At 33.2% G+C, this 72,089-nt stretch overlaps 2 protein-coding genes across 3 annotated transcripts; one reads left to right on the top strand and one right to left on the bottom strand.

Moving 5' to 3' along the window:
• Positions 1-25,730: 25,730 nt before the first annotated feature.
• Positions 25,731-38,958, bottom strand: LOC114325445 (ataxin-10). 2 transcript variants are annotated; one of them, XM_028273518.2, is made up of 4 exons: positions 38,620-38,958; positions 32,025-32,976; positions 30,844-30,907; positions 25,731-26,044 (listed from the first exon to the last, which is right to left on the bottom strand). In XM_028273518.2, the coding sequence occupies exons 1-4, from the start codon at positions 38,760-38,762 to the stop codon at positions 25,845-25,847; spliced, it is 1,359 nt and encodes a 452-aa protein (XP_028129319.1). In that variant the 5' UTR covers positions 38,763-38,958; the 3' UTR covers positions 25,731-25,844. The 2 variants fall into 2 exon arrangements, with proteins under 2 accessions (XP_028129319.1, XP_028129320.1); XM_028273519.2 differs by lacking the exon at positions 38,620-38,958 and adding an exon at positions 37,392-37,547.
• A 222-nt stretch (positions 38,959-39,180) lies between these two features.
• LOC114325446 (proteasome subunit alpha type-5) lies at positions 39,181-60,136 on the top strand. Its single transcript, XM_028273520.1, has 4 exons — positions 39,181-39,337; positions 39,444-39,715; positions 44,605-44,810; positions 59,803-60,136. Exons 2-4 carry the CDS (start codon positions 39,444-39,446, stop codon positions 60,051-60,053), a joined length of 729 nt encoding a protein of 242 aa, XP_028129321.1. The 5' UTR covers positions 39,181-39,337; the 3' UTR covers positions 60,054-60,136.
• Positions 60,137-72,089: the final 11,953 nt, after the last annotated feature.

Here is a 72,089-nt window from a genome sequence, read left to right on the forward strand (position 1 = left end):
ATTAAAATTTTCCAAGCTGCGCCACTGTAGTTTTCTGCTTAGGGACGCCACCAAATGTTATCTTGCTTTATCTTATTAATCTCGCATTAAATAAAGTAATTACATTTTAATATCGGAGAAGTTAAGAAACTTAATACTCGTTAGGTAGTTCCTGATTTTTTCTATCTAATTGCAATTCGATATCTAGAGTTAGGGTTTCAAGCTCGCATTTCATTTCACGAATTAGATTGATGTAATTATGTTTCATATCTGCAGTTTTTTTAGATCTTTAGGGAATTTTACGAGAATATTATGATTTATTTTAGACTAATAATACACGAGATTTACATCGAAATATCAAAAATTTAATAAAGCTGCTGGAAAAATATGCTATAAGATACAGTCGGAAAAATGAAAGAATACCCATGAACGAACATATAAAACACGCTGTATTTTCTTGTCACCGTGTCACAAAGAAAATTGCCTAGCGCAAGTACATGTAATAATAATTATTACATGTACTTGCGCTGGCCAATTTTTTGTGTGACACGGTGACAGGAAAATAATACCAATCTAAAAGTTGCCAATATAGGCAAGGCTAAAACGGCAGGTACATTGGAAAAAATATTCCCATGACATTTTTTTGCATAATCACATTCGTGAGACATTCCAGAATAAGGTTCTAGAAGTCGCCCACGCGAAAAGTGGTCCAAATTTTAAACAGTTTTTTTTTAAACAAATTGCAAAAATCCATAATTTTGGTCCGGATAAATTTTTTTAGGTTTTTTGGACTATTATGAACAAATTTTTTTTCTCTAAAGTTGATCGTTTTCGAGTTACGAGCAACTTAAATTTTTTTTTTATTTAGCTAATGCCTCGACAACTAATGGCCATTGGCATGGTAGGTACGGTAAATTTTTGCAGTTAGGTACCTAGTGTCATGTGTAGAGTATGTGTTGAGTAAGTGTCTTGTTACTTTGCAAAGTCGACGTCATTGTTTTTGCAAAAAGACCCTAATTGTACCCGAACGTCTGCGGTCCTTCTGGTGAAATAGAAAATTTGAAAAACGCGAAAATGGCAATTTTTAAGACTTAATAACTCGGTTAAAAATTATTATAATGAAAGTCAGAAAGTGACTAAATGAAAGTCCCCCCTACATGATCCCGAAGAAATTTGTGTCATTAATTTATTACTAAGCTGTTATTTTTAATTATTAACAATGAGCTGTAAGATCGTATTGGCGCGGCTGTAAATGTGAGTGCGAGTAAGATGCACGATTGGACTGCCGGAATGGCATCTCTTTCGCACTCACCATTGACGGCCGCCTAATAGGTGCACGGCGCTCATTATTATTACTTAAAAATAACAGCTTAGTAATAAAATAATGACCAAAATTTTTTCAGGGGGGCTTTAAAGTCTAATTTAGTCACTTTCTAATTTTATAATAACTTTTAACCAAATTATTAAGCCTTGAAAATCGCCATTTTTCGTTTTTTTTTTCAATTTTAAATTGCTTATAACTCGAAAACGATCAACTTATCAACTTAGAGAAAAATTATAAGAGGCCTTTTTGTCCAGAACGGTCTGAAAAATATTGTATGAAAAGTTGAGACAACCAGTACATATGATGCACAAAAAATTTCAAGACGATTCGTCAATTAGTTTAAATTTTATTCAATTTGTTTATGCAAAAGAGCTTTTTTTGCAATGTTATTGTTCACGAAATAATAATGATACAGCAATTCTGTGAAAAGTACATGAAAGAAGAACACTTATATTTTCCAAACATTTAAAAAATCTATAAAAAGTCATTTTTATCATTCCGAAAACATTTTACTAAAGTAGTCATTTTTGGCTTAAAAACAATTTAAAAAGCTTTCTTAATATTGACTGTAGAGTAAATCTAATTTGGGATTTCAAAAGCTGGTATTTTGCCTAGGTTATTTGCGGTCAAAGTTAGCCACTTTTATTATTTAATTCACAGTTACTTCTATATACATAAAATTCTCCTGTAACAGTGTTAGTTATCATACTCCTCCGAAACGGCTTGACCGATATTTATAAAATTTTACACTTATATCCTGTAGGACTTAGAATAGGTTCTAATCTATTTTTCATGCGCATAAATTTTAAGGGGAGTTGCCCCCTTAACATTTTTTATTATTTTTTTGGACAAAATTGTCTACCTTAATTTTTTATGGTGTAGAATTAAAAAATACATACAACACTTAATTTTCACTCTTCTGTCACCAACCCCTATTTTTTAATAGCCATCTATGTATATATTTGCATCTATAAAATTCTTATGTCAAACTGTTAGTTGCCATACTTCTCCGAGACCGCTTGACCGATTGTTATGAAATTATATATGTATATTCGGTAGGTCTTAGAATCGGTCGTAATCTATTTTTCATATCCATGAGTGAGAAGGGGGGTTCCCCCTAACATTTTGTAATGTTAGGTGGGGATATGTGTACATAACGTACTCTACAAGACTACGAGTACATACAAATTTAAAACATTATGATCAAAATCCATCAACAAGCTCCGGAGATATTATTTGCAGCATATTTTTGAAGAATCAGTTTCATTTTTTGAGTGCACGGATTTTAATAATTATTCCCCTCCACCGACCAAGAATCGATTTCGTTAGGACGTAATTTTTAAAGCTTTATTAACCACTTTATTGAAGTTCAAAGTTTATTCAAACTTTACACATAAACTATATGCCTTGAACTTCAAAATGGCGCTAGTTAGGTTGCTTAATTGTTATAAGCAAAGTAGCTGTGAATTAAATAAAAAAAAGTGGCTAACTTTGACCCTGATTAACCTAGGCGAAAAGGTTTTTTTTTTGAAAATTCGTGTAAAAATACCAGCTTTTCAATCCCAAAGTAGTTTTAGTCTGGACTCAATATTAACAAAGTTATACAAATTGTTTATAAGCCAAAAATGACCCTACTTTAAAAAAATGTTTTCGGAATGATAAAAATGACTTTGTAATGATTTTTTTAAATGCGTTGAAAATATATCTATTCTTCTTTCACGCGGTTTTCACAGAATTGCTATATCATTAATATTTTCTGAACAATAATATTGCAAAAAAAAGCTCTTTGGGATAAACAAATTGAATAAAAATTAAACTAATTGACGAATCGTCTTAAAAATTGTTATGCATTATATGGACTGTTTGACTCAACTTTTCATGCAATATGAAAGTTTTAAGGTCATTTTCGCAAAAGTTATAGCAATTTTTTTATTTTTGAAATTTTAATTTTATTTTGAAATTTCCGAAGCAACAAAGAATCGGACTAAAATTCAAAAACTGCCATTTTAAACCTTTGCTCATCTACTAAAAGAAGGACACTATAAATAACATATTTAATTACCCTATTTTTACCTGCAGCGATTTAAACGAAAAAACTGACATTTTTGACGCTTATTTGTTAATAAGTAACTAAAATTCTCGTCCGAACTGTGACAAGCATTTTTGTATTTATAATGTATTAGGTATATAGTACCCAAAAAAACCCATTTGCAACCTGGCTGCTCAAGTTAGTCCTGTCGCCAGGGGGGGTACAACGGCCTTCTTAATTCAGATGGACTTACCCAAGTTTTTTTATGTATTTTGGCCCGTAAAACACGAATTTTTTGGGTAACAGTTGATCCGGATGTCGATAAGATTGTTATAAACCAAGAAGTTAAGGAATTACATAACAGCGATTTCTCGCAAAACAAAACATTTTTTTGTATTTTCTGGGTCATTTTAACCAAAAAATGTTCCTACAAGTTTTTTCGTAGGATGCATAGTTTTCGAGATAAACGCGGTTGAACTTTCAAAAAATCGAAAAATTGCAATTTTTGAACCCGAATAACCTTTGAATAAAAAATAAAATACCAATTCTGCTTACCGCCTTTAAAAGTTTGAGTCAAATATATCTGTTTTGAATATTTGCATTGCTAAAAATTTATTTTTTGATTGTCAAAAAAAGCTATAAACACATAGTGTTTCCCGTGCCTAATACATGCGTTTTAATGCATGCTACGTAGAAATAGTCCCGCTTGCACTTTTACCTCTTCTACCTACTCGTTCGATTTTAAATGAGAAATCATTGAAAACATCACTCAAGCACTATAGGTGTTTATAGCTTTTTTTAACAATAAAATAATAAATTTTTAGCAATACAAATAATTAAAACCGATATAATTTGACTTGAACTTTCAAATGCGGTAAGCAGAATTGCTATTTTATTTTTTAATCAAAAGTTATTCGGGTTCAAAAATTGCAATTTTTCGATTTTTTGAAAGTTCAACCGCGTTTATCTCGAAAACTATGCATCCTACGAAAAAATTTGTAGGAACATTTTTTGGTTAGAATGGCCCAAAACATACAAAAGAATGTTTTGTTTTGCGAGAAATCGCTGTTATGTGATTCCTCAACTTCTTGGTTTATAACAATCTTATCGACATCCGGATCAACTGTTACCCAAAAAATTCGTGTTCTACAGGTCAAAATACATAAAAAAAACTTGGGTAAGTCCATCTGAATACAGGAGGCCGTTGTACCCCCCCTGGCGACAGGACTAAGTGCCCCGAACATGATATATTTTTGTCTTATTTCCCTGGTGTAATTGCCAGGCAACAAGTTTTCGAATTTTCGCATTATGTATTGTCAATTTATTCTTACTCTCTTGTGATATTAATGTTGGCAATTTGACTGATAAAAATTGACAGTTGATATCCAAGTATAAAATTTGTCTCATGATAGAAATCTGATGAATTTTCGATTTACAATCTAGAGAACTAAGAACTACCTAAACAGAAATTGTAAACCAAAAGGCTTGTTAGTTTAATTTGCTTCAGCATAATAATTGATTTAAGCGATTTACTTTGTTTAAGATGCACCCACAGAGAAATATTTATATTGATTCTTATCTAAATATTCATGCTTTTTAAGCTAAAGTTAACAGAAAAGGCAAAATCAATGAGATCTCTTGAAATAATCGGTGTGGGATGGAACAAATCGATGCAACAGACATCTGCTCTGTATTAAATTTCATTCAATCCAAAAAGAAGAATAAACGTACGGATTTGTAACAAATTAGCGACATCACAATCATCCGATGACCACATATCTTTTCATAGATGCCTTTTTGTTACTTGAGATGATACACCGGTAGCTTTCCTGAATACAGAACCGGCTTAAACCGGGGTAAAATATATATGAATGGAGTATTCCACGAATATACGACTGTTTTGGATTATCGCGACAACGAATATTTTAGTGTGCAACATAAGAAGTACGAAAGTATTTTGCTCTAATAATTACTCCAATAAACAACAATATAATTTGCAATTTACTTTCGTTCTTCATATTTTGCACAGTAAAATATTCGTTGTCGCGATAATTCAAGAGGGTCGTATATTCGTGGAATGGGGTATAGGTATTTATTAGTAGGTAACCGAGAGATGATGAAATAGTAGGAATTAGAAATATAAAGTGTAAAAAATCAAGACAGGTTTATTTATCGCCCATATTGGGAGCGATAATGGTTTGCTGCGAAATTGCGCATTGTTTTGATATCGAAAAAAACAGGGGCTATCATGAAGACATGAATTCCACACGCTTCTAGATTTGGTTCTAGAACATTCTCCAGGGTCTTGAGAGTAACTCTGTCATAGTCTTGAAAAATGCGTCTTAACAAAGCTACCCTGTTAAACGCATTCCAACGATGACAGGTCGAAAATGGACCGGATCTAATTTAGAGAAAAATGTTGGTTTTTACATCGCCTCCCCCCAGGTCTTCTTTGGTCTTCCTCTCCTACTCCTTCCAGGAATCTGCACTTCAGCTATTCTTCGTATTGGGTGATTAACGTCTCGACGTTGAACATGACCAAACCATCTTAACCTATGCTCTCTCATTTTGGCATCAATTGGTGCCACACCTAGACTTCCCCTAATATACTCATTTCTAATTTTATCCTTCTTTGTCACTCCACTCATCCATCTAAGCATTCTCATTTCAGTCACATGCATTCGTTGTTCCTCTTTCTTTTTCACTGCCCAACATTCAGTTCCGTACATCATAGCCGGTCTTATGGCTGTTTTATAGAATTTTTCCTTCAGCTTCATTGGAATTTTTCTGTCACACAACACACCACTCGCTTCTTTCCACTTCATCCATCCAGCCCTAATTCTACTGCATGCATCTCCATCTATTTCTCCATTACTCTGTAATACCGATCCTAGGTACTTAAAACTATTGCTTTTCACAATCATTTCACCATACAATGATACCATTTTATTTGTAGTAGCTCCATCTTTAAATGAACATTCCAAATACTCTGTTTTTGTCCTACTAAGTTTTAAACCATTTTCTTCCAGAGCTTGTCTCCACTGTTCCAGTTTTTGTTCTAAGTCTCTTTCACTATTTCCTACTAACACGACATCATCAGCATACATTAAGCACCATGGAATGTTACAAATCCGGACTAAGCACAGAGCCTTGGTGCAATCCTACTTTCACATGAAATTTATCAGTCTCTCCCACACCTGTCCTGACACTAGTCGTTACTCCCTCATACATATCCCTCACAATCTTTACATATTCACCAGGGACTCCTTTCTTATTGAGTGCCCACCACAGAATCTCTCGAGGAACTCTATCATATGCTTTCTCAAGATCAATGAATACCATATGAGCGTTTGTTTCTTTACTCCTGTATTTTTCCATCAACTGCCTTATAATGAAAATTGCATCTGTTGTTGATCTACCCTGCATAAAGCCAAATTGATTCTCGGATATTTCGGTCTCTTCACGTATCCGTCTATCAATTACTCTTTCCCATATTTTCATGGTGTGGCTAAGCAGTTTTATAGCCCTGTAGTTTGTACATTGTTGTATATCTCCCTTGTTTTTGTAAACAGGTACCAGTATACTGCTTCTCCATTCGTCTGGCATTTGTCCGACTTCCATAATTCTATTAAATAGACCTGCTAGCCACGTTGTTCCTGTCTCTCCCAAGGCTCTCCATACTTCCCCAGAAATATCATCTGGTCCTACCGCTTTTCCTTTCTTTATTTTTTGAAGCGCTTGAGCCACTTCCTCGTTGGTTATTTTGGTGACCATTGCTGCTACTGTTTCCGTTGACTCTACCGGCTGTCTGTCAAATTATTCATTTAATAAGCTGTCAAAGTACTTTCTCCATCTCTTTTTGACATCCCTTTCGTGAACTAGTATTTTATTATTTTCATCTCGGATACATCTAATCTGATTAAAATCTTTTGCTTTCTTTGCTCTCTGTTTGGCTATTTTATATATCTTCGTTTCGCCTTCCCTGGTATCAAGTTGATCGTATAGGTTTGAATAGGCTTCTGCTTTGGCTTTTGCTACTGCTACCTTCGCTTCCTTTTTCGCCACCGTATAGTTTTGAAGATCTGTGTCGGATCTGGTTTCTTGCCACTTTTTATATAATTTTCTCTTCTCTTTTATTTTTCCTTGTACTTCGTTTGACCACCACCAAGTCTCTTTATCCTCAAACTTTTTTCCTGACGTTTTCCCAAGTATTTCAATAGCAGTCTCTCTAATACTACTGGCCATTTTTCTCCAAATTGTATTAGGACTTCCTTTCATGTTCTAACATATTTTCTCTACTATTCTTCTCCTGAATAGACCTTCTTTCTCATCTTTCAGCAGCCACCACTTGATTTTTTGTGGCCCTCTCCGATATTTTTGTTTAGTTTCGCTTTTTACTTCGATGTCCAGAACAAGCAGCTTATGTTGTTGGCTTACTGTCTCACTAACTATTACCTTGCAGTCCTTGCATTCACGTATGTCTTCTTTCCTTATCATGAAGTAGTCTATTTGGGATTGATGTTGTCCACTTTTGTAGGTAATAAGTTGAGTTTCTCTCTTTTTAAAGAATGTGTTAACAATCGCCATATCCAATGCTGTTGCTAATTCAAGCATATCATCTCCAGCTTCATTTCTAGTTCCAAAGCCTAATCCCCCATGTATTGTTTCATATCCTCTCTTGGTTTGGCCCACATGTGCATTGAAATCACCTCCTATTATAACTTTCTCCTCTGCTGAAATATCACTCAGTACGTCTCCTAATTGATCAAAGAAAGCTCTTCTTTCATTCTCACCCAGACCTGTTTGGGGAGCATACACACACAACATTCAATACCTGTTTATCAATTACAAATTTCACTGACATCATTCTATCACTCGTTCTTACAACTTCTACTACGTTATCTTTCATTTCACGATCAGCAGTTATACCAATATATTAGCCCAATTTACGTCAATAATTGAATTAAACATTGAATCAAAAGTAGGGGTAAAAACATGTTAGTTATGTTGGTAGACATGTTGGTAAAGGGGATTAACATTGATATGACCCAAGATAGAATTGTGTGGAGAAATTCAATTAGGGAAGCCGACCCCGCATAGGGATAAGGCAAAGAGAATGATGATGATTGACGTAAATTGGGCTCAAATGAATCGATATGTGGCCGAAAGAACTGGCAGAACTCTGGTTGCCTGTGCGTATTAAAAATAGAATTAATAATAGATCCTAATCATTTAACATTTTAATAAATAATTAGGTAGATAATAGTTAATAATTTAAGTCAAAATTTCATTTTTTGGATTACTTATTTTTTATGGAGGACTATAATTTATGAGTAGAATAAAGATCAATTTTACTAACAATCGGTGTACCTATTTGTTATTTGACAATTAATAATTGCCTAAAAAAATTATTTAAAATAACGATATTATCTGTTGACAGGTTGTTTGACTTGACTCTGATCTTGAAAGAACGATTGAGCATAGTGTTTCCAGATATATTGCGTAGATCTACTGGGCCCAACGCAAGAGTTGGAACAAAGACATGATACTTTCAACCTACATAAAAAAGTAAAACAACCCACTGGAATATAGAAACAAACACCTACGGCTTTCATCAAAGATAAGCATGCAAACCCGCTACTGAACATAGAAGATCAAATAGGTAGATGGAGAGAATACGTGGAAGAGATGTTTCAAGACCAAGAGAGGATGAACATTTATTGTATGCAGGAGGTGTCGACTGTCGATTGGACCTTATATCACTAAGGAAGAAATTATCAAAGCAGCATAGCAAATAAAGAACGTTAAAGCTGTTGGGGAAGATAATATCCCAATTTAAATAATAAAGATATGATTAGACGAACACATCGAAGTGATGGAAGATATATTTAACAAAATATACGAAACAGGCATAATAGCAAATGATTGGCTGACATCGGTGTTTATACCAATACCAAAGAAGAGAAACTCCAAGAAATGTGAAGACCATAAGATTATTAGCCTGATAAATCATATGCTGAAGCTTTTCCTACGAACCATACACAATAGAATATACAATAAACTAATCTACATTCACACTCAAGATGCAGTAGAAGTAAACAAACCGAGACACGTTAACTGTTACAAGGGGCACTCCTTAATCATGATTTAAAATGTATATACATACATTGTAAATCACATATGATGATTTACAAATTTTATACATTGTAAATCATGATTCAGAAGTGCTCTTTGTAGCAGTTAACGTGTCTCGGTTTGTTTACTTCTAATGCATCTTGATTGTGAATGTACATTAGACGAACTGACGAACACACTAGTCAAACTTATTTTGGTTTTAAGAATAGCTTTGGAACAAGAGAAGCACTTTTTTCAATACGTGTGATAGTTGAAAGATGTAGATATGTCGATTCTGATGTATACTTGTGTTTTATAGACTTTCAGAACTCAGAAGGCATTTGACCTGGTGAAACATGATAAACTAATAGATATTTTAAGGTCATGTAATATCGACGATAAATACTTAAGGATCATTTGAATCCTCTACCAAGAACAAAAGGCTAAAATAAGAATAAAAAGCGAAACATCTGAAAAAACAATATCGAGATAAGACAGGGATGTGTCCTGTCACCTTTGCTGTTCAACTTTTACTCTGAGAAGATATTTAATAAAGCTCTGGAGGGCACCTCGGATGGTATAATTATAAACGGGCAATGTATAAATAACCTGCGATACGCTGATGACACGGTGATTCTGGCAGATAATGCTGAAGCACTGCAACGCCTAATGGACCGAGTAACAACAGCCTGTAGACAATTTGGAATGAAATTGAATACAGAGCAGACAAAAACGATGGTCTTCAACAAGCACCAAAACAGAAGGGTGAAGGTCAATGTCGACGGAACAGATCTGGAAAGAGTAACAAGAATAACGTACCTTGGAGGTAATCTTGATGAAACTTGGGACCACTCACTAAAGATAAAAACACGACTGGAAAAGGCACGTACAGTGTTTTACAAAATGCAGAAAGTTCTATGCAACCGCCAGCTGGGTATCTCATTCAGAACTAGAATACTTAAGTACTATATTTTCTCCACCTTTTTCTACGGTGTTGAAGCCTGGACAATGACAGAAGACACTCAAAAAGAATCCAAGCATTCGAATTCTGGTGTTACCGTAAAATGCTCAGAAGATCCTACATGAACCATACGAGAAATAATGCGTAAGTCTTGCGGAGGATGAGCAAGGAAAGAGGGCTTAAGCTTATAATATAAGAACGGAAACATAATATTTTGGTAACGTCGTAAGAAATCAAAAGCATGAACTGCTCCAACTTATAATCGAAGTAAAAATCAGTAGCAAAAGGGGACCAGGAAGAAGACGCAACTCTTGGCTTAAAAACCAACGACAATGGACGAATATGACCTCCATAGAAATATTCAGGACGGCTGCAAATAAGATTAAATGGGCAAATGTAATGGCCAACGTCCTTAAAGATAAGGCAGCGTAAGAAGGAGACTGGGCCCAAGATCAAATTTTTATCAAATTTTAGATATATTATAAGTACTTAGGTGCTTTTTTCTAAGACCAGTAATTTTCTTAGTCTCAGATTATCATCAAATGTCATCGAAACATTGTTATGCAAAGCGTGGGGGCGGTCGGTTCAATATTAGATAATGATCCAATTCTATTTAGCTTGTCTACCAATAAGGTTGTTGCTGTTGGACTTTTGCAATATTTCTATTTAGTATAAATACATACTTATATGAATTGGTGATATATAAACCAACATTATAATATTTTTATGGTTATTAAATATAACAATGAATGTAACTTCTTGAAGGTCGGTCCTGATTTGATTTACCGCACTCTATAATGTCAGAATAATAAAGCATATCCCTTGTTCATGAAATCTGAAACCTTTGTATGGTAGAAACACCAGTCAACCAAACCGACCTTCATATTTCCGCCTATATTTTATTTTGAAAATAAAAACGTTACACGCATGTAAGTAGGTACCTATTATAAAGTTACTGCAGTCAATTGTAAAAAAAGGTATAAAAATAATTGGGTAGGTATTATTATTATACTTATATTATTACAATCAGACAATCTGACCAATTTTTTTACTAATACTTAAGCATTTTATCAAATTATTTGTACTAGAAAAACCAAATAAAAATCAAACAAAATCACATCTGCAAAATACTCTTTCTGAAGGAGACTTAAGTTTAAAAAGTCAAACAAGGAAAAGTATGCAGACATCAGACATGTTAGATTTTAAGCTGCTACGTCTTGAACCAAAAGCAGGAAACTTAAGAAAAGAAAACAGATAAATTTGTAAAATTAATAAAGACTGTGTAAAAAATTAGGAAAAATTATTCTTAGGGTATGTAGACAACAATATACAGGGTGTAACAAAAATACAGGTCATAAATTAAATCACATATTCTGGGACCAAAAATAGTTCGAATGAACCTAACATACCTTAGTACAAACATGCACACAAAAAAAGTTATAGCCCTTTGAAGTTACAAAATGAAAATCGATTTTTTCGAATATATCGAAAACTATTGGCGATTTTTTATTGAAAATGGAGAAGTGGCATTCTTATGGCAGGAACATCTTAAATAAAAAGAAAGTGAAATTTGTGCACCCCATAAAAATTTTATGGGGGTTTTGTTCCTTTAAACCCCCCCAAACTTTTCTGTACGTCTCAATTAAATTATTATTGTGGCACCATTAGTTAAACTCAATATTTTTAAAACTTTTTTGCCTCTTAGTATTTTTTGGATAAGGCAATTTTTATCGAGTTGAGGCTTATTTTTTAATATGTTTACATAAAAATTTTATGGGGGTTTTGTTCTTTTAAACCCGCCAAATGTTTGTGTACGTTCCAATTAAAATATTACTGCGGTACCATTGGTCAAACACAGTGTTTTTAAAACTTTTTTGCCTCTTTGTATTTTTTCGAGAAGGCACCTTTTATCGAGATGTGGCTTCTTTTTCAATATGGTTCAAAATATACCTAAAAATGTAAGTCATAAATAAATTTTCATATTACACTCTCCATAATCGTACTTAACCATATACATACAAATAATGTGGTGGATTTGAAAAATATTCAAAATATCCCGATAAAAACTGACTTTTCGAAAAAGTAATAAGAGACAAAAAAGTCTTAAAAACAGTGTGTTTACCTAATAGTATTACAAGAATAATTTAATTGGAACGTACACAAAAGTTTGGGGGGGTTTAAAGAACAAAACCCCCTTAAAATTTTAATGGGGTGTCCAAATTTCACTATAATTTTTTCTTAAGATTCCACTGCCATAAGAATGCCACATGTCCATTATAAATAAAAAATCTCTAATAGTTTTCGATATATTGGAAAAAATCGATTTTCATTTTGTAACTTTAAAGGGCTGTAACTTTTTTTATGTGCACATTTGTACTAAGGTAAGTTAGGTTCAATCGAAATATTTTTGGTCCCAGAATATGTGATTTAATTTATGACCTGTATTTTTGTTACACCCTGTATTCCTGGGATTTCCAGCGAGTCCAAAGAACTATCAGCTCTTTCAGCTCTATAACACGTTTTGTAAAGTTTCCAAAATTCCAAAATCATGGAAAGAATCTAAAATAATAGCTTTGTTGAAACCAGCGAGGGACCCAAAAAATTCGAAAATTCCAGTAGCTACAGACGTATTTCCCTGTTGTGTCAATTTTTCAAACTATACAAGAGACTCATCCTGACCAGAATAGAGAAAAATGTTGGCAAGCACCTTCTTCCATAACAAGAAAGATTCAGACTCGGCAAATCTTGCAGTGACCAAGTCCTCGCACTATCACAACAAATCGATGTCTTCGTAGATCCATGGAAACTAGGACAAATAATCCCCGGACAAATAATCCCGGACAAAAAATCCCCACAAATTATCCCTGGACAAAAATTCCCACAAAAAATCCCGGACAAATACTCCCCACAAATTTTTTTGGACAAAATATCCCCACAAAAAATCCCGGACAAAAAATCCCCAAGAAATATTTGCTGTCGAATAGTTCTCTAAAAGTTTCCCTGAAATTTTAACAAATTTCGAATTCCAATTCCATGCTGAAAACTTTAAATTATACATGACAAAAAAGTGTGAGTTTTTTCAAAAATATGGTGAATGAGCTAATGCCCCGTTTTCATGACAGGCGCTTAACGTGCGATTACAACTACATACATTTTACTTGAGACCGTTCACATGCCAACGCGCGTCTTAATGACCTAAAACGCGCGTTAGCATGTGAACGGTCTTCAGTAAAATGTATGTAGTTATAATCGAGCGTTATCAAAACGCGCGTTAAGCGCTTGTCATGAAAACAGGGCCTTAGCTCATTCCCCATATCTTCCACGATTTTTGAAAAAACTCACACTCTTTTGTCATGTAAAATTTTAAGTTTTCAGCATTGAATTGGAATTCGAAATTTGTTAAAATTTCGGGAAAACTTTTAGAGAACTATTCGGCAGCAAATATTTCGTAGGGATTTTTTGTCCGGGATTTTTTGTGGGGATATTTTGTCCAAAAAAATTTGTGGGCATTATTTGTCCGGGATTTTTTGTGGGGATTTTTGTCTGGGGATTATTTGTCCGGGGATTTTATGTCCAGGGATAATTTGTGGGGATTTTTTGTCCGGGATTATTTGTCCGGGGATTATTTGTCCGAACCCCGATCCATATCACTCCTCTTCTCTCTAATATCTTTCAGATCACTTCATCCCATCTCTGTCTTGGTCTTCCTCTTTTTTGGTTTTCAATATTTTTGTCTACCAATTCAGCTGTCTCTTTCTATAAACTCCAATGCCGCTTGTATTTTCAATTCTTCTTCTTCTTCTCGTAGCACTATAACCCGGGGTGGGTCTTGGCTTTTTTTATTATTTCGTCCATGATCAACCTGATCATGGACGAAATAATAAAAAAGTAAGAACAAAAAAAGGATACCTACCAAATGGAAGAAAAACAACTTAAAATAATCTGTTATGCTGACGACGCAATTCTAATCTCTCAAAGGGAAGATGATTTACAACGTATGCTGCACGAATTTAATATAACCGCTAGAAAATTGAACATGTTAATTTCCCCAAAAAAGACTAAAATGCGTGGTTATAACAGCAGATCTAATAAGGTGTAAATTAGAGCTGGAGGGTCAAATAATAGAACAAGTCATGGAGTTTAAATATCTAGGCATCACACTATCTAGCTACGGAATGCTCGAAACAGAAGTGGAAGATCAGGTGAATAAAGCAAACAGAGCAGCAGGTTGCCTGAATGAAACAATATGGAGAAATAAAAACATCGGAAAAGAAGTGAAAGGCAGAATTCACAAAACAGTCATCAGACCAATAATGACATACGCGGCAGAAACACGACCCGACACAGAGAGGACAAAAAGATTGCTCGAAACAGCCGAGATGAAAACCCTTCGAAAAATCGATGGTAAGACTCTGTGGGACAGAGGTAGAAGTACAGATATACGACGGAGATGCAAGGTGGATAACATTTATAACTGGGTTAGAAACAGAAGAGTAGAATGGAAGGGCCACATAAGCCGAATGACAACAAATAGAGTAGTAAGGACAGCGAGAGACGGTTCCCCAATAGGAAGACGATCAGTGGGAAGACCACGAAAAAGATGTAATGACAACTTACTGGAGGCACATTGAAAAACAGACAGAGTTATGTCTAAAAAAAAATAAAAAAAAGAAGAAGGGTCTTGGCTGACTGCACAACTCGCTTCTATCTCGAACAGTCGCCCATGACAATTAGGTCAGGTAGTTCCATTGTTTTTAATTCTGACCATATATTATCTCTCCATCGCATTCGTGGACGTCCTAAGGGTATTTTTCCTGTCGGGGCTTCCTCCCAGATTAACTTGGCAAGGCAGTTATAAGGGAGTCTATGGACATGGCCAGCCCATTTTAGACGTTGGATTTAATCTCGGACTACGTCGCTAGCACTATACATCTGTTTGACCTCGGTACTTGTCTCTTGTCTTATTCGGTATTTTTTTTTAATGTTTATTTTGCAATCTGTTACATCATATAATAACAATAAGCATACATGTTGATTGGTACAATGTCGTGTGAGAGAGAGAGAGAGTTTGTCCAATGATCCACTCTCTGTATGCACTTTTACGTTCTTACATTTATGTTAAAAAAAATAAAAATTTGTAACTTTACATTATTACATCGATATTAAAAAATAAAATAAAACTATCACAATTTAAAATTAATTTCATATGTACAATTATTGCTGTTAGAATTGTAGATCCAAGGGTGTTCTTATTTTCAGCCTTCGGGTTTCTTCACTGTTGTCAAGCAGATTAATTGCCAGTGTGTTTGGATGTTGCTCTAAGCGTCTTAGGTAGTTTGTGCTAAGCTGTTTAGTCACTGCAGTAACCGTTGGCATCTCTAGATCATTATAAATGTCTCGGTTTGTTACGAACCAAGGAGCATCTACTTATACTGCGCAGGGCTTTTGACTGGAATCTCTCGATGATAGCAATGTTCGATTTAGATGCTGTTCCCTATAACTGGATTCCATAGGTCCATACTGGTTTGAGAACGGTATTGTAAGCTAGTAATTTGTTCCGCAATGATAATTGTGATTTTCTGCCAAGGAGCCAGTACAGCTTTTTCCATTTAGTATCCAGCTGCTTTCTTTTTTCCATATGTGGGTACGCCAGGTTAGATGTTTGTCCTTATTCGGTATTGGTTAGTGTTCGGGTTATGTTTTATATATTCTTACTTACTTACTCGCTTACTCCGTGGCGTTACAACTCTTCGTGGGTTTTAGCCAACTCGACAACATGCCTCCACTCTTCTCTGTTTTGAGAAATCTCTATCTAATTTTTCACGCCCATAGCTTTCAGGTCTCCTGCTATATTATCTCACCACCGGAGTTTATTTCCCCTACCAGCATTACACTGTTCTTTGGCCAGAATATCTTCTGAGGTGTCCTGTCCATTGGAGTCATCTGGACGTTATTTCTTTTATGATGATGGCGTCTAGGTATAGTTCTTAGAGTTCTTTGCTAGTTATTATCCTATATTGTCCTGCTGCTTCATCAAGCACAGACCCATAGATCTTCCTTAGGATTTTTCTTTGCCAAACACGTAGTCTCTCTTTATTCGCCTTTGTTATCTTCCACGTTTCGCTTTCATACATCACCATGGGTCGTATGATCGTATTTTTTATTTGCTGATTTCTTCTCCTTCTTCTTTTTGTATAGACATGACTCTGTCTGTTTTTTCAATGTGCCTCTAGTAAGCTGTTAAATCGTTTTCGTGGTCTTCCCACTGATCGTCTTCCTATTGGGGAACCGTCTTTCGATGTCCTTACTACTCTATTTCTTGTCATTCGGCTTGGCTTATGTGGTCATTCTATTCGTCTGTTTCTTACCCAATTATTAATGTTGTCCACCTTGCATCTCCGTCGTATATCTGCACTTCTAGCTCTGTCCCATATTTATACCCGTATATGTCCCATATATAAATTTGTTATATAAAGTTATTAAAATAAATCAACACTTTTTGAGTTATTAAAGACCAAAGATTTAATTTTTTCGTAAAAAAATGCATGTTTTATTTACAAAAAAGTTATTATTACTGAAATTGAAGATAATAAAAAATTGAATACATTCCTCACATAAAGAACTAAACTAATGTTAGTTCAAAGTGAGTTATTGGCAATTGAATCTGTATTTTTTTCGACGAGTACTCAAATCTAAGTAGTCAAGCTTAAATAACGGGAAAACGATGCAATGTATAAAATATTCCTGCTAAACATTTGCCAAAGTACTTTAGAATACCTATCAAATGAGCTTCAGAACAAGGTAATAGCGTCAAAATTAAGCAAGTTATTTTATATATTATTTTATATATATTTTATATATATTTTATATAAGCAAGATTTTTTTAGGAAAAAGTGAAAACTAAAACATACGCCATTTCCCTAAAAATTAAAATTTATAGTATTCCTTACGAGAACTTCTTTATATTAACATAAGTAATGTTTTCGGTAATTTTGACCGGTTTAGAATGCATATTTTTGAAAAAAGATATAATTTAAAAAAATCATAATTTTTAAAATTATTGTAATTCTCATATTCTTTTGATAATAACTCCAAAAATACTCAATATACGTAAAACATTATATAAAACCAAATTTTAGTTTTTTTTGTGCCAAATATTTTACCTGTTTTACTATTTCTATAGGGTAAAAAATAACCGAGATAGAAACGTTTAAATCTTAAATTTTGCTGTGGGAACCATGCAACCGGGGTCATTTAACCTTTTATTTTTAAAAATTAAGGGGTTAAAATATTAGCTTCAACGTGCTTAAATAGAACTTGGAATTAACTTTCAAATAGTTTTTAGATGAACCTGATATCGTAAACATGACCGGAGTTATTAAAAAAAAAATAATAAGATTTTTTGGAAATATTTTTAAAAGATAAATTTTGAAAAAATTTTGGAGAGCATAAATTTTAACGCTACCAGCATGTTCGGGGCACTTCGGGGGCTCATTTAATAGATATTTTTAAGTACTTTGACAAATGTTTGATAAGTTTATGTTATAAAATGCATAAATTTCCCGTTATTTCAGCTTGAATACTTAAGAGTTTTTTACTCGCCGAAAAAAATATACATTCAATTACCTATAACTCACTTTTAGTTAACATTAAAAGGTTTTTGTATTAAGGGGTTTATTTCATTTTTTATTAACTTCAATTTTGATAATAATAAATTTTTTGTAAAAACTTACACTTTTGAGTTATTGATGAAAAATTGGTTAAAAGCATGCATTTTTCTCAAGAAAAATTAAAATCTTTGATCTTTAGTAACTCAAAAAGTTTTGATTTATAACAAATTTTGCTTGAAATTTGTCCCACTATCGAATTCTAGGGTTATTTTTAATAAAATAATTTTCACCCCCGAGAAGGGGTGGCATCCACCCCCAGGGTAAAAGCGCAAGTTGGCACCATGTCACCTTTGTTCCTTGAGATATCCTCTAACCGCTCACCAATTTTCATGCAAATCGATGGAGGTTCAACGAAATAGGAGGTAATAGCTCATATCCACCTTCAGTGACTCCACTATAACTGTTCTTATAAACTCCGTCTCTATATCCTGTAGCTTGGTATCTTTTGTCGTTCCATTAGTACTCACGATTCCTGCCAAAAGTTTTTGCTGGATCTGTTCAAATTGTTACTTTGATTGATAATGCAATGAGCCAAAGAGAAGTGGCCAGACAGCTTGTAGCCAATTGTTGTATGGTCCAAAAACATACCATAACGATTCGTAAAGACTGGATCTCTTTAAAGGTCTTTAAAGTGCTTTGAAAACTTTCATTTTTGTATTCCGTGATATTTCTTTCCTGCTTATAAATTTTTGTTGATTGTATAATACAGTTGTAGGTTGTAGCGTTTTCTATATTCTGCTATTGATTTCTGTTTCAAGAGATCCTGTTTCTTCTATTATTATTCCTACAAGTAGGCATGTATAAGTTGTATTTTGTGATATTTTTGTTCCTCCAATTTGTATATGTATTTAGGTCTTCTGCATAACTTTTGTTTTGTTAATATTTATTTCATTCCGTTTTCAGTTCCCAAGTACTTTGATTTCTAAATTATTCTAAAGATATTTTTTAGTTTTTGCAATTAACATCAAATCACCAGTAATTACTCTTTCGTAATTTCTAATCTGCAGATTTCCATAGTCTACACTCATCTTTTTATTCCTTATTACGAATTTCTTAATAATTTCGTCTATAAATATTATAAATGGTGTCGGGCTAAGTGCTCATCCCTGTCTTGAACCTTCATTTATTGTATACGTATCTGATGTTGAAGAATGTTCCCTTCTTCAACATCAAAGGCATTACCAATAAAGTATCTCTAATATATCGTAAATGACTTACGTCCTATAACATCTGAAATATCCAAATCGAGTCGTTAAAAGATGTATTTTAGTGCTTGGTTTCTTCGGTTGTATTTTTAATTTTTAACTTAACCTTTATTAGCATACATCTCATATTAATCATAGTGATAATTGTTGATAAATAGTATTTCGTGATAATATGATCCGGAGACTTCGTAATTCAATATAATTATGCAGTAATTTGTCAGAATGTGTGAGGTATACAATATTAATATTGAACAATTATATGTTTATATGGTTGTCCTTTCTAATGCAAATATGTTTTAATAACAACTCATTAATAACTCATTAATAACAAAAATTAAATAATATCTGGTAATAATTAACTGGCCATCTGGAATCGTATAGGAAGCGCAATTTTATTCTAAGAAATAATATTTTTGAAGTGAAAACTTCTTTAGGGACGTTGTGCGATTTTTGGATAGGAGAAAAAGCATTGAATTCGCGACCGTCATCGCGACCGTCATTGCGACCGTCATCGCTTGTGCTATATATTATTTGTATGTATTTATAAATTGTATCTTCTTCTTCATGTGCCATCTCCTCTAAGAAGGTTGGCAACCATCACGGCAATTCGCACTTTCGATACCGCTGCTCTAAAGAGATCAGCAGAAGTGCAACTAAACCAGGCTCTCAAATTGTTTAACCAGGAGATGCGTCTTCTTCCGCTACTCCTTCTACCCTGTATTCTTCCTTGTATTATTAATTGTAACAACTAACAATTGTTATAACGCTCGCCCCTCATAAATTGTATAGAAGTATTTAAATTTAAAATAAATGTAAAATATATTTTAGGATGGGGAAAAAATATTTATTTCGCGACCGTCATAGCGACAGTCATTTCTTCGACGAAATAAATTTTGTACGTATCTATATTATATGTATCTATACATAAATTGTATAGAAGTATTTAAATTTAAAATAAATGTAAAACCTATTTTTCGATAGGGAAAAAGGATTTATTTAGCGACCGTCATCGCGACCGTCATCTCTTCGGCGAAATAAATTTTGTACGTATATGTATTGAAGTGAAAACTTCTTTAGGGACGTTGTGCACTTTTTGGATGGGAAACAGTATTAAATTGGCGACCGTCATCGCTTCGAAGAAATAAATTTTTGAAGTGGAAACTTCTGAGGGTCGTTGTGCACTTTTTGGATGGGGAAAAATTATTAAATTAGCGACCGTCATCGCTTCGGCAAAATAAATTTTTAAAGTGAAAACTTCTTTTGGGGACGTTGTGCACTTTTTAGATGAGGAAGGAGTATTGAATTAGCGACCGTCATCGCTTTGGCGAAATAAATTTTTAAAGTAAAATTTTCTTTAGGGACGTTGTGCACTTTTTGGATGGGGAAAAATTATTAAATTTAGATGGGGAGAAAGTAATAAATAAGCGACCGTCATCGCTTCTACGAAATAAACATTTGAAGTAAAAACTTCTTTGGGGACGTTGTGCTATTTTTGGATGGAAAAAAGTATTAAATTATCGACCGTCATCCCGACCGTCATCGCTTCGATGAAATAAATATTTGAAGTGAAAACTTCTTGAGGGACGTTGTACACTTTTTGGTTGGGGGAAAAGTATTGAATTATGGACCGTCATCGCTTCGACGAAATAAATATTTGAAGTGAAACTTCTTTAGGGACGTTGTGCGCTTTTTCGATGGAAAAAAGCATTAAATTAACGACCGTCATCGCTTCGATGAAATCAATTTTTGAAGTGGAAACTTCTTGAGGGACGTTGTGAACTTTTTGGATGGGGAAAAATATAAATTAGCGACCTTTATCGCTCCGACGAAATAAATTTTTGAAGTGAAAACTTCTTTAGGGACGTTGTGCACTTTTTGGATGGGGAAAAATTATTATATTAGCGACCGCCATCGCTTCGAAGAAATACATTTTGAAGTGAAAACTTCTTTAGGAACGTTGTGCACTTTTTGGATGGGTGAAAAGTATTGAATTTGGGACCGTCATCGCTTCGACGAAATAAATATTTGTAGTGAAACTTATTTAGGGACGTTGTGCACTTTTTCGATGTAAAAAAGTATTAAATTAGCGACCATCATCGCTTCGATGAAATCAATTTTTGAAGTGGAAACTTCTTGAGGGACGTTGTGCACTTTTTGGATGGGAAAAATATTATATTAGCGAACCTTCATCGCTTCGACGAAATAAATTTTTGAAGTGAAAACTTCTTGAGGGACGTTGTGCGCTTTTTGAATAAGGAAAAATTATTAAATTAGCGACCGTCATCGCTTCGACGCAATAAATTTCTTAAGTGAAAACTTTTATAGGGACGCTGTGCACTTTTTGTATGGAAGAAAAGTATTGAATTAGGGCCGTAATCGCTTCGACGAAATAAATATTTGAAGTGAAACGTATTTAGCGACGTTGTGCACTTTTTCGATGTAAAAAAGTATTAAATTAGCGACCATCATCGCTTCGACGAAATAAATATTTGAAGTGAAAACTTCTTGAGGGACGTTGTGCACTTTTTGGATGGGGAAAATTATTAAATTAGCGACCGTTATCGCTTCGACGAAATAAATTTTTGAATTGAAAATTTCTTTATGGTCATCACTTCGCTGAAATCAATTTTGTACATATATAAATTATGTGTATGTATACATAAATAGCATAGGGCATACGCATCGCGCATATCGTATATGATATAGGTACAGCACTTCTTTTAGGATGGGGTAAAAGCATTGAGCTCGTAATGTATATACTATAAGAAGTTTTCACTTCTGTCGGCACTCCCACGAGTGCCTTCAATTTTTTTTTTATAACCATTTCTGTTAGTGGGCTTGCAGACACTTCAAGACGTGTAGCTTACTCGGTTGATGGTTCGAATCATATTCTAGTCAGGGAAATATAGTTTATATGCAGCAGTTTAAAATCCAACGGTTACAAACTTTAAAAGGAAGTCTTCTTCTTCTTCGTGCGACCAGGATTACTCCTGTTTGTCTGCCTCTTATTCTGTTTCAGTTGTTGTTGACTGTACATTATCTTTCCACCTTTTCAGGGGCCTTCCAACGGGTCTTCTGCTATACGGCTTGTTGTTTTTATAGATGTTCGCTAATCTATCTGGTCCCATTCGGTTTACATGTTCGTTCCAGTTTTTTTTCTTGTTTTTATCTACCTGTTAATATTTGGAATTTTGCACTGTTCGCGTATATTTCAGCTGCTTTGTTTGTCTCTGTATAATATGCCCGCTATCGATCTTAATACTTTCATTTCGATATTGTTGGTTTGTTGTTTCGTCTTTCTTGTATCGGTCCTTGTCTCCGCTGCATATGTTAGCTCTTACGGTTGTCTTGTATAGGTACTTTCATTTTGCTTTCCGTGGTCAGATATTTGTTTCTCCGTATGGTTTCTAGGAGGCAACCTCTTACTCTTGCTGCTTGCCTTGTGGTCTCTGTTCTTATACTGCCGTGATAAGGTAAAAAGCAGTAAATGCCAAAATAATGGTTTTAACATTAAAAAATATGTCTTAATTTTTGACAAATCAAACAATTGTGTTACTTGTTTTTTGGCTGAAAATTGAGCAGTTACTGCTTTTGCCCTAATAAGTTGCTTTCTTAAGCAGAAATGTAGAACTGTCAGCTTTATGTAATATCGGTTTTAAAAATAAAACAAAAATGCAGAATAAAGTGGTAAGTAGTGTAATCAAATAAAAAATCAAATGTAATTCACATTAGAAAAAGAAAAAAGTCTTAATTAATTACATAATATTGAAAAAACTATTTGAAATTTATTAAGTCTTCTACATCATCTTCTTTTAATGAAAGCCAAAAATGCCGTCTGTTTCCAGGTATGAGAAGGCAGAGGGCACAGTTACGAAGTTATGCCTTGTTTCTTTTGCGTAGGGACACCTCTACAATTATCGCTTAATTTACTAGGAATTTCTAGTTTAAAATCTGCTTTATATTCTTTGAAATTTTCGTCGTTAATATTATTTTTATAAAAAAGTAATCGACTGCCTCGTCTGAACTGTACCACAGTATATCGCAAAGCAAAGGTCTATCCGGTTTTTTATTTGGCTTTTGAATCTGCAGATTGCCAATTTAAAACATCTACATTTTTTAAACAAATTACGTTCATTTTTTTTTCATTTGACTTTTCTACAGCCTCGATAAAATCGTTGAAGTCATAAATATTTCCTTCATTTGTAATCTTCATGCTCTGTTCCACACCGTGATGAACAGAATCCGCACTCATGAAGGTGTGGCCTGTCTCAAAATGTTTAAGGATAATTTCAGAGGTGGCAATCATTTTTGAATTTACCATTGTGACAAACATGGTAAATAAGCACCAATTTTTATTTTGGGCTGAGCAATTGTCTGTCCAATACAATACTTTAACGGCGTCTCTTTCTTCAACTAAAGCTCTACAATATGCAGATGCAATTTCTTCTGCCTTTCTTCCAGCCACTCCTTCATGCCACAAGACTGATATGTTTTTTTAGTGCTTCTACTCTTCTTGTTTGCCATTGATGCAAAGGTTAGATGAAAAGCCACGAAACAAATGATAAGACTAAACAAATCTAAGTACGGTCAGAAACTGTAAATTACACTTTCTGCGTGATGTCATGTGTTTATTTTAACGGATGTTAAATCAGGTGATGTTCGCAAATGACAGTTTCTGAGAGGATACTGCCTTATGTCATGATAAACAAACAAACTTTGGATATAAATGTGAAGAAAATTTAGCAGTATCTACTTTATTCGTTTACATTCACATTACAGCAGTAATTAGTTATTACGTTGCATACTGCCTGTTAGCATCACAATGAGAGTTACTGCTTTTTGCCATTGCTAGTTCTGGTATAAGTTGACTATAAATGTGCACCAAACCCTTTGTAAAAGTAAGAGCAGTTACTACTTAGGTAGGATGCCTTAATATCTCATTTTTGACAAAAATGTCACTTACTGCCTTTTACCTTAACACGGTAGGATATTCCTGTCACTAGTGGTCTCTACTCCTAGGTACCTAATTGAATTTCATTACTTGTTCTACAATTTTGCCAAAAAGGAAGTCATGAGTAAAATTGTAGGTCAATGGATCTGCACTACAGTGAGAATGAGTACACAATGCTCGGTGTTAGACGTTAGAAAACCAGAATTTATTTATTTTAATGCACAACATGCCTTGAAGGAATAGGGCAAAATTAATATTTTACATATTATATGTATTACATAATGTACATATCAAATTGTTTCACGTAACGTAAACTCTTTATATCTTATTATAATGGGCACGGTGAATACGGCAAAATTATTATTTTACATATTATATGTATTACATAATGTACATATCAAATTGTTTCACGTAACGTAAACTCTTTATATCTTATTATAATGGGCACGGTATACTATATTCCTCCATTCTTTTCTGTTTTGCGTATTTTTCTTCCATTCATTTATTTTGAGGTATTTTCGGTTTGCCCCGTCCTCTTGGACCAAGTAACCTAATATGCAGCAAAAGTTTAAGCCATAGGCGTAACCAGGGGGCGGTTTTGGGGGCTTATAACCCCCCCCCCCATTGGGATGTACTTTGAGCTCTATACTCTTAACACCATAGCCCTCAGAGACATTCCAGTAGTTGTAACCCCCCCCCTTTCAGGTAGTTGAAACCCCCCCCTTAGGATAATCCTGGTTACGCCTATGGTTTAAGCATTCGATATCTTTGAATTCTTTCCACACGTCCTAGCACTCCTAACCATCGGATCCTGTGTATTTTGGCAAAAATTGGTGATGCTGCTTTTTTTTTATAAATCTCAATTAATTCTTTGTTGTTCCTTCTCTTCCACCCATCATCAGTCTTCTTTCCAACGATGTATCTCAGTATTTTTCTTTCCCATCTCCCTAATACTTTTTTTCCTTTCATTTAGTACTCATGTCTCACCGACGTATGTTACCGTCGGTCTAATCACTGTTTAGTATAATCTCAGTTACCACTTTCTGTATGACATATGACTTCAATTGTGATCCCAAGCTGCCTTCTTGTTCCCTTTCGCTATTACTACTTCCATGTCATATTTTTCCCTTCCTTCTTCATCTATAAACACAGCTAGATACCTACTGTAATTTTTCAATACTTTCAAGTTTATACTCATTGTCACTTGCTAAATTTGCTATTAACTGATTTGTTTTAAGTCTGTTGCTCCTATTTGGTTTTGTTCTCAATTATGTAATCCTGAATGCTTCTTCGATAATATTCTTCGCTACCCTCTAGGTCCTAGGTCTTTTACACTCTTGGCTCAAAGAGCAGATTCCAACTATATAAAAATGTTAAAATAACATTTTTGATCACATACTGTCTTTTTGTTTATGAAAACAGCATGTAGATTTGGCATTGACAAGTGCATTTTCTTTGACGTTGGATTCAGGGAAATAAATTAAAATTAAATTTGAATGGTTTTAACACCAAAAGTATATTTCATAATATGTAACAATTTTTAACAAAACTTGTAAAAAATATAAAAAAGTGATACCGATTTATTTTATGTACATAAAATGATTATCAAATTTACTCTCCTTGGTTTTTTAAAGCATCTAGGGGAACAATCTTAAGCTTGCTGTCTCCGTCACCGTGAAGTGTAATTCCGAACGATTCTAAAACACTGGATGATACAGTTCCTTTTTTGTGTAGTCCTGCAATAAATTTCTGATTTTCTGGATTATTCTCACAAAAGTTTCTGATAGCAAAGATACACCATTGTATGATAACTATTTGCTGTTAAGGAATGAATAAAAGACATCAATAATGTATGCAATTTTGTAGTTGAACAAAATTCACAGTTGATTAAAAATCCATAAGGAAAAAATTTCCTGTAGCTGGCTGTATATACCATTAATTATAAAAACTGAAGAAAAAAATGTTATGTGTAAAAGGTATAATTATTTGAAAACCTCAATAAAGGGCTACATTAAAAAACAGAACGTTTTCGCTCTAAAGAGAGCATCATCAGTGTTCTAAGCAAGCTCTACATGCTAAGCCACCAAAAATACATGGATTAAAACCCTTGAAATATCGACTAAAAGTCTTACATTGACGTGTTGTATATTAAATCCAGGCGATGGATGAAATCTAGAAGGATACCTCAAAGCATCATATGATTATTCCACAAGCATGTGGGTGGTTGAGTCGATTTCTCTGTCTTCACAAAGAGAAGGGTGAAGCTTGGCTTGTTGGCTTTCACAAACATTTTCACAACTTGAGGAGGAAACAGGTAGTCTGGGTCTTCGAATAAATGAAGAGACGACAAAATATATGCTAGTAACTAAAAATCTACGACCAAGAGTTAGGCAGAACATAACTATCAATGACCACAACTTTGAAGTAGTAAAAGAGTTTACTTCATCATGTCTCTTATTTTTACCACTTACAATAATAATTACTTCCAAGTATTTAAATTGTTGAACTCTTGCAAAAGTGTAGTTATCGATCTTGATTTATCTTGTCTTGTTATCTTCTCTTCTAGAGCAGATTAGATATTTTGTTTTTCTTTCGTTAATTTTTACACCTCTTTTCCGTGCTTTATTTGCCAGGATTGTTAGTGCTTCTTTTAATCTCTCCTTATCTCACTTTACAAATACTGATAAATAAAAAAATCTGCAATTGCTAGGTGTGGAAAATAAAAGAATTAATACGAACTAGTGGCATCTGTGAAACAAAACACTGAATCAGAAACCCAGGAATCATGGTCAGAAAGCTAGCATATTAAGACGAACTAAGGAACAATCACAAAATAATGACATGGACCCTGATTAAAAACAATGATATCTTAACTTGTGACACCAAATACTGAAGATCTCATAAAAATCTGAATTCACGAAAACACATTAGAACGTAAAAGTAGTCTCAGTCTTCTATTGGGACCGTACAAGTTCGGAAAAGCGACACCTGGTTTCATAGCTCGGCAACATTTTTCGCACTTTTAATTATATTGGCCAATTATATTAGTCCTGGTTGGTGGATAATTTTCAAGGCCATAGCCCAAAAAAATATAAGAAGAAAAAGTAAGATCGAGGTTATGTTATTAAAAGGTAAACAATTGTATATAGTAAATAAAATTAATTATTAGAATGCAGTGCTACAAGCAAAATACAATTAATTAAATTTACTTTTATATAATAATGTCAATATTGTAGAGCAACATATAATTTTTTTCTTCAATGACAGTAGGTATGAAATATACGTCAATTTGACAATTTTAATTGACAATATGAATTATTTCAGAAAGTTGCAAGATTTCTCCACTATTCGCGCACGATCGTTTCTCGTATCCCTTCCAAGTACTTGCACACCGCGTATAACGAATGTGGGTAAGTACCGCCAGAAAATACAAAAATTCGCAAAGAACAAGAATTACCATCCAGAAAATATTTTAAAACCAATAATGCTAACCCAAAACGTAAACCATTCTTAAGATATATGGATAAACATACTTTATATGTATGCAAATTTTTTAACGCTCGCACAGTAGAACGATTAATTATAATTTGACAATAAAGAAATGAGGAAAGATCCTCCTACTCAGTCGTTTCCTCATTGCTGAGTGTCGTGATTCCCTATAATACGAGCAACTATCTCTTTCCATCGGCTTCTGTCCTGAGCTTCCCTCATGGATTCAGAGAATGTTTTTCCACTGGCTTTCTGTACTTGATCCGTCCATCGAGTAGGTGAGCGACCTCTACTTCTGCGCCCTTCAACGTTTCCCGAAATTATAAGTCTCTCAAGATTATCATCACTTCTTCTTGCAATATGGCCGAAAAATTTTAAGACGGTGGAGAGGCAAATAGAGGAAAGTCTAGTCTGAATATTAAGCTCTTGGAGGATTGAGTGATTTGTTCTGTGTTCCGTCCATGAGATCCGAAGCATTCTTCTCCAGCACCACATTTCAAAGGCGTCAATCCTTTTTCTGTCGTCCGATTTCATTGTTCTTGTTTCGGATCCGTAATTAAATATGGGAAAAATTAAGGCACGTACTAATCTTATTTTGGTGTTCTTCGACAAGGAGCGATCTTTCCAGATTTTCGATAATCGACTCATAGCGTTTTTGGCCATGCCTATTCTCTTACGTATTTCTGTTTCACAAGATCCTGTATTACTGATGTAGAATCCTAGATATTAATTGAACTCGTTAACCACTTCAAACTGGTCTAAGGCTCCTGTAGTCTGAAGTGAATTTGAATAATCTACTATCATAATTTTTGTTTTTTGTTTATTGATCTTGAGATCACATCTATTGCTTTCGGCTTCCACTAGCTGCAGCAGGCTGGACATTTCTTCTTCGGATGCAGTTATTAATGTTGTATCATCTGCATATCTGAGATTTGAGATCTTTCCTGCGATAGAAATACCGCCATTCCATTTGTCGAGTGCTTTTCTCATTATATATTCCCCATAGAAATTAAAAAGACTTGGAGATAGAATACATCGTTGTCGGACTCCTCTACCTATTTTAAAAGGATCGGACTTATGGTTTTAAATTCTTATTCTGGTTTCACTGTTCTCATATAGGCTTTTCACCAGAGTTGACAGATGATCAGAAACCCCTCATCTCATGTAGAACTTTCCACAAAACTGTCCAATTTACACAGTCAAATGCCTTCTGATAATCCAGAAAGCAGATGATCATCGGAATTTTGAGGAAAGATAAAAGAGCCTTAAAAATATGAAACAAAACCAAATAACGGAATAATGAAGTAAAGACTTCTGTTGTATGTTGGTATATAAATTTATTGATTTTTTTAATTATCCACATGGATTATCACAAAACACTTTCGGTCAAAATTGACCATTCCCAATGTGAAACTTGGAAATAAGCAAACCACTTAATTTTAAATCAAAGGATAAAATTTTGACGGATGAAAAATTTGACAATGTGATTATTTACGTCCAGTGTACAGTAGTTGAAACTACACTTTAGAGCAGCGGTTCTCAATCTGTGGTACATGTACCACTGGTGGTACATTTCATTATTTGTGGTGGTACACAAAACACAAAACAGCCAAAATCAGCACCACTATTATAGTTAATCAGATCATTCAGCTAGATAGGTATTTCAGTCAGGTGGTACCAAAAATAATAAAAAGTATTTGGTGGTACATGACTCAAAAAGATTGAGAACCGCTGCTTTAGAGCAAAATAATCGACTCACTTGCTGAATTGTACACGTTAGAAGTCTCGAATTTCCTAAACCTGTTGTCCGATTCGAGTGATTTTTTTAGTATGTACAGCCTTATTATTTAAGAAAATCGATGTAATATTATTATTGCTAGACAGGTAAAGGTCATTTTATACCGGGTGTAACAATCATGGGGTGTTTTTTTTCTTAAACGTACCTAACTTTTTTGTTATCCAACATAAGCAAATGAGTCAAAAAAGAAAATGTTAATAAAGCCTAAGCCTACAATTTTAATTTAAATATTTTTTATATGCTAGAATACTCCACAGGCTGTTCCGAACTTTAAGAAAAAACACAGTATGATTGTTACACCCGGTATAAAATGACCTTTACCGGTATAGCAACAATAATATTCCATCGATTTTATTAAATAATAGGGCTATAACATACTAAAAAAATCACTCAAATTGGACAACAGGTTTAGGAAATTCCACGTGTACAATTATTCAGCAAATGAGTCGATTATTTTGCTCTCAAGTGTAGATATGTTGAAAGGTCTGAAAACCTTTTAGTCTGAAAGATAACTAAATCGTATGGTTGGTTGCCTATCTGTGTGGAAACTAAATGAATGGAAATTAAATTAAATAGAGGTATTCAATTATAAAAAAATAATTAAATCTCCAAGTTGTTATGAAATTAAAATGAATGATGTTAGCTACTGGTAATGACTGAGAAACATTAATAATGTGACATTAATAGTAAAATCCAAAATTAGAAAAAAGAGGAGGAAGCTGTCTGCAAAATACTGAAACTATAAAGCCGTTGTACCTACATATTAAAATGGAAATGAAAATTCAATTGATGGAAATTGAAAAAACAAAATAAAAGAAAGGCATTGATATGGTAACGCTATTTCCAAAACCTGAATCTACTTGTACTAATGGAAAAAGTACATCGCAAACAAACTATAGGTTGAGAATGCCTACAAGAAAGGCAATTCTCTCAATAAGGAAACGGACAATCAAAAACTTTCCTTGAAACACAGAAACGGTGTAAAGTCATTAACTTTATATACCAAACAAAAACTAGTTACGGTACCAAAGACTCACAGTGCACTTGTACCAAATGAGAAAAGCTTTGGTAAAAAATTCCATCAAAGGAACATCAAAACTTTTGAAGAATACAGTATTACATATTTTGAAGAAAACCAGAGAAGGAAATAATGAAACCTCTATACATCTGTAATGACACATTGGTTTCCAGGCTTATAGTCTTGAATTATTTCTTCCTCTAGTCTGTTGATATAATAGAATTTGGATATTTTCTGATGGTTGATGTTAATTTCATATATTTGGATTTTTTCCTACATTTTTTTTGTATTTAATAAAAGGATACAAGGATTGTTAGCATCCATATTACAGCAATCTAAAATAACTGGAATTATCTCTGCTTCACGTGCCTAAAAAAAATAATAATTCTGTATTATCAAAATAACTAAAAAGTAACCTATTTAAATATCTGATAAAGCCCGATTCTCATTAGACGTGCAAGGAACCGGACAGGCAACGGCAACGCACATGCTCGGCAAAGATTGTTTCGAAAATAACGTCGCATGCATAGCCCGTCGCTTGCCGGTGCCAGGCATGCATAGTGTGCCGATGCCTTGCCCATGCCGAGCACTTGCCTTGCATGCTAGTGAGATCAGCCTTTAGAATCCAGATCGATAACCAGGTCAAAATTCAGATCGAACTGTCAGAAATCAGATCCATTACATCAGAATTAATATGAGATACTGAAACATACATTAGAATAGAGGGAAAATCATATTTGGTACAGAATGAAGTCCTGTCTGAATGGACTTATTTGGTACATACTAAAGTTATAAAAAGAAGAAAGAAGGATACCATTACTGAAGGAAATAGGAATAGGGTGAAAGATAACACAACCGGAGTAAAATCAGATGACACTGGACAACTATGAACTGAATTAAAAAGTGTAATTTTAAAAGTTGAAGGCAACCTCAAAATCCAAGACAACTACAAGAAACTCTCCAAGACAAGAAAACGTGGAATATGAAATAAAACATATATTTTTTTAATGTACACAATAAATACATAAAATAAATAAATACACTGTAATATAGTCCACATGGTAGACCAGATAGTCCTAAATATTCACTAAAATCATATACATATTTATCTTAAAACGTTGAAGTGTTTTTAGATGTTATATATCACTATTGTAAGGATATTGTTCAAAAGATACGAGGGGGAAGGGGACTTTTGGATATTACAATATTTACTTTTAATTTATTAGTTTTATTACTTTTTGGAAAGCCCGCTTATCACGTTTTCAGTCCTTACTGCAATCGATTGTGCATTGCCATTAAAAATAAATATGATAAGAAAACTCTCAAATAAAAAATGTAATTACCTCGAGTTTATTATAAATCTGTTTTTTTTTTAGAAAGATTATTAAGAGGATTTAAGTTATTAGTTGAGATAATCTCAAATCGATGTCATTACAAAGATATATACGAATATATAGGTACTACATTTAAATAAACTAAAACTCACCAAATTTTGCATTTCATTATTTTTCCAACACAAATTTCCAATCAGCTGAATCAAATCAGCCTTCAGTCCAAACACAGGATTCTCAGTTTCATCTCCTTGACTGTAAGATAATTTCTGTATAGGCTTAAACATATTATCACCTTCCTTACCTAATTTGTGAAAATTGATCAGCAATGCTGCTGCCGTTACTAAAATATTTTTATTCCGTTGTAATTTCACAATATATTCATCTATACTAGAACATGAGGATATAATTGACAACAGTAACGATACTATTCTAACTTCCTGTTGGGCAGTGTCTGTGTTTATTTTAAAAAATATATCTGGACTCTTTAAAAAGCCACTTACGATTGTATCAATTCCTAAATCCGGTAGGAAATGTTGTATTTTTTTAATCTGGTGTAACCTTAATGTTTCTAATATAATTATTTTATGCCTAATTTCAAAACTGTTGTATAATTCCCAACAAACATTATAAGTAATACATTTGTCAAAAAAGAATAAGACATATTCGATTTCATTATCCTTTTCATCTAATTGGAACATACACTTGATTGAATTTAAATCTGGTGGTACTACTAATGCTGAATAATAAATAAGTGCTGCACTTTCATACAAACACAGCTTGTTTTCTATTATTTTACTAAATACGTCTGAAAAATTTGTATGTACTTTTCTAGTTACTTCGGGATTTGACGATATTAAGTTTGTTAAAAACTGCAATATGATTTTTAGGCATACATTGTGTTGATCTAATTTTTGAATGTAAGTTTTTGTAAATGCTAAAATGTTGGTCTGTTCAGCTACATAATCTTGCGTTGACTTGTTTGTTACACAATTTCTTAAACACCTGTACAGTTCGATAACCAAATTTTGAGCTGCTTCAGTTTGCTCTGAATTCATGTATAAATGCTTTTCCAACAATTGTATGGCACCATTGCTAGCTTGGATCCTAAAAAAATAATAATTGGTAAGATACAGACACATAATATGATACAAATTTTCTATCAACAGCTTCAATTAGCAACCAGATTGTATTATACAATATTGCTACCATACTGTTTGGTGAATCCATAATGTTGATCAAACTTTATGCTTTTATTTTAGTTTATTTTTAGCTGAAATTGGTGAAACACATTCTAATCTATTTAGATTTCTCATTTTCATTGTCCAGGTTTTATATTCATAAAGCACTTAATACGTAGCACTTTAATACTCTTGGACATGTGTTAAGTGGGAGACTTTTATTTAGTAATACAGGCCACCAAATAACACTTTCGATATGGAACGATAAAGAACAGTCCCCTGTGTGGCACGAACTTATTGATAGCATATTCAATGTGCAAATAACACCAAATGGCACTTTCTGTACAGACTGAGAGATAAAAAAGATGCCATGTGGTGGTTTCTGCAGTGAAATTAATGAGTTTTTTGCATGCCAACTTGATACTAGTCAAGAATTTTTCATTGCTCATAATTTAAATATCATTATTCCAATTGCCCAAATATTAAACATGCTTCTGTTCAGTAGATTGTTGTAAAACTTTAGTACTGAACTGATTGCACAATATTAATTTATTTGAAAATCATCCATTTTATTTATTGTGATCTACTATGAACACTAACACATTCACACTTTCTAACACATTGAATGCCGATGACTTAAAAGTTGAGTCACGACACTTTTCACTTACAGGCCGATGACTCAACTCTTGACTCAAGTGCACAGTATGACACAGTATTTGATTCAGTATTGCTTAGGCCTTCAAGAAGTGTTGTGTATTTTATATGTGGTAATCAACTAGTTAACACATATACACACTTTTTTCATACACACTTACCCATTTTACACTAACACGCGAATTTTACTGTCATCATTGCATGTGGTTGCATTTTTAAAGACAATGCTATGATATTTCACATACTATGCTTTTTCTGATGGATATTCTTAAGCCAAAGTTGATTTCATGAAATTGAATGAACTATCTTACAATAAAGTCGTCCCAGAAACGCAACTCATAAATATTGGCAATATCATTTTAAAGTTGTCTACTTTTAACACTCTCACTGCCAAGTGTAACATTAATGTACACTCTGTATTGACAAGCGTGTAACATTAATGTACACAGTCAGATAAAATTAAATTATTAAAAGAATTTTTTTACCAAGCAAAATAAACAAAATTTGTTTAATTTATTAATATTTTGTATTTCGATAACGATTTCTGAAGTGGACGTCAAAACGTCAATAAAGGGTACCCCCCGTTAAGATAGGCAAACTGCCCTCACACTCAGAATTCAATTTTTTAAATTTTTTTACGTTCTGTGCAATTAAAAAATGAGATAACGCGGATTTTTAGCTCGCCACCCCCTTACCCCTCCCCCACAGCCAAAAACGTAGATTTTTAGATTTAATTTTTTTTAGTTGGGTTGTAATTGATCTAAAAATTTCAAAAAATTCACACGTGTAGCTGAGGCTTTTACAAAACATGTCCATTTTTTATGGACCCTTAGGTCGAGTGTACATAACCTCAATTTTTTTTTAACTTTTTTAAAACCTATAACTTTTTTTTGGAGGGGGCTGTAGGTCCAATTTTTTTGGATTTTGTGTACTTTAACAAAAGCTATCTCTCTGATTTTTTTCAGATTTTTCTGTCAGGTGCGCCCTCTTGAAAAATCCGGAAAACTATTTTTTTAGGGGTTTTTAGGGATTTTCTCCATTTTATAGACTGCAACATAGATCAACTCACGGTTTTGTTAATAGATTATGTATAATTTGAAATAATTGAGTATATTAGGATATTTAAAAATTGGGCGAAACACTTTTACACCCCCCAAAAACCATGTTTGTTTAAAGTTTTGTAAGGATTTTTGCGGGTCTAATTATATTTTTTGAGGTCGATACAGCCTGAATATTTTTTTTTTATTTATTTTACGTTCTATATGATTTTAAAAAATTAGGACTCACCGCAATTTTGCCCACTTTCCCTATCCCCCCTTCCCCACAGCCAAATGTCAATTTTTCGACTTTATTTTTTTAAGTCGGTTTGCAATTAAACTATAAATGTTGTTCTGAAGCTATTTCTTTGTGGCATTTTTGTAATTAACTATTCTAAATGGGAAATAAGCCACAATTTAACTAAAAAAGATTTTATTTTCCATCTGTAATGCGATAGAGAGAATTCGATAATCTGTGACGCACTGAAAAAATGGTTTGGGACGATCTATATAAATAGGTCAGACTAAATTAAATTATTAGAAGATTCAAGCAACATTTTTGTTTAATTTATTAATATTTTGTATTTTGACAACGACGTCCGTGGTGGACGTCGAAACGTTAATAAAATCATTTTTTAGTAAAATTGTGGCTTATTTCCCATTTTGAATAGTTAGTAATTATTAAATTATAAATTTCAAAAAATTCACACGCACAGCTGAGGCTTTTACAGAACATCTATTTTCATGGATCCGAAGACCCGAAGGGCGAGTGTACATATTATAACCTCATTTTTTTTGTTTTTTAATAGGTACGTATAACTTTTTTTGGCGATGGCTGCTAATTTTTTTGTGTTTTGTGTATTTTACAAACCATCTACGTTTGGCTCATAATCCACACTGTATGCTTGTCCCGTTAGGTAAATTATTCCGACTAATTTTTTTGCACAAACTTACTCAAAAACAGGTACTTATAACAAATCCACAAGGTGCCAGGCAGTACAGCGGTTGGAAACTTGTTAAAACATTTTTTTAAACGAATTCAAAAAATCAATTTTTTCACTTCAGACAAATTTGTTTTAGATCCTATGGATCAAGCTGAGCAAAAAAAGTATCTTGTGATTTTTCTATAAAATTGACTGTTGTCAAGTTACATGCAATTTCAAATTTGAAAAACGCGAAAATAGCCATTTTCAAGGCTTAATAACTTGATTAAAAATTATTATTATGAAAGCCATAAAGTGACCAACTCAAAGTTTAAAGCCTCCCCTGCAATAGCCTAAAAAAAAATTTTTGTAATTATTTTATTACTAACTATTATTTTTAGTAAGTAAAAATGAGCGCTAAGCATGTATTGAAGCAGACGTCCGCGAGAGAGAGAGAGAGATGTACAATATTCATTGGACGTTTTAAAAAAATATCGATTGGAAGTCAAAAATACGTTTTAAAAAAATAAAAAAGGAATTTTGAGGTTATAATATGTATTGTACACTCGACCTACACGGGTCTATAAAAAATAGATGCATATGTTTTGTAGAAGCCTCATAAAAATTTTAAATTAATTGCAACATTAAACAAAAAAAAAAAAAGAATAAAGAAATTGACGTTTTTGTGGGGGCAGGGGGAAGGGGTGTTGAGCTAAAAATGTGATTAGTCTTATTTTTTAATCACATATAATGCAAAAAAATGAAAAAAAATATTCAGGCTGTATCGATCTCAAAAAATATCATTAAGCCCGCAAAAACCCTTACATAACTTAAAAAAACATGGTTTTTGGGGGGTTTAAAGGTGTTTTGCCCAATTTTTGATAATCTTTAAATACTCATTTACTTTAAATTATACATAATCTATTGACAAAGCCTTGAGTTGATCTATGTTGCAATATATAAAATGGAGAAAATTACTTAAAAACCCCCTAAAAAAATAGTTTTCCGGATATTTCAAGAGGGCGCACCTGACAGAAAAATCTGAAAAAAATCAGAGAGATAGCTTTTGATAAAGTACACAAGATCCAAAAAAAATTGGACCTGCAGCCCCCTCCAAAAAAAAGTTATAGGTTTTAAAACAGTTAAAAAAAAATTTGAGGTTATGTACACTTGACCTAAGGGTTCATAAAAAATGGACATGTTTTGTAAAAGCCTCAGCTATACGTGTGAATTTTTTGAAATTTTTAGATCAATTACAACCCAACTAAAAAAAATTAAATCTAAAAATCTACGTTTTTGGCTGTGGGGGAAGGGTAAGGGGGGTGGCGAGCTAAAAATCCGCATTATCTCATTTTTTAATTGCACAGAACGTAAAAAAATTAAAAATATTGAATTCTAAGGGTGAGGGCGTTTTGCCTATCTTAACGAAGGGTATCCTTTAATTTCCAACTTAAATTGTGGCTTATTTACATATTTCCCAAGTAAAATAGTAAATTGCATAAGATGCCACAAAGAAATAGCTTCATAGCAATATTTTATTTATTTCATTGCATTCATTGTTTCCTGAGTTCAACAGAGTTTGAGTATCTTCTAGACTCCCTGCCATTATGGTGGTATAATCAGTGCATGTGATGTTAATATAAACAGATTCTGCTACGATTATTTTTTAACAATAGTTCAAACATTGATTCAGAGTAGACATCAAACCATAGACATATAATACCTACCTAGACTGTACACTGCAATTCACAATGTTGAGTCACAAAGACAACCTTTTGTGGATTTCGGCTGAACTAGCTTTGAGGGTGTTTTCAATGTCAAACGCTGAGCGCACTTGAAACAAGTAGGTTATATTCATTATTGACTTTTATACTGAATTCGCTCTACCGAGATTCACTTTGACACATTCGGAATAGGAAACATACAACATAAAAATTCCTACATCACACTATTAACTGCTAAAATCAACTTAATCAACTATCAACTATACAAATCAACTATAATTGCCCGTTGATAAATAAATAAATTAATCTTTTATTAAAAAAAAAAGAATTATTAAAAATAGTGGGAGTGTCCCACTATTTTTTAAAAAATTTTGCGGAGTTTATTTCTACAAAATATTTTTATTTTGTACAATAAATAATTTTCTCATTTGTTATCAATACATTATAATGGTGTAAAATAAATAATTATTGATTGGCGTACGGTTTATGTTATTTTTATGTCTGTTTACTATTAATAATATTGGCCATGAGCAGGTGCGTTGTTTGTGTAGTAATTTCCAGTCACTTCTGACAACTGAACTTTCCAAAAAAGAAATTACTAACGTCAGTGTCAAAGTGAATCTCGATAGAGCGAATTCAGTATACATGTTTTTTTTTACAAATTTTATATACAACATTTTCGCCAACTTTTATTGAAACGTGAAGATTCCATGTTAATCATTTTATATTACCCAATAATTAATTTAAAACAAGTAAAAATAAATAATTAATATTACCTACTTGTTTCAAATGCATGTGCGATCAGTGTTTGACATTGAAAACAACCTCAAAGCTAGTTCCACTGAAATCCACAAGAGGTCGTCATTGTGACTTAACACTGTGTATCTAAAAGGGTATGTATTTTCGGTTAACTATTTTCGGGTGTAATTTAGGGTAGGCAGCTCTTTCTAATCAGCAGGCAATCAATCAAACTGGCAGCAGTAGGAAAGTCATGTGGTCAATAAACCCAACATCACTGGATAAACCTCATCGATTAGAAAGAGATGCCTACCCTAAGTACAAACACTTTTCTCTATCGCACTTAATGAAAATTGGTTAGTTACTCTTAACAACACATGGTTTTCCTTTTCCTTTACATTCCAACAGACTTTAAATATTATTTTTTAATGGGTCATTCCAAAACAGAACTATTAAAGCATGGAAAATTATTTTGCTGCACATATTACCTTACCTATAAAAGGATCCATTTAACCTAGGTACAAAAGTTTCTTTAATATGATCTACAAAATGTTCCTTAGATGTAGTCATACTGTCTGTAACATCAATAAACTTAATGTCATCCTGTGTGTTATACTTAAAATACAGCACTTCCATTATACTATCCTTATGTTTAATAGAGTTTTACACTTGAATTAGTCTTATTATTGGAATTGGAAAACATATGACACAATCAAAATTTGCCATAAATAAAAATAAAAACATAGGATTCCCAGGAAAATCAGTGCGATGTAAAATAGGTTATTAATGTCTACTTTCTACTTCTACGCTTAACGATGTCTTGACTGTTACTATATGATTATACAGTTATATAATATGAATTTATTTGAGCATTTTCTCTATTTATATATTTCAATTTAAGGAAAAATAATATTTTTTAAATATTTTTAGCAAATTTTTTCTTTTTATCAGTTTTCTATCACTGGAAAAGTCATGATAAAGAAAAAGAAACAAAGATTTGTGTTGTGGCTGTGAGGCCGTGGCTGAAAAGATATCTAGTCAACTGTCATCTTTTTTGAAGTTGTCATATTTTATTTGTCATTGTCAATTGTCATTTCATCCAAACTTTGTTACTTGCAGTTTTGAGTTTGGAAGTTTTCATTGCTATTACAAGTTTCTTTTGTATAAGTTTTATAAATATTGTTAATCGTTAACATAGTCCTGTTTACAAAGTATGTAGTTAAACACAATTTACTAAAATTTAATTTTGGTTTGTAGTCTTTCAGTAAATTGTAACCGCTTTGTCATCTACCTAACCTCTTTCATTAATTCTTTTAGATGTTTCTTACAAGAAGTGAATACGATAGGGGAGTCAATACCTTTTCACCCGAAGGAAGATTATTTCAAGTAGAATATGCCATAGAAGCTATTAAGTTAGGATCTACCGCTATTGGAATATGCACCAGTGGTGGAGTAGTGCTTGCTGTAGAAAAACGCATTACTTCCCCATTAATGGAACCTACTACGATTGAGAAAATTGTAGAAGTTGACAAACATATTGGATGTGCGGTTTCAGGACTTATGGCAGATTCAAGGACTATGATAGATAGGTAATTCAGAATTATTAGTTCAAACATTTGCTTACTATCATTAGTACATTCACATTAGACATTTATTATGCTCATTTGTAGTAAATATATAATTCATGATGTCTTCTTCTGGAGGTTAGCAATCATCATAGCTATTCAGACTTGAAGAGACGGCTGCTCTGAAAAGTTCCTTTGATGTACAGCTGGTTCCTAAAAAATCTGATACGACTCTTAAACATATTTTGTAGACAATTGAGCAGTGTATTTTGAAGGATAAATACTTATTATTAACATATTGTCACTGTCACTGCCAAATCTTAAAATTTAATATATTGTTGAGTTAAGTCGTTTGTTTTATTCCTTAATTATAATAAAAATAATATCAACAACCCTATTTTATGTAAAAACTATCATTCATATACTCGTTATAAAATGCAGGAATTCAAAATAATATCAAAATTTAGACCTTAATAATTATTACAATTTATGAATTAACAATGTTGTTTGTTGTTTCGTTTGTTTACTTTATTATTTGTCTGTCATAGTAAATATAATGTCAGATCAAATACACTGCTCAAAATGATCAAATCTTACTAATGCTGGCCACTCACTTATGGATATCGAAGAGGCCATGGCATGCAGGCCAGGACTGAAGGCCGTTATTTGAGTAGTTAGGTTAATGAACTGCAGTTGAGACGCTGCACACATGCAGTTTTGTGATCGGCCGTGCCAACGCCTTTACGAAAACTGCGTGTATGTGGTGATTTTGGCTTCAATTAACCGCCTGTCAGTCGCTCGGCCTCTTCGATATCCGTAAGTGAGTGGCCAGCATTAGAGTCGTATCAGTTTTTTTAGGAACCAGCTGTACATATATGTACCATTCTCTCAGGTTTTTCAGCCACAATATTCTATGTCTCCCTATGCTTCTTTTTCCTTGAATATTTCCTTGCATAATAATCAATTGGAGCAAGTTCTAGTTCTGTCCACATCTATTATGTCCGAGATAGTAAATTTTCTTGTTTTGATTGTATTTGATTTCCATTTCTGTATCTTTCTCAGAACCTCTTTGTTTGTGACATGTCCTGTCTATGATATTTTCAGAATTCTTCTATATACTCACAGCTCGATTGACTAGTTTTTTCATTTTTTGTGTCACATTCAAGGTCCAAGCTTCCATTCCATAAAACGAAGCGGAGCAAATGTAGCACCTAGCCAACCCAACTATTAGCTCCAACATTAAATCTCTTGTGCAGAGATTTCACAGATTCTCTTGTACAGAGAATGTAATTGCCAATGTTAGGGGGTCCTAATATATCGCCAAAAGAAGAAGAACAACTGAACACTACAGTAACTTAACACAAAACTCTTGACCACAAAAAATTCTTATCATATTACAGTATTTCCCAAAGTTTCTTAAATTGAGAACCATTTTGACCAAAAATTTAGTTGGCAATTTCATTGTCTTATCATGGTCAGTTCATTCGCCATTTAAATAACATTTTCAAATCAAGGGGAAGAATATGTCATCTAAAATTTGGTACAGTTGTTTAATGTTTGTTAATGTACAGAAAAAATGTGTGCCGCCGATGAGCCAGTTACACAATTTCTTCTTATGATTTCCTTCCATATTTAATCAAGAGAGGGTACTACATTAGTATCTAGATTTTTCTGGAATTGTAAATTTGACTTTGTGTACAGTTGAGCCCATAAGTCTTTACCTGTGTGTCATCATTTAAAGCATAAGAAATAAGTTGGAAATTTACTAAACGCAACAGCAAGTGACAGAAAGTGGGGGTATTACTCTGATCATGGGTTATAGTATAAAATTTGACATTATCAAATAAATATAATTTCAAATTTAAGTTTTACTTTAAAATTTTGGTGCATAATTACAGCTACATTTGAAGTAGCTTAATAAATTCTTTTATTATCATTGATTATTAAATAAATAAACAATTTATAAAAAAATTTAATAACATTTTCTTTTTGTTAAATTCGTTTGTTTTTCAAAATGCAAAAATTCGACAAAATATCAGCAAAAAATTCAACAAACTGACAGCCACAAAAGTAAACAAACCAAAACGTCAGAAATTGTACTTAAAATATGTGAAAACATCCCCAATCGTCTTTTTTTGTACCTATCTCTTTTCAATGTACTGAGTCTGAGTCTAGATCGTTCATAAAAATAACATGTGCTTTTACTTAATAACAGGCGGTAGCTGGTTTGTCATTAGTTTCATGCGTGGAAGAGAATGATGCTAGATAAAAGTATGTGTTTTATCTCGCCAGGTATTAATGACACACATGAAAAGACTTGTGGACTCAAGTGTAAGCAGGAAGACATGATTAAGCAACAACAGTTGTGATGTTCTTCTCTAGTAAAGTGTGCATAGCTTATTCATACTATGTTTTCTTTTCATCTTTACCTACACCATCTCTAGTTTATTAGACGTGGATAAATTTTTTAAAAGATCATTATAATCGTGTATTTCTGAAAATAAAAATAATAAAAGGAAATATAAATTGTACAGTGAGTGGTGTGTTAAATATGCCTTTATAGTTATCGCGATAAGCCACAGTGTGTCATGTGTGGAGAAGTTTTGTCAAAAGACAGTATGAAGTCCTCAGAACTTGTGCATTTAAAAAGCAAACATCTAGACAAAAAAGTGTAGCCTATAAAATTATATGAAAGAAAGCTAAGGTCTTTTCATAATCAACAAGAGATTTTTCATCATTCATAACTACAAATGAAAAGGCATTACTGGCAAGTTACTAGTAGGTGCAGCTGTCGAGATGATGGAAATACAGTAAGTAAAGAAGATGCTTCAAAAATAAAATACCATACCGCTTTCTAATAATACTATCTAAAGAAGAGTAAGTGACATGGAAGATGATATTCTAGTTTTATCAATGATTTTTATTGAAACAAAAGTAAGAAACCGCTGAGAACTCAAAAATGACTTAATTGTTCTCCTACTCAATAAAGAGTCCAGGTTTGAAAAGCTAGTATCCAAAAAGGCAAATCTTTCACATTAATAAATATGTATTTTTATGTATATTATGTATATTTCTTTACTGTGTAATGTAGTGTTATCTAAAGTATTTAATTATTACTATTTATGTTTTACGATGTAGTCAAGTTTATGTTTCTAAATAAACTACAACCATAATTGCAGAATGTTTAAACAATATACCAAAGGTTAGTGATATAATGAATGTCATTTTTTGAATATTCACGAATGAGAATATCTACTACCAACATTTGCAGATGCGAATGCAAATATTCAGTTTTTTAAATTTGTTTCCATTTTTGTAGTGTTTTCTAAATTTCTAATGAAAAGTTATTTGATGTTTAGTGTAAATTAACCTAAACCTAAGTTTTATTACATAATACCAAATAATAACATAAAGTGTCTGATAATATGATTATACAAGGTTAAGTTACCTTTTCGTAATAAAAAAAAAAGATGAGAAGTGAATAGGTTTCGATTTTATTATCTTTAAATTTTTTTTTCTGATAATTCATATTCACAAAACATTCGCACAGATTTTGTGGATGCGAATATGAAAAATTATGTTAATATTTGTGAATGCGAAATGAGTTAAAGAAGATGTGCCAAAATAGTTAAAGAAAAATAGAAGCAAAACATATTTACAAAACAACATGTTGGCCAATAATGGGAAATATATGTTATGAATTATAAAATTAATTTACTCGCTATCCCTCAAGTTATTAGTTATTATTAGTTACTATAGTTCATTCGCTTTCAAGATGAGCTAAGACCCAGTTTCAGACACCTGATTTGTGAGGTTTTTGTGTCGTCGCAGCTTGTCATTGGTTAGAAATTAATGGTCATGAAAAACTCACGAATCAGGCATCTGAAACTGGCATCTTAACTCATCTTAAAAGCGAATGAACTATAGTAGTAGTAGTAAATGGGAGAAAAGCAGGAGATTTGAATAATATAAAAATGACATAAAAAAGAAGATAGCGACCAATAGCATGCTATGGCAGTGAAGCATGGGTCCTGAAAGAAACATCCAAAAACAAGTAAACTCGACACATTCGAAAGAAAAGTACTAGGACCTGTGAGGGAAAACGGAATCTTCAGAAGCAGAATACAACAACGAGCTTTATCAACTTTATAAGGAAACACCCCTGTCAGACTTCATTAGAATACAAAGATTGCAATGGGCCGGACATGTGATAAGAATGGGAGAGGATAGGCTACCAAAAAGAGCACTGAATGCTAGAATACAGGGAAAGAGACCAGTTGGAAAGCCAAGAAAGCGCTGGGAAGACACAGTAAACAGCGACGCACAAGCCCTTTTGTAGCACGTGTATGGAGAAGAGCAGCCACAGACAAGCAAGAGTGGCGGCAAAAAATAAAGGAGGCCAAGGCTCAATTTGGGCTGTAGTGCTATAGAAGAAGAAGAAAAATAAAAAAGAAGCAATATCAAGACCAGTTTTAATAGCACATGTTTTACATAACGAGTGATCCACAATTATTGGGATCAAAGCTAGCCGTGCAAAAAATTACTTATGTCTTGTTTTAATCTGAATTTATATCATTGGTTTATCAATTAATTTTGATTAACATTATACAATATAAAAAATCAGTCAAAACCAGAACTTTAATCAAAAATAAAAAGAATTAACAAAATTATAAGTAACAATAATAAATAAAATCAAACAAGATCTCTACATAACCTTACTTTTCTTGTTAAGTTGACGTACACTGCAAAGTTGACGTAAACTGGAAAGTATATCTGAATTAAGAATAGACATTCACTGTATAGCTATCTCTGTTGTTCAGAGCCACCTATGGTGACAATAATTTTGGATCACACGTTATTTTATTCTATTGTAAGTAAATTCCACATTAAATTAATTTTCTTATATATTTTAGAGCTCGTGTGGAATGTCAGAATCATTGGTTTGTCTACAATGAAAATATAAGTGTAGAATCCTGTGCACAAGGTGTATCAAATTTGGCTATTCAGTTCGGAGATTCTGATGAAGATGGTGCAGCCATGTCTAGACCTTTTGGAGTAGCAATTTTGTTTGCTGGTATAGATGAAAAAGGACCTCAGTTGTACCATATGGATCCATCAGGTAAATATCTTTACAGGGTGCTACTTAAGTGATCATTTTAATACACAAAATGATTTGCTTCAAATATTTGAAGCAGCTATCCTCTGCTTTAAAATACTTCTACTTTAAAGTAGAGTTGAAAAGTCCTCTACTTTAAAATAAGTATGTAATTCTTATTCTTTATAACTGTACAGCTCTTGACAAGCTTTAGCTTCTTTTAAAAGAACCTTCCAGCATTCAATATTCCTTCTAGCATTCCATATTCAGAGGCAGTCTCTCCATGTCCTTATTACCAGTACCTGTAAATCTGATTCTACATCATTTAGGGAGGATTTTTTTTATATTCGCCATTGTCTTTCTCACAGAGGTTTTTCGAACATTTATTTTTGGACCAGATTTTAAATTTTCATCTATCCAGCAAAGGAAACTACACAAGAGTGAAATTCATAGAAATATATACCTTTGCCTGTAATCAAGTATTTGCTTGAGTAATCAATTAGCTTTAAATTTTGTGAATTTTATTTATCTTTAATTTGTTTTTGCCTTTTATATGGCTTCAATCATGAAACCTTTAGCCACAAAATAGTCTATAACAACTAGTTACAGCATAAACATTTACAATAAATTAATTACTAATAAGAAAACTGATAGTGACCAGCTGATGAGGCCAAGGAACTTCTAAATCAGTTTTACCTTTTCTTTTTAAAAATCAATGTTTGTTCAAAATCCTTATGATGACAAATGTAGTAGTTAGTGAAAATATAATGTGGAAACAAGATCCATGAGATTTGCATAAAAAAAGATAATCAAGCCATTTAGCTTCTCTGTCATATAAAACTGACTCGGGCAGCATTCAGAAAGTTTAACCCTGTTTTCAAATCATCCGACTTCCCAATATGTCTTAAAGTAAAAACCTTTAATTAATGTGTAGTACATTGCAAAAGATCTATGTGGCTCAAAGCGTGATGGAGCTTGTTATGTTAAATGTTTCTCTTCTGGACATGATCCCAAACCTCCACCTACAATGGCAGGGGAGCCCAAGCAGGGATTTTTGCAGTTACTCGAGCGCGTCAGATTATTACATGGGGAGAAACCTTGTACCCTGAAAATGTACCTCTACCATATATTGGCTCTTAATACAGGGGAGTTCGTTAAGGGGGGCCAAAAAAAAATCTATCCTTACAAAAACTTGAAGTTGTCAGATTAAGATAAGGTAAGTTTAGTACATGCAAAAGAGTATTTCAAAAATCTGAAGATTTAAGCTGGGCGTAAGGAAATGGGTGAGTCCCAAAGTTTCACAAGAAAAAAGCGAATATTTCGCGAAATGAATGACAGATCGGAAAACTAAAAAATATGTGCTCAATATTTTTCAAAAATATATCGAATAATACCAAACACGACTTCCCACGGAGAGAGGTGGGGGGTAAATTTAATATTTTAAATACGAATCCCACGATATTTTGCGCATGTCAGATCGAAAAACTAAAAAATACACTTATTCAATATTTTTGAAAAGTCTATCGAGTGGCACCAAACACGACCCCCCACGGAGGTGGGGTGGTGGGTTACTTTAAAATCTTAAATGGGAGCCCCCATTTTTTATTGCAGATTTGGATTCCTTACGTAAAAATAAGTAACTTTTATTTGAGATATTTTTTCGAATTGTGGATAGATGGCGCTATAATCTAAAAAACAATAGGGAACTTGCACATTTTTTTTGTTACATAATAATGTTCAGTTTTGTTTAAAAATGAGATTTCCAAAATTTCACGCTTCAAAAATCGTAATAACTTAGAAATACATATTTAAAGTCTTCTGCGGTATAAAATAGTTCATACGACCCGTGACGTCACATAGTTTTACATTAGTTATTATTATGGTTATATTTCGCTGTGTCTAGGTACACTCTAACGTGTACGCAAATAAAAAAGTTAGATACACGCGAATTAAACTTGATCAAGCCAGTGACTTCATTATTTAACGTGCGCAGTGACTGTATATTTTGGTACATGCTATTTTGATATGTTTAGTGTTTGTTTGATAGAAAAATACTTGTTAAGGGAAGGGAAGCAGAACTATTTAGATGTTTCAAACTTAATTTTAATAAATCAATGTATATATAAAAGTATATATTTAGGTTAGCAAAATAAATATATGTATTTAGTTGATATGACACATACAAAATATTGCTAAAATAAGTTTTATACGTAAGTTAATTATTATAATCAACTATTCTAAATGCGAAATAAGCCACAATTTAACTAAAAAAATGATTTTATTAACGTTTCGACGTCCAAATCGGATGTCATTGTCAAAATACAAAAATTAGTCAGATTAAATAAATTATTAGAAAAATTTTTTACTAAGCAACACCATTTTTGTTTAATTTAATAATATTTTGTATTTTGACAACGACGTCCGATTTAGACGTCGAAACGTTAATAAAATCATTTTTTGGTTAAATTCTGGCTTAGTTCCCATTTAGAATAGTTGATTACAAAAATGCCACAAGGATAATAGCTTCAGAACAAGTTAATTATTATTGTGAAAGCTTTAGGTCTTCTTTTTATTTTAATCTTTTACGGTAATACATACTATTTCATTTATAACTAAAAAAAATATATATTACTTTATAGTCTCTTATCTTTTTCGTACTGTTTTAAAATGTTCTTAAACTCATTAAAAGAACTAAATAATTGTCCACACTCCGTAGTTAATTTAAAAACAAACACTAAACAAATAAGAAATAAGAAATCACTGACACTCTTTTTTATTTGCGTACACGGTAACGTATACCTAGACACAACCTTATGTTTAGGTATATTCTTCTTCTCCTTCTTTAGTTTATTGGCCTCCACCTACTTGGGTATTTGGCAAGCTCATCGTCGTGGAATAAGTTAAAAATATTTATATTCTAATGACATTTATCGTATGTCATTGTAATAATATATACCAGTTTGTTAAAATTGTAGTTTTATACTGTTTTTGAAGGAAAGGAACGAAGGTTTACTATTGAAAATAAAACCATTTTGTAAAAGTACGAATTTTTCTATGAATAGTTCAAACGATCAAAAACACTTGTAACGTCACATAAATGTATTTTCTACTGACGTATAATTTGATGTCTAATTTAAAATTCTGTTTACTTTATTGGAAAAATGTAAATGTAAAACCAAGTGACGTCACGAAGCGTTTTGGACCACCTGTTTTAATTTGAATTTTTAATCGTCTTTAGGGGCCAAACGAAAGACAAACAAAACTTTTTTATCTTTGATACATGTTTTAAATTATGTTGTGTTGTGATTTATAACATTTTTTTCGAATTTAAGAATTTATGCAAGTTCCCTATTGTTTGAAATGGAAAATTAAATTAAAAATGGAAAGTCCCCACTAAAATGGAAAGCTTTACTCAACTTTTTTTGGTTTTAGGACCTACTCTTCACAACCCAATAGGTCCCCATAACGCTCAAGGTGACTGCGCATTTAGCATACTTTGCTCCCCTACCACAATGAATATCTGCAGTGGCTGATGCTGTAGAAAGAATAGCAACACTGAAATGAAACTTGGCATGCCACATGGTCCGAATGATAGATGACAGATGGACAAAGCGGATACTGGAATGGAGACCAAGAGATGATGCCTACCGAAGTAGAGGTCGTCCACCAACACGATGGTCTTACGAGCTAAAATGTTCCCAGAAAAGGTGGATGCAAGAGGCACAAAATTGAAACAGATTGAAATTTATTAGTGAAATGATACAGAAAATTATGAGAGCAGTGGACAAGGGAAGATTGAATGATTAGATCATAAAGCATGTCCCAACACATAGGAAAAACTAACTACCTTTAGCATATCAAAACATTAATTAGACAATATATAGAGCAAAAATAAGAATAAAATGGAAAGCATTCATCTATGAAAAAAAAATAGTCTCATAATTATAAGATTTTTGTTCCTTTTGTTTATATTTAGTTTGCAATTAATGACAAGTGAGACTAAAAATTACTTCACTGATACTAATGACCAGACAAGAGAAATCAAGAGGCGAATTGAGATAGCGAGACAATCGTTTGTCAAAATGAAAAAGTTCCTATGCAGCCGGGACATAAATATAAACTTAAGAATGTATTAAACGAGAATGTTAAGATGCTATGTTTTCTCCGTTCTGCTGTACGGCATGAAAGCTTGGACACTGAAAAAGATAAACATCAAAAACATTGAGGCATTCGAGATGTGGTGTTACAGGAGAATGTGGAAAATACCATGGACAGAAAGAGTAACAAATCAAGATGTTTTGCTGAAGATGGGGAAGGAATGCGAAGTCATAAAAACCATACAAACGAAAAAACTCGAGTATCTAGGCCACATAATGAGAGGAAAAAAGTACTCTCTGCTAAGACTCATAATCCAAGGAAAAATCTCAAGAAAGAGAAATGTGGGACGTAGGAGGATTTCCTGGTTGCGAAATTTAAAGGAGTGGTATGGGTGCAATTCAATACAGTTGTTCAGAGCTGCAGCCAACAAAGTTAAGATTGCTGTGATGGTAGCCAACCTCCGACAGGAGACGGTACTGGAAGAAGAAGAAGAGACTTAAAAAGATATCACAGCAAAAATAAGAAAAAATCAAAAGAAATTAGAGTGTGTGTGATTAAAAGAATAATATCACCATACTCTTCAATTCAGTGAAAGAGACGAATGAAGATTGATTAACAAAATTCTGGGAACCAGATTAATAATACTCAATCTCTAGAAAAAATGTAGAACAGTCCAATAAAGAAATCTGGATTACTGTAACTACATAATTAACAATAGCTATAAAACTACACTACAAACTGATCACTTAAGAAAGAATATCAGAAGTGGACTGAATGAAAGACAAATATGTTTACTGAATATTTCTAGTCGGAGCTTCACCAATTCTTTATAGTATAGAAATATTCATATAAAATACTTGTAAATAATTAGAAATTCAATATATATATATAGTGGCTAAACACCCCTTTAGGGGTTACGCCGCTTACGCTCTCTAGATCTATGTTTTGAGGTAGATCAGTCCTCATGTTCGTTATTTAATTTTCTCTGTTATTTTTCTCCACTCTTTCCTGTCTCTGGTTTTCCCTTTCCAATGTCGTATGCCCGCATTGTTGAGATCACTTACTACTTCTTGTAACCATGTAGATCTTGGTCTTCCACGTCTTCTTTTGCCAGCTGGTGTCCATTCCAATATTGAGTATATCGTCGTAGTTGATCCGGATCTCCATATGTGTCCTAGCCATTTTGCTCTTTGCTGTTTTATTTTACATACTATATCCTCCTCAATTTCTTCCAGTAACTCAAGGTTCGTTCTTTGTCTAAATTCATTGTCATTTATTTTTATTGGTCCTAATATTGCTCTTAGTATTTTTCTTTCTTGTATTCTAAGGTTTTCCTCTTGTTTTTTTGTCATGCTAAGAGTTTCGGCTGCATACATCATCGTCGGTCGAATTATTGTTTTGTATACTTTCATTTTTGATTTCTTACTCAATAACTTATTTTTAAGTAATTTTTTATTTGCATGGAAGCTCTTATTTGCTGTAATAATCCTTTCTTTGATTTCGGTTTCTCTTTCTCCATTGTTTGTTATTAATATTCCTAAATATTTAAATTTTTCGACTTCTTCAAAGTGTATTCTCCTACTCTAACCTTTCTGTTTTCAAAGTTTTTGTCAAATCTCATTATTTTGGTTTTCTCTTGGTTTATTTTTAATCCCATTACTTTTCCTTCTGTTACCATTTCGTTTAACATTCGTTCCATTGTTTTTCTATTTTTTGTTATTAGCACAATATCATCAGCGTATGCTATTATTTGTCCTTCTCTCGTTCGGAGGGTGCCTTTGTTGATCTTCCTGACGACGTATTCTAGGGCAAGATTAAACAGAGTTGCTGATAATGAATCTCCTTGTCTCACCCCTTTATTGATGACAAATTCTTCTGTGTCGCCTACTTGAGTTTTTATACTAACTACAGTTCTACTCATTGTCATTTGTATTAATCTTCTTAATTTATGTTGTATTCCCATTTCTTTCAGAGCTACCATTAGTTTTGATCTATTTATTGTATCAAATGCTTGTCGAAAATCTATAAAAAGCAGTTCAATTTCTATTTTATATCCATGAGCTTTTTCCATAATTTGTTTAACTGTATGTATGGCATCTGTTGTAGACTTTCCCTTAACAAATCCGCATTGATAGTGTCCTATGATATTCGTGGTAGCTTCGGTCAGTCTTCGTTGTATTAAGGCGGGCATGATTTTATATGCTGTGTTTAATAGCGTCAGTCCTCTGTAGTTTTTACACATCTGTTGATCTCCTTTTTTATGAATCGTGATAATTTGTCCTTTGTACCATTCTTCCGGCATTTTTTCTTCGTCCCATATGTCTTTTATTAAATTGTATAATCTATCTTTTAATTCTTCACCACCATATTTTATAAGCTCCATATTGATACAGTCCGATCCTGAGGCTTTACCATTACGGCTGCTATTAATAATTTCCTCAACTTCCTCTTTTGTTGGTATTTGTAGCTGGTTTCCTAACATCATTGTCTCTTCTCCTCTGTTTTCATTTAGGTCTTGATCTTGTTGTTCTGTTAATAATTCTTTAAAATAGTTAGTCCAAATTTCTTTATACTCTTCATCGTTTTCTGATACTTTTCCATTTTTATCTTTTATGCTTTTTATCTTTCCTTTAAACGTTTTGTTCTGCTCACTAATTTTCTTATAGAATTCTTTTGTGTTTCTGTTCTTACTCTCTTTTCTATTTCTTTTATCTTATCATCCAACCACTCACGTCTAATTTTCCTTATTTTTTTCTTACATGCATGCCTTATTATATTGTATTCTTCCCTATAATCCTGTCTATTTGTTCTTATCCACATTTGTCTCATTTCTACCTTCTTTTTTAACATTTTATGGCATTCTTCATTATACCATTCTTGTCTTTTTTTGTTTCTTTTTATCCCTACGTGTACTTCCGCTGTTTCATTTATACATTTTTTTATATTTCTCCATTCTGTTTCTATATCCTTTGTAGGTTTAGATTGTTCCTTCAGTTTTTTGTTCATGTCATCAGCATATTTAATCCTTATGTCTGGAGTATTCAGTTTTTCTACGTGCCATTTATTTTTTGTTGTCGTGTTTTTTAGTGTTCTTTTGACTTTTTGTCTTACTTTTGCAGTCACCATAAAATGGTCTGTGTCTGCATGTGCACCTCTGTAGGACCTCACGTCTGTTACCGATGTTTGCTTCCTTCTTGTAATCAGAATATGGTCTATTTGTGACCATGTTTTTTGGTCTGGGGAAATCCACGTCACTTTATGGTATTTGGGATGTTCGAATTTTGTACTAACGATAATCATATTGGTACTAGATGCTAGATTACATAATCGTTGGCCATTGTCGTTAGTTTTTTCGTGTATTGTGTGCTTACCTGCTACTTGGTTAATGTAGTCTTCCTTACCTATTTGGGCATTAAAATCTCCCATTACCAGTATTGTGTCTTCTCTAGGTAACTTCTCCATTTCTCGTTCGAGTTCCTCATACAATTTGTCTTTTTCCTCCGCAGTAGCACTTTCAGTTGGGGCATATACGTTTATGATTGATATATTAAATGGTTTGGCGTTAATTCTCAGGTAAGCCATACGTTCATTTATTGGTTTAAATTGCATAATGTTATTTTTTATTTTTCCCATAATTATGAAAGCAACTCCATATTGACCTTGTTTTTCATGTCCCGAGTACTGTAGTGTGTAGTTTTTTCTATTTATTTCTCCTTGACCTGCCCATCTGATTTCTTGAATCACTGCAATATCAATTTGGTATCTTTCTAGTTCTGAGACGATATCCTGCATTTTTCCTGGTTCAAGCATTGTTCTGATGTTCCACGTACTTATTTTTAGTTGATCACATTTTTTCGGTTTTTTATTATATTTTTTTGTGTTCGTATGTTTTATTTTATCTAATCTGTTCAGGTCCTTTTCCTTTGCCATTTTCGTGTCCGTTTTTTGTGTTGTATCCAATATTTGTTTTTTTATCAGTTTTTTGGCGTGTCCTGCTTTGCCCTTTCCAGTTCATTCTTCTCTTTGTTCCATTTCCATTCAGTCCCGTCAATAATTAATTTTTGATAACCTACTCTAGTGTTCTTACCGTTTTCTTTTTGAAATTTTGCAATTCTCCGTATTTCTTGTTGTATTTTCATCTCTTCTTGCGTTAGATCGTTATTGATATATATTTCCGGCTTTGAATTCCTTAGTTTGTTTTTGTTCTTCATAATTTTTATTTTTTCATTTTTGTTTTTTAGTTTTACAAGACATGTTTTGTCCCCTATTTTATAAGCTTCTTCTATTTCTACTTTAATACCTAATTCTCTTTCCACGAAATCTGCCATAACCTCATTGACTACATTTGGGTTATTTGTATCCATCGGTAGACCCTGGACAATAACATTGTTAGCTTTTCTCTCTTTCTCGAACTTTTCTACCTTCATTTTCACTATCTTTAGTTCCTGTTTCATTTCATCATTTTCTTTTTGTAGTTGTTGGTTACTTTGTTTGAATTCATTTATTTCTTTTCTTAATTCTCGGAGGTCATTTCTATATTCTCGTTGTTCTTCTTTTATTCCTTTTACCTCCGATGTTAAACTTTGTGTTTGATCTGTTAAATTTTGCATCATTTTTAAAAGCTGATCAATTTTGTTTTCATCTTTCTGTTGTTTGGTTGGTGTTCTGGATAGTTTCTTGCTCTTGTTAAAAATATTGTCTGCATCTATCTCTAGACTTCTCTTTTTACTGTCTTCTGAGGTGTAATCATTATCACTATCCACCATTTTTTATGTATTTGTACTCTATATTAAAGCAAGCGATAAGCTCTAGTTCCCCAGTCGACCCGGCGAAGGCTCTAGAACTTCTCAAGCAATAATTGAGTATGACTTTAAATATATTAAAATTCTTTTTACTTCGAAATCTTGTTTACTTAGTTTATTATTAATTGATTGATTTCCTTTCTTGGATTTTTAAAACTTTTTGGAAAACCGGCAACGTCGCTTTTAATTTGATCAAGACTTGTTCTCTTATCTGTTGTCAAAAGAACTGGAATTTATAAAATGTCGTTTGTTTTGATTAACATAAAATGTTCTATAAGTTACTTATAGGCCGATTTTTGCCACTATTTTTTGCACTTTAGATAGTTTATGACCTTATACAAATGTTCGCATATAGTTAATATTTTATTTCGCACTATTACCTCAAAAATCGGAATAAACTCTGGTGAAAATGTTTAACACTTTTATTTCGCACAATGCGTTGTTGCCACTCCAGAAATTCAATATATCTAATACCAAATATAATAATAGGCTCCCGTTTTATACCGCTAACGTGGCTTTGGGAGTATAGCAGGGTAGTCTGATATATCTAGGGCCTACGGTATACAAGGAAGGTAACAGGGCCAGTACTACGCTTTAACCGCCTATAATTACCCATGGTTTTGCCCAAGGTACTCATTTTATTCAGGCTGAGTCGACCTGGGGCCTATAGACATTTTTAAAATGTCTAGATGTTCTCGCCGGCGCGGCGCACTGTGGTTCCAAATGCCGAAAAGGTGGTCATGAACCTTTAAAAGCGTATATTGTTCATACACTTCGGAATTACTTTTCGTACTTAAGAGGATCGGTACGTATTTTCGGCTGCAATGCTATTCAAATGGGGATTCATTTTTTTCGAATCCTGAGAAAACTAATAAGTATTTTTGAAAAATTTAAACGCAGAATGAAAGATCACGTTATTAGCGAGGGCCGAAAGTCCCTGAGAACTTCTATAATGTTTATTTTAATAAGTTACAGGGGTGAAAAACTAAGAGAAAATTTAGTGTGATTTTTAATTTCAAATATATCATTCAAAATAAACTTTTTATTTATTCTAAGGGACTTTCGGCCCTCGGTAATAATTTAGTCTTTCATTCTGCGTTTAAATTTTTCAAAAATATTTATTGGTTTTTTCAGGATTCGAAAAAAATAAAAACAATGCCGTGGTAATATTTTCCAAATCTATCTTTGTCTTACAACGCACTTAGCCGAATATAATATTGTCAGCATATATTGTCAGTCAGACACTGACAATCAGTGACAATTTTAAATATTTGACATTGCATCGGGAATATGTTGAGTTATTGATTAAATATTATTGAAATATAGTGTATTTGATAAATAATTGATTTAAGACGTGAACTTAATAAAAAGTTATTTATTGTGTATTATTTGTGGAAGATCCAAGCAGAGAATACATCAGGATAATATATTCTGTGATCCAAGTATTTTGTTGTTAAAGATGTTCAAAATTGTAAGCGTTCCATAACAATATATTATTAAAAAATCACTTTAACACTTTTCTTCTTTTCTCGATTGAGTATTAGTCTTTGTTGTACAAATAAATTATTACAATCACTGAATACATGTTTATTACCAAAATACAAATGGGCTTCGAACTAAACTTCAGACTCTCTTATTAAATATTTCACATTGTTCCTATGATGTAATTATTCTAACTGAGACTTGGCTGACTGCTGATTTTCTAGACTCTGAACTTGGTATGGAGAGTTACATTGTGTACCGAAAAGATAGATCAAGTGAAACTAGCATCCACACTAGGGGTGGCGGTGTTTTGATTGCGGTCAGGAAGTCAATCTCGAGTGCCCTATTTGTAAGCAGCAGTAATATTGAACAGGTGTTTATTACTATTGGCAGTGGTCAGTCTATGGCAATATTTGGAACTGTCTATATTCCACCCAAAGCGGAACCAGCTGTATATACCGAATTCAGTGAAAGTGTTGATGAGGTTAGTGAAAAGTATCCAGCTTCCAAACTATTTTTGTTCGGAGACTTTAATCTGCCAAACATTATGTGGTCTAATGATGAACTGTCTTCCAATGTTACTTTTAGTCAATATTGTACTCCTAATGAAACTCAATCTGCTTGGATATTATCAAATCTATGTAATTTTCACAATTTATTTCAAATCAACACAATATCCAATTCTCGTGTGGTTTTATTGGACTTGATATTTGCTAATGACAGTTCTATTCAAGTTATAGCTTCTGATGAGGAAATAGTTCCATTAGATAGGCATCATCCTGCCTTGAACATTGCCATAAAAGATTTTCTTTGTAGTAATGGCTGCTCAACAAACCTGAACAGCTCTTACTATTTGGATTTTAATAACACTGATTTTAACGCCTTGAATGATTACCTTTCTTGTGTTAACTGGGATCAAATTCTTGAAAATCAAAGTCTAGATAAAATGTTAAATACATTCTATGAAGTCATGTACTGTGCTTTTGAAATTTTTGTGCCAAAAAAAATAATGTCAACAAAAAAGTTTCCAAAATGGTTCTCGCCAGAACTAAAGAAACTAGTAATTGAAAAGAAGTTATCACATTTAAAATTTAAAGTTAGTTCCTCTCTAAATGATTATAATGCATTCTCGAGCCTTAGAAGTAAATGTAAAGCTCTAACAAAAACTTGTCATAATAACTTTATAGAAAAAACTGAGAATTCCATTCATAGTAACATTAAATCGTTTTGGTCATTCATAAATTCAAAACGAACGAGGACAGGTTTACCAAATGAAATGTCTTTGAACAATATCACTTATACAACTCCAAGTGATATTGCAAATGCTTTTGCATTATATTTCTCATCAGTTTATTCTGAGAAAGTAATCAGTAAACGTGTTTTACCTCCCACCACCAATATAACGATTAATTCATGTAATATTACAATATCTCAAGTATATGAAAGGATGATGGCGTTAGATGTGAACAGAGGTGCTGGTCCTGACAAAATACCTCCTATAGTTTTGAAGAAATGCAGTTTTATTTTGGCCAGACCATTGTGGAAAATTTTTAATTCTTCATTGTATACTGGTTACTTTCCTGATTCATGGAAATTAAGTTTTTTAACGCCAATACATAAAGCTGGTAGTAGATCTGACATTACAAATTATAGACCGATTTCTATATTAAGTACCATTCCTAAGTTATTTGAAAGCTTAGTGTCCGACTGCCTCTCGGTATGTTTCAAATTGTTTCCAGTGGATGAGCAATATGGTTTTCAGAAACACAAATCATCGGAATTAAATCTTCTTTGCTATTTGAATGCGTTGTCAAGTGCTTTGGAGGGTGGGTATCAAATTGATTCTGTTTATACAGACTTCTCCAAGGCATTTGACAGGGTAAATCATAACATCCTATTGTCTAAATTAGAAGCTGCTGGAGTAGATGGGAAACTGCTTGAATGGCTGGAAAGCTACCTAATAGGAAGGCGCCAAGCAGTAAGGATCCAGGATTGTCTATCTCAGGATGTAGTTGTCAGTTCTGGGGTCCCTCAGGGTTCACATCTGGGTCCGCTATTATTTATTATATTTATAAATGATATTGCAGATATAAACTGTGATAAGCTTTTGTTTGCGGATGATTTAAAAATCTTTTCGAAAATATCTAGTCCTGACGATTGCGAAAATCTGCAATTTCAATTAAATAAAATACAGAATTGGTGTAAAGAAAATGAAATGGAGCTAAATGTCAAAAAGTGTCATAAAATTAGTTTTTATCAAGGTAGAACGTGTATTCCGTTTGAATATAAACTTGATAACACACCACTAGATTGTGTTAATACAATAAGAGATCTTGGAATACGGTTTGACAAATCGCTAAAATTCGCAGATCATATTGATTCTATTATTTCAAAGGCTTTACAGATGCTTGGCTTCATGAAACGAAACTGCTATGATTTTAAAAGTCCCAATACCCTAAAATTGTTATACTGTTCTCTTGTTAGACCTTACTTGGAATACTGTTGTAGTATTTGGTCACCTTACTATAATGTTTACGCAGAAAAAATTGAAAAGGTCCAAAACAAATTCCTTAGGTTTTTGGGATTTAAAATTAGAGCTATTACTGGGAGTAACAGGTTTTACAGTTATGACGAAATTAGAGCATTTATAAATATCAATACACTGGAAGAACGTCGTTATCACCATGATTTGAAAATTCTATATAGTTTGTTTATTTATTGTCTAAGGTTGGTTTTAAAGTTCCTTCATACAGTACTCGAAATGCAGTCGAAACCACTTTTCATGTACCATTTCATCGATGTAATTATGGCCTCAATGAACCTATAACTAGAATGTTACGTCTAGCAAATCAAAATACCGAGAGGCTTAATTTTAGTTCCACACCCAACCAATTTATACGCAACTTACAACAAATTAATATTGCCTCTTAATTGTTTTTTTATGTCCACCTTTACCAGTCTGTTTTTAATTTGTTTTGTATGTAATTTATATTATTTATGTTAACTCTATTTTAACTATTATATTTTATGTGTTATATATATATATATATATATATATATATATATATATATATATATATATATATATATATATATATGACTTATATTTAGTATACTAAATTGTAAAAAAAAAAAACAAAACAAAAACATAGTTAGTGAAAAAATTATCACATTTATTAACTGAATTAATAATTTCCAATTATAAAAATAACAGTTATCCAAGAACATTCAAAACCCATCTCTTTAAATTAATGATGACATTTTCAAGTAGAATGACATTCTAGTAATGTTTACATATCAATACCAGTGTGAATTTTACTACACGTAATTTGTCGTGTAAAGACAGAAAAAGTAGGTATACACGTAAAATATTTGCGAATTATGTACCCATAGCCTTAAGGGTTTTTGGCATCGCTGATTACCAATCTGACATTATTTTATCAAAACGCAAAAGTTTTTTTCAAATTTGGTAGTTTAAGGTTGCTCATTAAAAATCTAACATTATTTTTTTGATTAACAAAATGGCGGATCCATTATATCTGAAAAAGTTCAAAAATTTTATTTTAAACGCATTTTTTTGAAATTTCATATTATAAGGGACTTTTGAAATTACTGATTACCAATACATTTTCTTTTTGAAGTACAATATTCAGAACCTACTACTTATGTACAACCGCCCATACATACGCAACAATCGCCAGAATCATGTAATATGCGTCATTTCACAGTTTTGTATTCATACAACTGCCAGCAATGCAAAGGCAGTTAAGGGCAGCCAAACCAATGTGATTCTGTATCTTCTGACTGCACATTTTGAGATTAATAAATATTAATCGCAGAATTATGTACTTTTTGAATGTATTTTTACGGAATTTTGATTATTTCAAGTATATTTTTACTGTTTATTCATTAACAAATTTTATGTGTTAATTGTTATCAAATCTTTAGTAAACTTTTATCTTACATTAGGTCTGTTCCAACCAACAGTCAAACTAGTCAGAAATCGTCAGCAAACAGTTGGCCAGTGCGAGAACATAATATAGTCATCAGTGCTATCCCCTCTACTCGCGCTGGTCGACTATTCCCTGATAGTTTCTGACTGGTTTGACCGCTGGTTGGAACAGACCTATTAATATATAATTAATATATACATACTTGAAAAATAAGAATCTGCTTTACAGCAATAAAATTGATACACTACAAAACGTTCTACAGTGCTTTCAATGTACGCGTTCTTTTTGACTTTCACTGCCTGCCAAAATAAAGTCGTACATGGCTCACTTTTCCCGGAGTTATGAATAAGAATAGATCTGGTCTGACCGGATACCAGCGTATTACGACTCTACGATAGTAAGAGAAAATAACTGTTAACATGAAAATCCCTAAATCGGAACTTTTTATTTTGCCCCATGACCACATTTTCAGCATTTTGAACCACTGTGCAGCGCTGGGAATCGAACCCCATGAAAGTCAGACATCTACCGCCTGAGCTATCCGTGCCCTCAAATATTTGATCAATTATTTAATTACATACTTTGTTGGTGCTCTAGCTTCATACTGTCGATATCAATGACACAATCGACGCTGATTTATTATATTTCTTATTTGGATTAAAATTTTGGTTTTAATTGCAGGAACATTTGTTCAGTTTGACGCAAAGGCGATAGGATCAGGATCCGAGGGTGCACAGCAAAGTTTACAGGAGGCATATCATCGCAGTATGACCCTGGAAGAAGCTACCACAACTGCTTTAACAATTCTAAAACAAGTTATGGAAGAAAAGTTGAATTCTTCAAATGTTGAGGTTATGACTATGACTCCAAAAGATATGTTCCACATGTTCACAAAGGAACAAGTGGAAGAGGTAATTGCTAAATTGTCTTAACTTAGGAAGTAAGCTAAATTTTGAAAAGGGTTAATTTTATATAAGTTTTTTTCTTTATAAATACGAATAAAAAAATAATAATGGTGGGTTTTTCAGTAAGTACCTTTTCCTGTTCCTTTGTCCATTACGAACTTCCGGGTATTTACTTATCTTGTCTCATCATAGTCATAGTATTTATTGAATATATCGTAGGCTTAACCAAAAAATAATAGGGACACTTGAATGCGTTTTCGAGAATATGTGACCAAGATAAAGATACATTTTAACGGTAGGTACTTTTTCCATTTGTACACATGTGTAACAGTAAGGTAGAGGGAAGAGAAATGAAAGTGGTAATAGATTAGTGCAGTTTTGTCCGAAAGAGGATTTAACTAGAACAAACACATTATTTAATTTACTCCCACGACGATTATAGAAAGGAACATATCCCCCAAGAAATCAAATTGATGACATCATAATGATAAGGAAGTACCATAACGCCATTAAATATATGTAGCTAATTAGGGAGGCTAAAGAAACCTACTTCTCTGAAAAATGTAAAGAAATAGAAGAACTGCAAAAGAGATATGACAACTTCAACCTGCATAAAAAAAAAAGAACTAGCCGGAATAGGAAATAGAAGAACCTCAAATATATTGCTCGACAAAAATGGAAATATTATAATGGAGACAGAACGAAAACTACGACGATGGAAAGAGTACATTGTGGAACTATTTCATGACCATAGAGAAGCTAGTACATCCGTAGATAGCCAAACCGGAGATGTGGGCCCAGAGATAACCAAATCAGAGGTTAGTCAGGCAATATACTATGAAAACGAATAAATCTGCTGGTCCAGATGAATTACCTAGCGAGCTGATAAAGTTGGTCAACGAGAAAAACCTGGACATAATAGTAGAACTGTTCAACGCTATCTATACTACGGGAATCATCCCTAGAGAAATGTTGACATCAGCATTTGTGTGTTTGTCAAAGAATGCAGTGACTACCGAACCATAAGCTTAATGTAATGTCACATACCTTGAAAATTCTGCTGAAAATTATCCACGCCAGAATACACTCTAAACTGGAGCTGGATATTAGTGACACTCAATATGGGTTCCGCAATGGTATGGGTACCAGAGGCATTATTCTCCTTCAACGTGCTGACACAGAGATGTTTGGATGTTAACCGTCCTCTTTACGTCTGTTTTATAGACTACAATAAAGCGTTTGATAAAGTAAAACATAATCGACTCATGGAAATTCTGAAAACTAAAAACCTAGATTAAAGAGATTTAAGTCCCCTCTATTACAATCAGCAAGCAGTAGTAAGAATTGAAAAAGAAACATCTGAAGAAATGGAAATAAAGAGAGGAGTCAGGCAAGGCTGCATACTATCACCTCTATTATTTAACGCTTATTCTGAAGAGGTAATGCGAGAAACTCTGGAAGATGAAACAGTCGGTATAAGAGTAAATGGAGTCTTAGTTGCAAACATCAGATATGCAGATGATACAGTAATAATAGCCGATAGTTTACAAGACCTGCAAAGACTCATGAGTAAAATAGTAGGGAGTACGGACTCTCTCTCAATATCAAAAAGACGAAGTTTATGAAAATTAGTAAAAACAAGCATAATATTAACGAAATCTTGATAGTAGAGGGCCAGCAGATCGAAAGAGTAAAAAAGTACATTTACCTAGGAGCACTTATAAGAGAAAATAATGACTACACTGCAGAAATCAAAGTCAGAATCTAAAAAGCACGTTCTAATTTTATGAAAATGAAAAAGGTCCTATATAGCAAAGATTTAACATTAGCTCTTAAAGTACGCCTAACAAAATGTTACGTATCGTATACATACTATGGAGTGGAATCATGGACGTTAAATATAGAGACAATGAGACGACTTGACGCCTTTGAAATGTGGACCTCTATAGAAGAATTAGGGTTTCCTGGGTAGATAGAGTTACGAACAACGAAGTACTGAGAAGAATAGGTAAAGAGAAGGAAGTTGAACTTACAATTAAAGAAAGAAAGCTACAGTATCTGGGATATGTGATGCGGGGCGAGAAGTATGGCATCCTGCGACTCATAATGCAAGGAAAGATAGATGGCAGAAGAAGACAAATTTCGTGGCTGAAGAACCTGAGAGAATGGTTTGAATGCAGCTCAAAACAACTATTTAGAGCTACTGCCTCAAAAATTAAAATAGCTATGATGATTGCCAACCTCCGTAGCGGATATGGCACCTAAAGAAGAAACAAGAACTTAAATTATTACATATTAGCATTCTATAAGGTGCACATGGTCAACATGGCAGAATTTACAAAAAACTCATCAGACCAATAACGACATACGCCGCAGAAACACGACCAGACAGACAGAACAAAAATAATGCTAGAAACAAGGATGAGAACCCTTCGAAAAATCGATGGTATGGCACTATGGGACAGATCTAGAAGTACATAGATGCAAGGTGGAGAAAATTAATAACTGAGTAAGAAATTGAGAACAGTAGAATGGCACGATTATATAAGCTCAATTACAACAAATAGAGTACTAGAGACGGTTCCCCAATAGGATGACCACAAAAACGATGGAACTATAACTTATTGGAGACACATTGAAAAACAGACAAGATTTGTGTCTGCATAAGAAGAGGAAGATACTATTGCTTTTTTATAGAAGAATATTCAGTCTTCCATTTCTTTATGATATTCATTCTAGGATTCTGTAACCCTGTACTAGCTTTACATGTCTAGTGGATGGGTACTATATGTTTTTTGAGTCAATTGCTTAGACTCCAGAAGTGTTTTCCCCCTGCGATCTAATGCCTCGCAGTCATGCAAGTAATAGTCGGCTGTTTCAGGTTCTCTGCTACAGAGTCTGCAGCTTTAGTCTAAATAAAATATCCCCATTGTATGCAGGTATCACTTGACTGGCGCATGCTATAGCTCAGAGTTCGTTTCTGCTTGTTTTCCGGAATACTTTAGCCCTATTGGCACATATCCGTCCAATATACATATTTACATGTATTGGTGTGACCAGGTATGTTATCCCAATGAGAGTTATGTTGCGAAATTTTTGGCACTCCAACGCCGACTCTGGACCAAAGTACTTTGTAGTTGATGCTATTCTGGCAAGTGTGTCTATCTTCCTACCTATCTTCCATTACCGTGTATTTCAAAGTGACCTGAAAACCATACCAGTTTGACACTGTTATGTTCCGTCAGTCTGTTCAGTTCTTTTCGGCGTTCCCACACGCTTAGAGTTTATCTTAGAGCTTGTAATAGTCTTATAACTGATGGCTATGCAGTTCATACCAAACCCTTAATTCTTTCAGTGCATCATAGTTTGTCGAATTTTCTCTATCGTGATTATTATACATAGAACTCAGAAAATTATGTATTCGTTGATGGATAGTTGCATACTTTCACAATGTTAAGGCGTAAAATTTCAATTGTCATTCTAGGTTAGTATATTTCGACATTTTATCGTTGACGCACTGAAAGAAGGGTTTGGTATGAACTGTATGTCCACATATATTGATCCGCTTTATTTCGAAATACCTCGGGCTAATTTCTCAGATTGCAAAAGCCTCCAGAACTACAAAAATATATTCTCTTAGTGGAATAGAAATGTTTAATTTTCCACTACTACTGAACATTCCTGCATCCGCCTATGTATACCCTATTCCACGAACATACGCCTGTTTTGGATTACTTCGACAACGAATATTTTACTGTGCAAAATAAAAAGAACGAAAGTAAATTGCAAATTATATTGTTGTTTATTGGAGTAATGATTAGCGCCATTTACTTTCGTACTTCTTATGTTGCACAGTAAAATATTCGTTGTCGAAGTAATCCAAAACAGGCGTATGTTCGTGGAATGGCCCATACCAGGTATAACCCTGTAGTCTGGGTGTTTCCTCTGCCCCATCCGTATCGTGGGAAAATATCCACTTGAGAAGTTACTTTAGGCTCATATTTGGGTAGCTTAATTATGGTCGGATATCATCATTCATTTGATATCCCTAGTTTTATTTGATAATAGACGAACACGGAATTCGAACTACCTGGTATAATTATACAGGGTGTCCCGAAAAGATTGGTCATAAATTATACCACAGATTCTGGGGTCAAAAATAGGTTGATTGAACCTCACTTACCTATATACAATAATGCACACAAAAACAGTTACAGCCCTTTGAAGTTACAAAATAAAAATCGATTTTTTTTCATATATCGAAAACACTCAGAGATTTTTTATTGAAAATAGACATGTGGCATTTTTATGGCAGCAGCATCTTAAAAAAAAATTAAAGTGAAATTTGTGCACCCCATAAAAATTTTATGGGGGATTTGTTCCCTTAAACCCCCCCAAACTTTTGTGTACGTTCCAATTAAATTATTGTTGTGGCACCGTTAGTTAAACACAATGTTTTTAAAACTTTTTTGTCTCTTAGAACTTTTTCGATAAGCCAGTATTTATCGAGATATTTTGAATATTTGTCGAATCCGCCACATATTTGTATATGGTTAAGTACGATTATAGAGACCTGTTAATAATCTGAAAATTTATTTATAATTTACATTTTTAGGTATATTTTGAAAAAGAAGCTACATCTCGATAAAAGATGACTTATGAAAAAAGGGCTAAGAGGCAAAAGTTTTAAAAACACTGTGTTTAACTAATGGTACCATAATAATAGTTTATTTGGAACGTACACAAACGTTTGGGGGGTTTAAAGGAACAAAACCCCCATAAAATTTTTACGTAATTATATTGAAAAAGAAGCCGCATCTCGATAAAAAATGGCTTATCGAAAAAATACTAGAAGACAAAAAAGTTTTAAAAACGTTGTGTTTAACTAATGGTACCAAAATAATGAATTAATTGGAACGTACACAAAAGTTTGGGGGGGTTTAAGGGAACAAAATCCCCATAAATTTTTTATGGGGCGGACAAATTTCACTATAATTTTGTTTTAAGATGTTCCTTCCATAAGAATGATACATGTCCATTTTCAATAAAAAATCTCTAATAGTTTTCGATATATTGAAAAAAATCAATTTTCATTTTGTAACTTCAAAGAGCTGTAACTTTTTTTGTGAGCACATTTGTACTAAGGTAAGTTAGGTTCAATCGAACTATTTTTGACACCAGAATATGTGGTATAATTTATGACCAATCTTTTCGGGACACCCTGTATATTAAATGAACTGTATAATGATGATAGACCCGAAGAACTGGAGACTTTAGATGAAGGTGAAGGACCAGAAATACATGCTATAAAATTGGCAAAAAAACAAGAAAGCCATTGGTCCTGACAACGTACCTACAGAAATGTTAAAGCTCATAAATGAGGAAAACATTGGAATACTAGTCAAACTTTTCAATGATGTTTATTAGACTGGTGATATCCCTGAAGATTGGTTAAAGTCCGAATTCATAACCCTACCAAAAAAAAAACACGTCCGAAAAACTGTAGCGATTATAGAATGATAAGGCTTATGAGCCACACTTTGAAAATCTTTCTACGTATCATCCACAATAGAATCAGAGATAAATGTGAAGAAGACCGGGATGAAACACATTTGGCTTCAGAAATGGACTGGGAACCCGGGACGCACTCTTTGCACTAAATGTATTATTGCAGAAATGCCGAGATCAAAGGAAAGACGTCTTTTCTGTATTTATTGACTATGAGAAGGCCTTTGCTGGAGTACAACATCACAAATTAATTAAAATATTAAAGGATAAAGGAGTTGATAGTCAAGATTTACGAATCATAGAAAAATTATACTGGCGTCAAACAGCGACAGCTTGCATAAATGGAATATCAACAGAAGTATGCAAAATACAAAGAGGTGTCAGACAGGGTTGTATACTTTCCCCACTGTTATTCAATTTATATTCAGATAGAATATTTAAGCAAGCGCTGCATAATTTGGAATGGGGTATGAAAGTTAATGGAATTCTGATAAATACAATCAGATATGCAGACGATACAGTTATTTTAAGTGATGGTATGAATGGATTACAACACTTTTTAAATGCCATTGACACAGTGGGAAGAGAGTTTGGCCTAAACATAAACTGTTCAAAAACAAAATACATGGTATTTAGCCGTTAGGCCCATCAAGATTCACGATTATATGTTGATGGTCACATAATTCAAAGAGTACCCAGTTTTAAATATCTTGGTTGCCATATTACTGAACAACTAGATCCAGATAAAGAGATAAAATGTAGAATCGAGATAGCCCGCACGACATTTTTAAAAATGAGGTCATTCTTCTGTAATGATAACTTACAACTTCAACTTCGGAAGAACATGATTAAATGTTACATTTGGTCAGTCTTCTTGTATGGTGTCGAAGCATGGACATTAAAAATATCCACCATTAATCGTTTGGAGGCCTTTGAAATGTGGCTGCACATACGTATACTGAAAATACCATGGACGGCGATGCTGACAACTGTGGCAGTCCTTAAGAGACCAAATGCTGCCCGCGAACTGCTTGATAACATCAAATATAGAAAGATGGCCTATTTTGGACACGTAGTAAGGGGAGACCGGTATAATATTCTTCAACTTATTATGATGGGTAAAATCAAAGGACGCAGAGGAATTGGTAGAAAGCAGGCCTCTTGGTTGAAGAATATCCGGGAATGGACAGGAATAAAGAAAGCAGAACACCTATTTAGAATAGCTCGAGACAGAGACAGTTTCGCCATGTTAATCGCCAACCTCAAGGGAACTTGATAGGGCACGTTAAGAAGAAGTTTTATTTATGGTGAAACGATGAACTAATCTAACCATTACATTGCTTCGGGTTTCCCGAAGTCTACAAGATCGTATGATTAGCCCCCGTGATTTCGAGGCAAGCAAGTATTTGCACCTTGCTTGGTTTTTGACTCAGTTTTGCTTCACCTTTGGCCACCCTAGCACTGATGCATATGGAATTATTGGTGTTACCACCATGTTACATAGTCACATCTCTCTTGGTGATTTGTAGTTCTATATATTCTGAACGGAGATGCCATGAACGTTTATAGGGATTATAATTTACTCTTAAGAATTTCAACACCATGGTTTTAGTTTTTAAGACATTGATTTCCAAATATTGTGGTTTTCTTTTGAGAATATATCCATTAGTGGTGGTAGTTGTTTTTCTGATGCAGCTACTATCATAGTATCATCCGCATATATTTGCATTTATTTTGCCTACTGAACATTCCTGGAGGGATACTTTGATAATGTGTTCGGCATACACATTAAACAGTAAGGGAGACAAAATGCAAGCCTGGCAAACTCCTCTATTAATATTTATGTGATTGGTATGTTACCGTTTTTTATTATACATAATGTGTGATTTGAATATAATGTGTTATTAATGATGGCTGCATCATGTCCGGGCAGACCTGTCTTTTAATACCTCTGTTAATTTATGCTTAATGCGGTCAAAAGCTTTTTTATAATCAACATAACGTATATGTTTTTTTTATATAATACTAGGTTTCTCCGCGTTTTAAGTTAATTTTATTGATAGTGCCTGTTCCCGTTCTGAAACTACATTAAGAACTACTTAGATATTCTTAATGGCTGCCTTGTATCCGTTTAAATCTTATTCTCACTAATATATCTGCAGCGTGACTCATCTAGGATATTATGCGGTGATCTTCGCCTCTTCTTGCTTTGTGTTTCTATTGGGACCGTGCAAGTTCGGCAAAGCGACCTCTATTTGTACGCTCTGTACTTTTATTCGCACTTTTAATTATATTGGCCAATTATATTAGTCCTGGTTGCTAAATAATTGTCAAGGCCATAGTCCAAAAAAATAATAAGAAGAAAAAATAAGATGCAGGTTATGCTATGCAAACGTAAACAATTGTATGTAGTAAATAAAATTAGTTATTAAAATGCAGTACTGCAAGCAAAATACAATTAATTAAATTTACCTTTATATAATAATTGCATATCATATCAATATTGTGGAGCAATATATAATTTTTCTGCTTCAATGACAGAAGGTATGAAATATACGTCAATTTGACAATTTCAATTGAAAATATGAATTATTTAAGATAGTTGAAATATTCTCCGCGACTCGCACACGGTAGTTTCTCGTTTCCCTTCCAAGTACTTGCACACCGCGAATAGTAGAGTAGACAATTCGATGTAAATAGCAGGATCGAATTGTTTTCTAATGCACTTTTGTCCGATTCTTCTCGATCGACGATCGAATAAATGGTTGAAGTGTGGAGTAAGAATATGGTTTTATTGACAGCTACTGATAATTACACTATATTTTGACACCACTGCTATAGGGCTTTTCATTCACAGTCATTTGTTTCGAGCTTCTGTCATATGTTGTATAATCCGTGTATATTAATATTATACACGGATTATGCGACATTTGACAGAAGCTCGAAACAAATGACAATCGATGAAAAGCCCTATTTAATGTATATAGTGAAAGCATCTGTCAGGAAGCCCTTTTGCAAACAAATGAAGGAATCGTAATCAATGGAGAGGTTGTAAATAATATTCGATACGCGGACGACACTGTACTAGTTGCAAGAACAGTAGAAGAATTACAACGATTACTTACAAACATAAATATTGCTTGCAACAATTATGGCATAAACATCAATATAAAAGAAAACCAAGTATATGGTCTTCAGTAAAATCATGACACAACCAGCACATATTAATATAAACGGCATTCAAATTGAAAAAGTATCAAGTTACAAATACTTGGGAACTTTAATAAACGAAACTGGAGACAAAAACAATGAAATAAAAAGACGTATCGAAATTGTCAGGGCCACCTTCATAAAGATGAGAAAATTCTTCTGCAACAGAGATATAAGCATTAGGGTGCATCGAAAAAGGCGAAAAAATTTTTTTTTTGCGATGGAAAAGTATTACCTCACAAAAGTTGCCCAATCAACTGTTAAGTATTTTTGGTAAACTTTTTTCGAAATTGAAAAATATCTTCTGCCCCCCCTCCCCAAGACAGTTAAAAATTTTGAAAAACTGTTAACAGACGAAAAAAATTTTTTTTGCGATGGAAAAGTATAACTTCACAAAAGTTGCCCAATCAACTGTTAAGTATTTTTGGTAAATTTTTTTCGAAATTGGAAAATATCTTCTGCCCCCCCCCCCTAAGACAGTTAAAAATTTTGAAAAACTGTTAACAGAAGAAAAAAATTTTTTTTGCGATGGAAAAGTAATACCTCACAAACGTTGCCCAATCAACTGTTAAGTATTTTGGTAAAATTTTTTCGAAATTGGAAAATATCTTCTGCCCCCCCCCAAGACAGTTAAAAATTTTGAAAAAATGTTAACAGACGAAAAAAAATTTTATTTCGAAACGAAAATATAATAGCTCACAAAAGTTACCTAATACACTATTTTTAGTATTTTAGTAAAATTGCGTTGAAATAAAAAAATATTTTCTGCCCCCCACGGCAACTAAAAATTAGAAAAAATACATTAATATGCGAATTTCTTTTGTAAGGGAAATGTAATACCTTATAGAACTTAAATAAATAAATTCGGTTTAAATTGGAAAATATTTTCTGGTTTCACAAGGCAATTAAAAATTTTACTTAAGAAAAGTATACTAAAACATTCTTTTTATAACAAAATAGCCTAACTTATCCGTCTTCCTGACGTCACCCAAGTTTTTTAATACTAAAATAAATATAAAGCAAAGTACAAAATTAGGTATATAAATATTACAAAAAAAATATGGTAAAACCATTCTATTCGAAGATGTTTTCCGATTTAGCGTTAAAGTGAGGCATAGTTTTTCTGGAATCAATTCGAATTTTTATAAATCCATCCCTCGAATACGCTCCACAAACTGATAGAGAAGCTTGTGTCACAAGCTTGACACATCGTTCTATTGTTTGTGGCAGTAATATTTCTCAATCTCAATGTTAAAAGGGTCTAAGTTAGGATTCCTAATGAAATCTCGCAGATTGTCACTCGAAAATCTAGAGAATATGAATATAGGTGGTTCTGTAAGGTGATATTCTTGTTAGTTAATTAACTCAAAGTAGTCGTTTGAATCAAAATTTTTATAGGAGAAAGTTTGAAGACCCTCACGGTTTTTGAGTTGGTTACTGGCAAACTTCTTTTGATGTCCAAGGGGTAGATCATTTGAATGTCGCAGACATACAAACCACTGAAGCGGTTTTTAAAGATGTTCTCCTAACAGCCGTATTACATCACCCTTAACGCTAGTATTTACGACTGTTTCGTCACATGCAATAGCTGGATTTGATACTTTCTGATATACCAGACAGCGGATACCCATATCCGAAATATTTGCACCCTGGCTCATGCACAAATGTTATGTGTTCTTCCACGATCGATTGACCATAAAACTTGGTACTGTTTTTTACTTGAGCTAAAGTTTTGTCTTTGCGTCGGTAACTTTCTTCTTTTACCGTTGTTCTCTCTGATTATATTTGTTTTTGTTTTCCCTATCAATCGAGTTTATCACCATTTTTCTGGGACCTCTTTGATTTAATAGAAATTCGCGCTCATCCAGAGGCAGTTTTTGAGATTTGCTACAAAGACAATTAATCAGAGTGTCACATTTGCATGCTGCAAGATCGAAACGTGTAGTTTACTTTTGTTCTTAAAGCATTGAATTTTATTTTTGTAAAATTCACTGTTTTGCTTGTTCTTAAATGGTTTCATAAGTTTCATATTTATATTTTTCATTATAGGCTTTTAAAAGCTGAATAATTCTTGTATGTTAAATTATTGGAATTAAAGCCTTTTTCCATATTTCCTCCGATTTAATTGCAACGTGTTCGGCAATACCAGAAAATTCTTGCTCTTTTTTGCTGAGTTTTTTATCCTCTTGCAACCATAAAACTTCATCACTTGTTTGTATTTCGGTAAAACATTTTCAGGTATATTTGGTGGTTGCCCAAAAATGGGGCAGTCACAGGACATCTTGATTTTATTACCCATGGTCCTGGTTTATCTATTTTAAAAATCTTTAATTTACAAACAACAATAATAACAAAGTAACGCACCGCACCAAACATAAACGAAAATTATACGCACGGACTCACGAAGCGGGACATTTGAAAGGGGCTGGGGAGACTGAAAAAACAAATAAAACTTTAAATATCGTTTAAATTTGTAATTGACAACATTTTTAGTTTTCTTTAATTGATCTTAGATAGACTTAGCTCATATTTTATTCCAAATAATATAAATTGAAATTTCCATAAAAATCAGATATTTAATAAAATTCAAGGTCGTTGGGGGGCAGAAAATTCGCTCAGAAAAAAAATAAAAATAGTAATATGCTGAAAAATAACACTAGCAACTTTTTCACGCTATTAGATGTAACATTTCCAACTTTTATTTTTTCGATGCACCCTAATAAGCATCCCTCTACGATTAAGAATGCTTAAGAGGCTACGTATTTAACACGCTATTATACGGTGTAGAGGCCTGCACTCTCAAACAGAACAACATAAAAAATATTAAAAGTTTCGAGATGTGGTGCTACCGTCGAATGCTGAAGATGAGTTGGGTTGAAAGAATCACAAATCTTGAAGTAATACGAAGGATAGGAAGAGACCCAGAAATTTTGTTAACGATAAAACGAAGAAAACTCGACTATTTGGGTCACCTGATGAGAGGTCATAAATACGCATTACTTCAAAATATAAAGCAAGGAAAAATAGAAGGAAACGGAATCCAGACCGTAGAAGAATGTCATGGTTGCGGAATTTGAGAGAGTGGTTTGGCTGCACCACTAATGAACTTTTTAGGTCAGCTGTAAACAAGGTCAGGGCAGCCTTGATGATTTCCAATCTCCGATAGGAGTGGCATAAGAAGAAGAAGAAGAAGAAGATAATTACACTATAGCTGTTGGTGAAGTAACTTTCTATAATAGACTGCCCTTAATGACAGCTACTAATAATAATTACACTCCAGTGACGTAACTTCAAACAATGACTTATACGCACTTGTTAACGAGGTAACTATTCTAAATAGACTGC

The sequence above is a fragment of the Diabrotica virgifera genome, chromosome 1 (genome assembly GCF_917563875.1).
Source record: "Diabrotica virgifera virgifera chromosome 1, PGI_DIABVI_V3a".
Taxonomy (NCBI): domain Eukaryota; kingdom Metazoa; phylum Arthropoda; class Insecta; order Coleoptera; family Chrysomelidae; genus Diabrotica; species Diabrotica virgifera.

Excerpts from the sequence above, each read along its gene's own strand:
- LOC114325445 (XM_028273518.2), bottom strand. The coding sequence starts at position 38,762 with ATGGAAGTGCTGTATTTTAAGTATAACACACAGGATGACATTAAGTTT. Across the intron at positions 32,977-38,619 it reads TTAAATGGATCCTTTTATAG|GATCCAAGCTAGCAATGGTG; the intron begins GTAAGGTAATAT and ends TTATTTTTTTAG. Across the intron at positions 26,045-30,843 it reads TATGGATGCTAACAATCCTT|TTATCATACAATGGTGTATC; the intron begins GTATCCTTTTAT and ends AACAGCAAATAG.
- LOC114325446 (XM_028273520.1), top strand. The coding sequence starts at position 39,444 with ATGTTTCTTACAAGAAGTGAATACGATAGGGGAGTCAATACCTTTTCA. Across the intron at positions 39,716-44,604 it reads TCAAGGACTATGATAGATAG|AGCTCGTGTGGAATGTCAGA; the intron begins GTAATTCAGAAT and ends TATATATTTTAG. Across the intron at positions 44,811-59,802 it reads GTACCATATGGATCCATCAG|GAACATTTGTTCAGTTTGAC; the intron begins GTAAATATCTTT and ends TTTTAATTGCAG.